Source organism: Lytechinus pictus, chromosome 18 (assembly GCF_037042905.1).
Source record: "Lytechinus pictus isolate F3 Inbred chromosome 18, Lp3.0, whole genome shotgun sequence".
NCBI classification, from domain to species: domain Eukaryota; kingdom Metazoa; phylum Echinodermata; class Echinoidea; order Temnopleuroida; family Toxopneustidae; genus Lytechinus; species Lytechinus pictus.
Window position 1 is genome coordinate 16,695 of NC_087262.1, and position 72,089 is coordinate 88,783.

The 72,089-nt window shown below is 39.0% G+C and overlaps 2 protein-coding genes and 1 long non-coding RNA gene across 3 annotated transcripts; all 3 read left to right on the forward strand.

Annotated features, from left to right (window-relative positions):
• The first annotated feature begins 19,449 nt into the window (after positions 1-19,449).
• Positions 19,450-23,348, forward strand: LOC135157459 (uncharacterized). The gene is made up of 4 exons (XR_010296430.1): positions 19,450-19,525; positions 21,853-21,954; positions 22,370-22,489; positions 22,980-23,348. It is a non-coding gene; the product is annotated as an uncharacterized LOC135157459 (long non-coding RNA).
• A 17,768-nt stretch (positions 23,349-41,116) lies between these two features.
• Positions 41,117-46,340, forward strand: LOC129279034 (uncharacterized). The gene has a single exon (XM_054915146.2). The coding sequence runs from the start codon at positions 41,269-41,271 to the stop codon at positions 42,781-42,783; it is 1,515 nt and encodes a 504-aa protein (XP_054771121.2). The 5' UTR covers positions 41,117-41,268; the 3' UTR covers positions 42,784-46,340.
• On the forward strand, positions 44,666-45,547 carry LOC129279035 (uncharacterized protein K02A2.6-like). The gene has a single exon (XM_054915147.2). The coding sequence runs from the start codon at positions 44,666-44,668 to the stop codon at positions 45,545-45,547; it is 882 nt and encodes a 293-aa protein (XP_054771122.2).
• Positions 46,341-72,089: the final 25,749 nt, after the last annotated feature.

Consider the following 72,089-nt stretch of genomic DNA (forward strand, 5'->3'; position numbering starts at 1 on the left):
AATAAAGCAGATCCGATGAGTTTTTATTTTTCGCCCTACCCGCGACTGGTCCAAATTTTCCAAAATATGACCAAATTGATTTCTTCAAAATTGCCCCCGAGACCCCCCCCAATTCAGCCGTCTCCAGCTCTGTGGGATCTTCTAACATCCAAAGGCATCAATATTATCAAAATAAAGCAGATCCGATGAGTTTTTATTTTTCGCCCTACCCGCGACTGGTCCAAATTTTCCAAAATATGACCAAATTGATTTCTTCAAAATTGCCCCCGAGACCCCCCCCAATTCAGCCGTCTCCGCTCTGTGGGATCTTCTAACATCCAAAGGCATCAATATTATCAAAATAAAGCAGATCCGATGAGTTTTTATTTTTCGCCCTACCCGCGACTGGTCCAAATTTTCCAAAATATGACCAAATTGATTTCTTCAAAATTGCCCCCGAGACCCCCCCCAATTCAGCCGTCTCCGCTCTGTGGGATCTTCTAACATCCAAAGGCATCAATATTATCAAAATAAAGCAGATCCGATGAGTTTTTATTTTTCGCCCTACCCGCGACTGGTCCAAATTTTCCAAAATATGACCAAATTGATTTCTTCAAAATTGCCCCCGAGACCCCCCCCAATTCAGCCGTCTCCGCTCTGTGGGATCTTCTAACATCCAAAGGCATCAATATTATCAAAATAAAGCAGATCCGATGAGTTTTTATTTTTCGCCCTACCCGCGACTGGTCCAAATTTTCCAAAATATGACCAAATTGATTTCTTCAAAATTGCCCCCGAGACCCCCCCCAATTCAGCCGTCTCCGCTCTGTGGGATCTTCTAACATCCAAAGGCATCAATATTATCAAAATAAAGCAGATCCGATGAGTTTTTATTTTTCGCCCTACCCGCGACTGGTCCAAATTTTCCAAAATATGACCAAATTGATTTCTTCAAAATTGCCCCCGAGACCCCCCCCAATTCAGCCGTCTCCGCTCTGTGGGATCTTCTAACATCCAAAGGCATCAATATTATCAAAATAAAGCAGATCCGATGAGTTTTTATTTTTCGCCCTACCCGCGACTGGTCCAAATTTTCCAAAATATGACCAAATTGATTTCTTCAAAATTGCCCCCGAGACCCCCCCCAATTCAGCCGTCTCCGCTCTGTGGGATCTTCTAACATCCAAAGGCATCAATATTATCAAAATAAAGCAGATCCGATGAGTTTTTATTTTTCGCCCTACCCGCGACTGGTCCAAATTTTCCAAAATATGACCAAATTGATTTCTTCAAAATTGCCCCCGAGACCCCCCCCAATTCAGCCGTCTCCGCTCTGTGGGATCTTCTAACATCCAAAGGCATCAATATTATCAAAATAAAGCAGATCCGATGAGTTTTTATTTTTCGCCCTACCCGCGACTGGTCCAAATTTTCCAAAATATGACCAAATTGATTTCTTCAAAATTGCCCCCGAGACCCCCCCCAATTCAGCCGTCTCCGCTCTGTGGGATCTTCTAACATCCAAAGGCATCAATATTATCAAAATAAAGCAGATCCGATGAGTTTTTATTTTTCGCCCTACCCGCGACTGGTCCAAATTTTCCAAAATATGACCAAATTGATTTCTTCAAAATTGCCCCCGAGACCCCCCCCAATTCAGCCGTCTCCGCTCTGTGGGATCTTCTAACATCCAAAGGCATCAATATTATCAAAATAAAGCAGATCCGATGAGTTTTTATTTTTCGCCCTACCCGCGACTGGTCCAAATTTTCCAAAATATGACCAAATTGATTTCTTCAAAATTGCCCCCGAGACCCCCCCCAATTCAGCCGTCTCCGCTCTGTGGGATCTTCTAACATCCAAAGGCATCAATATTATCAAAATAAAGCAGATCCGATGAGTTTTTATTTTTCGCCCTACCCGCGACTGGTCCAAATTTTCCAAAATATGACCAAATTGATTTCTTCAAAATTGCCCCCGAGACCCCCCCCAATTCAGCCGTCTCCGCTCTGTGGGATCTTCTAACATCCAAAGGCATCAATATTATCAAAATAAAGCAGATCCGATGAGTTTTTATTTTTCGCCCTACCCGCGACTGGTCCAAATTTTCCAAAATATGACCAAATTGATTTCTTCAAAATTGCCCCCGAGACCCCCCCCAATTCAGCCGTCTCCGCTCTGTGGGATCTTCTAACATCCAAAGGCATCAATATTATCAAAATAAAGCAGATCCGATGAGTTTTTATTTTTCGCCCTACCCGCGACTGGTCCAAATTTTCCAAAATATGACCAAATTGATTTCTTCAAAATTGCCCCCGAGACCCCCCCCAATTCAGCCGTCTCCGCTCTGTGGGATCTTCTAACATCCAAAGGCATCAATATTATCAAAATAAAGCAGATCCGATGAGTTTTTATTTTTCGCCCTACCCGCGACTGGTCCAAATTTTCCAAAATATGACCAAATTGATTTCTTCAAAATTGCCCCCGAGACCCCCCCCAATTCAGCCGTCTCCGCTCTGTGGGATCTTCTAACATCCAAAGGCATCAATATTATCAAAATAAAGCAGATCCGATGAGTTTTTATTTTTCGCCCTACCCGCGACTGGTCCAAATTTTCCAAAATATGACCAAATTGATTTCTTCAAAATTGCCCCCGAGACCCCCCCCAATTCAGCCGTCTCCGCTCTGTGGGATCTTCTAACATCCAAAGGCATCAATATTATCAAAATAAAGCAGATCCGATGAGTTTTTATTTTTCGCCCTACCCGCGACTGGTCCAAATTTTCCAAAATATGACCAAATTGATTTCTTCAAAATTGCCCCCGAGACCCCCCCCAATTCAGCCGTCTCCGCTCTGTGGGATCTTCTAACATCCAAAGGCATCAATATTATCAAAATAAAGCAGATCCGATGAGTTTTTATTTTTCGCCCTACCCGCGACTGGTCCAAATTTTCCAAAATATGACCAAATTGATTTCTTCAAAATTGCCCCCGAGACCCCCCCCAATTCAGCCGTCTCCGCTCTGTGGGATCTTCTAACATCCAAAGGCATCAATATTATCAAAATAAAGCAGATCCGATGAGTTTTTATTTTTCGCCCTACCCGCGACTGGTCCAAATTTTCCAAAATATGACCAAATTGATTTCTTCAAAATTGCCCCCGAGACCCCCCCCAATTCAGCCGTCTCCGCTCTGTGGGATCTTCTAACATCCAAAGGCATCAATATTATCAAAATAAAGCAGATCCGATGAGTTTTTATTTTTCGCCCTACCCGCGACTGGTCCAAATTTTCCAAAATATGACCAAATTGATTTCTTCAAAATTGCCCCCGAGACCCCCCCCAATTCAGCCGTCTCCGCTCTGTGGGATCTTCTAACATCCAAAGGCATCAATATTATCAAAATAAAGCAGATCCGATGAGTTTTTATTTTTCGCCCTACCCGCGACTGGTCCAAATTTTCCAAAATATGACCAAATTGATTTCTTCAAAATTGCCCCCGAGACCCCCCCCAATTCAGCCGTCTCCGCTCTGTGGGATCTTCTAACATCCAAAGGCATCAATATTATCAAAATAAAGCAGATCCGATGAGTTTTTATTTTTCGCCCTACCCGCGACTGGTCCAAATTTTCCAAAATATGACCAAATTGATTTCTTCAAAATTGCCCCCGAGACCCCCCCCAATTCAGCCGTCTCCGCTCTGTGGGATCTTCTAACATCCAAAGGCATCAATATTATCAAAATAAAGCAGATCCGATGAGTTTTTATTTTTCGCCCTACCCGCGACTGGTCCAAATTTTCCAAAATATGACCAAATTGATTTCTTCAAAATTGCCCCCGAGACCCCCCCCAATTCAGCCGTCTCCGCTCTGTGGGATCTTCTAACATCCAAAGGCATCAATATTATCAAAATAAAGCAGATCCGATGAGTTTTTATTTTTCGCCCTACCCGCGACTGGTCCAAATTTTCCAAAATATGACCAAATTGATTTCTTCAAAATTGCCCCCGAGACCCCCCCCAATTCAGCCGTCTCCGCTCTGTGGGATCTTCTAACATCCAAAGGCATCAATATTATCAAAATAAAGCAGATCCGATGAGTTTTTATTTTTCGCCCTACCCGCGACTGGTCCAAATTTTCCAAAATATGACCAAATTGATTTCTTCAAAATTGCCCCCGAGACCCCCCCCAATTCAGCCGTCTCCGCTCTGTGGGATCTTCTAACATCCAAAGGCATCAATATTATCAAAATAAAGCAGATCCGATGAGTTTTTATTTTTCGCCCTACCCGCGACTGGTCCAAATTTTCCAAAATATGACCAAATTGATTTCTTCAAAATTGCCCCCGAGACCCCCCCCAATTCAGCCGTCTCCGCTCTGTGGGATCTTCTAACATCCAAAGGCATCAATATTATCAAAATAAAGCAGATCCGATGAGTTTTTATTTTTCGCCCTACCCGCGACTGGTCCAAATTTTCCAAAATATGACCAAATTGATTTCTTCAAAATTGCCCCCGAGACCCCCCCCAATTCAGCCGTCTCCGCTCTGTGGGATCTTCTAACATCCAAAGGCATCAATATTATCAAAATAAAGCAGATCCGATGAGTTTTTATTTTTCGCCCTACCCGCGACTGGTCCAAATTTTCCAAAATATGACCAAATTGATTTCTTCAAAATTGCCCCCGAGACCCCCCCCAATTCAGCCGTCTCCGCTCTGTGGGATCTTCTAACATCCAAAGGCATCAATATTATCAAAATAAAGCAGATCCGATGAGTTTTTATTTTTCGCCCTACCCGCGACTGGTCCAAATTTTCCAAAATATGACCAAATTGATTTCTTCAAAATTGCCCCCGAGACCCCCCCCAATTCAGCCGTCTCCGCTCTGTGGGATCTTCTAACATCCAAAGGCATCAATATTATCAAAATAAAGCAGATCCGATGAGTTTTTATTTTTCCCCTACCCGCGACTGGTCCAAATTTTCCAAAATATGACCAAATTGATTTCTTCAAAATTGCCCCCGAGACCCCCCCCAATTCAGCCGTCTCCGCTCTGTGGGATCTTCTAACATCCAAAGGCATCAATATTATCAAAATAAAGCAGATCCGATGAGTTTTTATTTTTCGCCCTACCCGCGACTGGTCCAAATTTTCCAAAATATGACCAAATTGATTTCTTCAAAATTGCCCCCGAGACCCCCCCCAATTCAGCCGTCTCCGCTCTGTGGGATCTTCTAACATCCAAAGGCATCAATATTATCAAAATAAAGCAGATCCGATGAGTTTTTATTTTTCGCCCTACCCGCGACTGGTCCAAATTTTCCAAAATATGACCAAATTGATTTCTTCAAAATTGCCCCCGAGACCCCCCCCAATTCAGCCGTCTCCGCTCTGTGGGATCTTCTAACATCCAAAGGCATCAATATTATCAAAATAAAGCAGATCCGATGAGTTTTTATTTTTCGCCCTACCCGCGACTGGTCCAAATTTTCCAAAATATGACCAAATTGATTTCTTCAAAATTGCCCCCGAGACCCCCCCCAATTCAGCCGTCTCCGCTCTGTGGGATCTTCTAACATCCAAAGGCATCAATATTATCAAAATAAAGCAGATCCGATGAGTTTTTATTTTTCGCCCTACCCGCGACTGGTCCAAATTTTCCAAAATATGACCAAATTGATTTCTTCAAAATTGCCCCCGAGACCCCCCCCAATTCAGCCGTCTCCGCTCTGTGGGATCTTCTAACATCCAAAGGCATCAATATTATCAAAATAAAGCAGATCCGATGAGTTTTTATTTTTCGCCCTACCCGCGACTGGTCCAAATTTTCCAAAATATGACCAAATTGATTTCTTCAAAATTGCCCCCGAGACCCCCCCCAATTCAGCCGTCTCCGCTCTGTGGGATCTTCTAACATCCAAAGGCATCAATATTATCAAAATAAAGCAGATCCGATGAGTTTTTATTTTTCGCCCTACCCGCGACTGGTCCAAATTTTCCAAAATATGACCAAATTGATTTCTTCAAAATTGCCCCCGAGACCCCCCCCAATTCAGCCGTCTCCGCTCTGTGGGATCTTCTAACATCCAAAGGCATCAATATTATCAAAATAAAGCAGATCCGATGAGTTTTTATTTTTCGCCCTACCCGCGACTGGTCCAAATTTTCCAAAATATGACCAAATTGATTTCTTCAAAATTGCCCCCGAGACCCCCCCCAATTCAGCCGTCTCCGCTCTGTGGGATCTTCTAACATCCAAAGGCATCAATATTATCAAAATAAAGCAGATCCGATGAGTTTTTATTTTTCGCCCTACCCGCGACTGGTCCAAATTTTCCAAAATATGACCAAATTGATTTCTTCAAAATTGCCCCCGAGACCCCCCCCAATTCAGCCGTCTCCGCTCTGTGGGATCTTCTAACATCCAAAGGCATCAATATTATCAAAATAAAGCAGATCCGATGAGTTTTTATTTTTCGCCCTACCCGCGACTGGTCCAAATTTTCCAAAATATGACCAAATTGATTTCTTCAAAATTGCCCCCGAGACCCCCCCCAATTCAGCCGTCTCCGCTCTGTGGGATCTTCTAACATCCAAAGGCATCAATATTATCAAAATAAAGCAGATCCGATGAGTTTTTATTTTTCGCCCTACCCGCGACTGGTCCAAATTTTCCAAAATATGACCAAATTGATTTCTTCAAAATTGCCCCCGAGACCCCCCCCAATTCAGCCGTCTCCGCTCTGTGGGATCTTCTAACATCCAAAGGCATCAATATTATCAAAATAAAGCAGATCCGATGAGTTTTTATTTTTCGCCCTACCCGCGACTGGTCCAAATTTTCCAAAATATGACCAAATTGATTTCTTCAAAATTGCCCCCGAGACCCCCCCCAATTCAGCCGTCTCCGCTCTGTGGGATCTTCTAACATCCAAAGGCATCAATATTATCAAAATAAAGCAGATCCGATGAGTTTTTATTTTTCGCCCTACCCGCGACTGGTCCAAATTTTCCAAAATATGACCAAATTGATTTCTTCAAAATTGCCCCCGAGACCCCCCCCAATTCAGCCGTCTCCGCTCTGTGGGATCTTCTAACATCCAAAGGCATCAATATTATCAAAATAAAGCAGATCCGATGAGTTTTTATTTTTCGCCCTACCCGCGACTGGTCCAAATTTTCCAAAATATGACCAAATTGATTTCTTCAAAATTGCCCCCGAGACCCCCCCCAATTCAGCCGTCTCCGCTCTGTGGGATCTTCTAACATCCAAAGGCATCAATATTATCAAAATAAAGCAGATCCGATGAGTTTTTATTTTTCGCCCTACCCGCGACTGGTCCAAATTTTCCAAAATATGACCAAATTGATTTCTTCAAAATTGCCCCCGAGACCCCCCCCAATTCAGCCGTCTCCGCTCTGTGGGATCTTCTAACATCCAAAGGCATCAATATTATCAAAATAAAGCAGATCCGATGAGTTTTTATTTTTCGCCCTACCCGCGACTGGTCCAAATTTTCCAAAATATGACCAAATTGATTTCTTCAAAATTGCCCCCGAGACCCCCCCCAATTCAGCCGTCTCCGCTCTGTGGGATCTTCTAACATCCAAAGGCATCAATATTATCAAAATAAAGCAGATCCGATGAGTTTTTATTTTTCGCCCTACCCGCGACTGGTCCAAATTTTCCAAAATATGACCAAATTGATTTCTTCAAAATTGCCCCCGAGACCCCCCCCAATTCAGCCGTCTCCGCTCTGTGGGATCTTCTAACATCCAAAGGCATCAATATTATCAAAATAAAGCAGATCCGATGAGTTTTTATTTTTCGCCCTACCCGCGACTGGTCCAAATTTTCCAAAATATGACCAAATTGATTTCTTCAAAATTGCCCCCGAGACCCCCCCCAATTCAGCCGTCTCCGCTCTGTGGGATCTTCTAACATCCAAAGGCATCAATATTATCAAAATAAAGCAGATCCGATGAGTTTTTATTTTTCGCCCTACCCGCGACTGGTCCAAATTTTCCAAAATATGACCAAATTGATTTCTTCAAAATTGCCCCCGAGACCCCCCCCAATTCAGCCGTCTCCGCTCTGTGGGATCTTCTAACATCCAAAGGCATCAATATTATCAAAATAAAGCAGATCCGATGAGTTTTTATTTTTCGCCCTACCCGCGACTGGTCCAAATTTTCCAAAATATGACCAAATTGATTTCTTCAAAATTGCCCCCGAGACCCCCCCCAATTCAGCCGTCTCCGCTCTGTGGGATCTTCTAACATCCAAAGGCATCAATATTATCAAAATAAAGCAGATCCGATGAGTTTTTATTTTTCGCCCTACCCGCGACTGGTCCAAATTTTCCAAAATATGACCAAATTGATTTCTTCAAAATTGCCCCCGAGACCCCCCCCAATTCAGCCGTCTCCGCTCTGTGGGATCTTCTAACATCCAAAGGCATCAATATTATCAAAATAAAGCAGATCCGATGAGTTTTTATTTTTCGCCCTACCCGCGACTGGTCCAAATTTTCCAAAATATGACCAAATTGATTTCTTCAAAATTGCCCCCGAGACCCCCCCCAATTCAGCCGTCTCCGCTCTGTGGGATCTTCTAACATCCAAAGGCATCAATATTATCAAAATAAAGCAGATCCGATGAGTTTTTATTTTTCGCCCTACCCGCGACTGGTCCAAATTTTCCAAAATATGACCAAATTGATTTCTTCAAAATTGCCCCCGAGACCCCCCCCAATTCAGCCGTCTCCGCTCTGTGGGATCTTCTAACATCCAAAGGCATCAATATTATCAAAATAAAGCAGATCCGATGAGTTTTTATTTTTCGCCCTACCCGCGACTGGTCCAAATTTTCCAAAATATGACCAAATTGATTTCTTCAAAATTGCCCCCGAGACCCCCCCCAATTCAGCCGTCTCCGCTCTGTGGGATCTTCTAACATCCAAAGGCATCAATATTATCAAAATAAAGCAGATCCGATGAGTTTTTATTTTTCGCCCTACCCGCGACTGGTCCAAATTTTCCAAAATATGACCAAATTGATTTCTTCAAAATTGCCCCCGAGACCCCCCCCAATTCAGCCGTCTCCGCTCTGTGGGATCTTCTAACATCCAAAGGCATCAATATTATCAAAATAAAGCAGATCCGATGAGTTTTTATTTTTCGCCCTACCCGCGACTGGTCCAAATTTTCCAAAATATGACCAAATTGATTTCTTCAAAATTGCCCCCGAGACCCCCCCCAATTCAGCCGTCTCCGCTCTGTGGGATCTTCTAACATCCAAAGGCATCAATATTATCAAAATAAAGCAGATCCGATGAGTTTTTATTTTTCGCCCTACCCGCGACTGGTCCAAATTTTCCAAAATATGACCAAATTGATTTCTTCAAAATTGCCCCCGAGACCCCCCCCAATTCAGCCGTCTCCGCTCTGTGGGATCTTCTAACATCCAAAGGCATCAATATTATCAAAATAAAGCAGATCCGATGAGTTTTTATTTTTCGCCCTACCCGCGACTGGTCCAAATTTTCCAAAATATGACCAAATTGATTTCTTCAAAATTGCCCCCGAGACCCCCCCCAATTCAGCCGTCTCCGCTCTGTGGGATCTTCTAACATCCAAAGGCATCAATATTATCAAAATAAAGCAGATCCGATGAGTTTTTATTTTTCGCCCTACCCGCGACTGGTCCAAATTTTCCAAAATATGACCAAATTGATTTCTTCAAAATTGCCCCCGAGACCCCCCCCAATTCAGCCGTCTCCGCTCTGTGGGATCTTCTAACATCCAAAGGCATCAATATTATCAAAATAAAGCAGATCCGATGAGTTTTTATTTTTCGCCCTACCCGCGACTGGTCCAAATTTTCCAAAATATGACCAAATTGATTTCTTCAAAATTGCCCCCGAGACCCCCCCCAATTCAGCCGTCTCCGCTCTGTGGGATCTTCTAACATCCAAAGGCATCAATATTATCAAAATAAAGCAGATCCGATGAGTTTTTATTTTTCGCCCTACCCGCGACTGGTCCAAATTTTCCAAAATATGACCAAATTGATTTCTTCAAAATTGCCCCCGAGACCCCCCCCAATTCAGCCGTCTCCGCTCTGTGGGATCTTCTAACATCCAAAGGCATCAATATTATCAAAATAAAGCAGATCCGATGAGTTTTTATTTTTCGCCCTACCCGCGACTGGTCCAAATTTTCCAAAATATGACCAAATTGATTTCTTCAAAATTGCCCCCGAGACCCCCCCCAATTCAGCCGTCTCCGCTCTGTGGGATCTTCTAACATCCAAAGGCATCAATATTATCAAAATAAAGCAGATCCGATGAGTTTTTATTTTTCGCCCTACCCGCGACTGGTCCAAATTTTCCAAAATATGACCAAATTGATTTCTTCAAAATTGCCCCCGAGACCCCCCCCAATTCAGCCGTCTCCGCTCTGTGGGATCTTCTAACATCCAAAGGCATCAATATTATCAAAATAAAGCAGATCCGATGAGTTTTTATTTTTCGCCCTACCCGCGACTGGTCCAAATTTTCCAAAATATGACCAAATTGATTTCTTCAAAATTGCCCCCGAGACCCCCCCCAATTCAGCCGTCTCCGCTCTGTGGGATCTTCTAACATCCAAAGGCATCAATATTATCAAAATAAAGCAGATCCGATGAGTTTTTATTTTTCGCCCTACCCGCGACTGGTCCAAATTTTCCAAAATATGACCAAATTGATTTCTTCAAAATTGCCCCCGAGACCCCCCCCAATTCAGCCGTCTCCGCTCTGTGGGATCTTCTAACATCCAAAGGCATCAATATTATCAAAATAAAGCAGATCCGATGAGTTTTTATTTTTCGCCCTACCCGCGACTGGTCCAAATTTTCCAAAATATGACCAAATTGATTTCTTCAAAATTGCCCCCGAGACCCCCCCCAATTCAGCCGTCTCCGCTCTGTGGGATCTTCTAACATCCAAAGGCATCAATATTATCAAAATAAAGCAGATCCGATGAGTTTTTATTTTTCGCCCTACCCGCGACTGGTCCAAATTTTCCAAAATATGACCAAATTGATTTCTTCAAAATTGCCCCCGAGACCCCCCCCAATTCAGCCGTCTCCGCTCTGTGGGATCTTCTAACATCCAAAGGCATCAATATTATCAAAATAAAGCAGATCCGATGAGTTTTTATTTTTCGCCCTACCCGCGACTGGTCCAAATTTTCCAAAATATGACCAAATTGATTTCTTCAAAATTGCCCCCGAGACCCCCCCCAATTCAGCCGTCTCCGCTCTGTGGGATCTTCTAACATCCAAAGGCATCAATATTATCAAAATAAAGCAGATCCGATGAGTTTTTATTTTTCGCCCTACCCGCGACTGGTCCAAATTTTCCAAAATATGACCAAATTGATTTCTTCAAAATTGCCCCCGAGACCCCCCCCAATTCAGCCGTCTCCGCTCTGTGGGATCTTCTAACATCCAAAGGCATCAATATTATCAAAATAAAGCAGATCCGATGAGTTTTTATTTTTCGCCCTACCCGCGACTGGTCCAAATTTTCCAAAATATGACCAAATTGATTTCTTCAAAATTGCCCCCGAGACCCCCCCCAATTCAGCCGTCTCCGCTCTGTGGGATCTTCTAACATCCAAAGGCATCAATATTATCAAAATAAAGCAGATCCGATGAGTTTTTATTTTTCGCCCTACCCGCGACTGGTCCAAATTTTCCAAAATATGACCAAATTGATTTCTTCAAAATTGCCCCCGAGACCCCCCCCAATTCAGCCGTCTCCGCTCTGTGGGATCTTCTAACATCCAAAGGCATCAATATTATCAAAATAAAGCAGATCCGATGAGTTTTTATTTTTCGCCCTACCCGCGACTGGTCCAAATTTTCCAAAATATGACCAAATTGATTTCTTCAAAATTGCCCCCGAGACCCCCCCCAATTCAGCCGTCTCCGCTCTGTGGGATCTTCTAACATCCAAAGGCATCAATATTATCAAAATAAAGCAGATCCGATGAGTTTTTATTTTTCGCCCTACCCGCGACTGGTCCAAATTTTCCAAAATATGACCAAATTGATTTCTTCAAAATTGCCCCCGAGACCCCCCCCAATTCAGCCGTCTCCGCTCTGTGGGATCTTCTAACATCCAAAGGCATCAATATTATCAAAATAAAGCAGATCCGATGAGTTTTTATTTTTCGCCCTACCCGCGACTGGTCCAAATTTTCCAAAATATGACCAAATTGATTTCTTCAAAATTGCCCCCGAGACCCCCCCCAATTCAGCCGTCTCCGCTCTGTGGGATCTTCTAACATCCAAAGGCATCAATATTATCAAAATAAAGCAGATCCGATGAGTTTTTATTTTTCGCCCTACCCGCGACTGGTCCAAATTTTCCAAAATATGACCAAATTGATTTCTTCAAAATTGCCCCCGAGACCCCCCCCAATTCAGCCGTCTCCGCTCTGTGGGATCTTCTAACATCCAAAGGCATCAATATTATCAAAATAAAGCAGATCCGATGAGTTTTTATTTTTCGCCCTACCCGCGACTGGTCCAAATTTTCCAAAATATGACCAAATTGATTTCTTCAAAATTGCCCCCGAGACCCCCCCCAATTCAGCCGTCTCCGCTCTGTGGGATCTTCTAACATCCAAAGGCATCAATATTATCAAAATAAAGCAGATCCGATGAGTTTTTATTTTTCGCCCTACCCGCGACTGGTCCAAATTTTCCAAAATATGACCAAATTGATTTCTTCAAAATTGCCCCCGAGACCCCCCCCAATTCAGCCGTCTCCGCTCTGTGGGATCTTCTAACATCCAAAGGCATCAATATTATCAAAATAAAGCAGATCCGATGAGTTTTTATTTTTCGCCCTACCCGCGACTGGTCCAAATTTTCCAAAATATGACCAAATTGATTTCTTCAAAATTGCCCCCGAGACCCCCCCCAATTCAGCCGTCTCCGCTCTGTGGGATCTTCTAACATCCAAAGGCATCAATATTATCAAAATAAAGCAGATCCGATGAGTTTTTATTTTTCGCCCTACCCGCGACTGGTCCAAATTTTCCAAAATATGACCAAATTGATTTCTTCAAAATTGCCCCCGAGACCCCCCCCAATTCAGCCGTCTCCGCTCTGTGGGATCTTCTAACATCCAAAGGCATCAATATTATCAAAATAAAGCAGATCCGATGAGTTTTTATTTTTCGCCCTACCCGCGACTGGTCCAAATTTTCCAAAATATGACCAAATTGATTTCTTCAAAATTGCCCCCGAGACCCCCCCCAATTCAGCCGTCTCCGCTCTGTGGGATCTTCTAACATCCAAAGGCATCAATATTATCAAAATAAAGCAGATCCGATGAGTTTTTATTTTTCGCCCTACCCGCGACTGGTCCAAATTTTCCAAAATATGACCAAATTGATTTCTTCAAAATTGCCCCCGAGACCCCCCCCAATTCAGCCGTCTCCGCTCTGTGGGATCTTCTAACATCCAAAGGCATCAATATTATCAAAATAAAGCAGATCCGATGAGTTTTTATTTTTCGCCCTACCCGCGACTGGTCCAAATTTTCCAAAATATGACCAAATTGATTTCTTCAAAATTGCCCCCGAGACCCCCCCCAATTCAGCCGTCTCCGCTCTGTGGGATCTTCTAACATCCAAAGGCATCAATATTATCAAAATAAAGCAGATCCGATGAGTTTTTATTTTTCGCCCTACCCGCGACTGGTCCAAATTTTCCAAAATATGACCAAATTGATTTCTTCAAAATTGCCCCCGAGACCCCCCCCAATTCAGCCGTCTCCGCTCTGTGGGATCTTCTAACATCCAAAGGCATCAATATTATCAAAATAAAGCAGATCCGATGAGTTTTTATTTTTCGCCCTACCCGCGACTGGTCCAAATTTTCCAAAATATGACCAAATTGATTTCTTCAAAATTGCCCCCGAGACCCCCCCCAATTCAGCCGTCTCCGCTCTGTGGGATCTTCTAACATCCAAAGGCATCAATATTATCAAAATAAAGCAGATCCGATGAGTTTTTATTTTTCGCCCTACCCGCGACTGGTCCAAATTTTCCAAAATATGACCAAATTGATTTCTTCAAAATTGCCCCCGAGACCCCCCCCAATTCAGCCGTCTCCGCTCTGTGGGATCTTCTAACATCCAAAGGCATCAATATTATCAAAATAAAGCAGATCCGATGAGTTTTTATTTTTCGCCCTACCCGCGACTGGTCCAAATTTTCCAAAATATGACCAAATTGATTTCTTCAAAATTGCCCCCGAGACCCCCCCCAATTCAGCCGTCTCCGCTCTGTGGGATCTTCTAACATCCAAAGGCATCAATATTATCAAAATAAAGCAGATCCGATGAGTTTTTATTTTTCGCCCTACCCGCGACTGGTCCAAATTTTCCAAAATATGACCAAATTGATTTCTTCAAAATTGCCCCCGAGACCCCCCCCAATTCAGCCGTCTCCGCTCTGTGGGATCTTCTAACATCCAAAGGCATCAATATTATCAAAATAAAGCAGATCCGATGAGTTTTTATTTTTCGCCCTACCCGCGACTGGTCCAAATTTTCCAAAATATGACCAAATTGATTTCTTCAAAATTGCCCCCGAGACCCCCCCCAATTCAGCCGTCTCCGCTCTGTGGGATCTTCTAACATCCAAAGGCATCAATATTATCAAAATAAAGCAGATCCGATGAGTTTTTATTTTTCGCCCTACCCGCGACTGGTCCAAATTTTCCAAAATATGACCAAATTGATTTCTTCAAAATTGCCCCCGAGACCCCCCCCAATTCAGCCGTCTCCGCTCTGTGGGATCTTCTAACATCCAAAGGCATCAATATTATCAAAATAAAGCAGATCCGATGAGTTTTTATTTTTCGCCCTACCCGCGACTGGTCCAAATTTTCCAAAATATGACCAAATTGATTTCTTCAAAATTGCCCCCGAGACCCCCCCCAATTCAGCCGTCTCCGCTCTGTGGGATCTTCTAACATCCAAAGGCATCAATATTATCAAAATAAAGCAGATCCGATGAGTTTTTATTTTTCGCCCTACCCGCGACTGGTCCAAATTTTCCAAAATATGACCAAATTGATTTCTTCAAAATTGCCCCCGAGACCCCCCCCAATTCAGCCGTCTCCGCTCTGTGGGATCTTCTAACATCCAAAGGCATCAATATTATCAAAATAAAGCAGATCCGATGAGTTTTTATTTTTCGCCCTACCCGCGACTGGTCCAAATTTTCCAAAATATGACCAAATTGATTTCTTCAAAATTGCCCCCGAGACCCCCCCCAATTCAGCCGTCTCCGCTCTGTGGGATCTTCTAACATCCAAAGGCATCAATATTATCAAAATAAAGCAGATCCGATGAGTTTTTATTTTTCGCCCTACCCGCGACTGGTCCAAATTTTCCAAAATATGACCAAATTGATTTCTTCAAAATTGCCCCCGAGACCCCCCCCAATTCAGCCGTCTCCGCTCTGTGGGATCTTCTAACATCCAAAGGCATCAATATTATCAAAATAAAGCAGATCCGATGAGTTTTTATTTTTCGCCCTACCCGCGACTGGTCCAAATTTTCCAAAATATGACCAAATTGATTTCTTCAAAATTGCCCCCGAGACCCCCCCCAATTCAGCCGTCTCCGCTCTGTGGGATCTTCTAACATCCAAAGGCATCAATATTATCAAAATAAAGCAGATCCGATGAGTTTTTATTTTTCGCCCTACCCGCGACTGGTCCAAATTTTCCAAAATATGACCAAATTGATTTCTTCAAAATTGCCCCCGAGACCCCCCCCAATTCAGCCGTCTCCGCTCTGTGGGATCTTCTAACATCCAAAGGCATCAATATTATCAAAATAAAGCAGATCCGATGAGTTTTTATTTTTCGCCCTACCCGCGACTGGTCCAAATTTTCCAAAATATGACCAAATTGATTTCTTCAAAATTGCCCCCGAGACCCCCCCCAATTCAGCCGTCTCCGCTCTGTGGGATCTTCTAACATCCAAAGGCATCAATATTATCAAAATAAAGCAGATCCGATGAGTTTTTATTTTTCGCCCTACCCGCGACTGGTCCAAATTTTCCAAAATATGACCAAATTGATTTCTTCAAAATTGCCCCCGAGACCCCCCCCAATTCAGCCGTCTCCGCTCTGTGGGATCTTCTAACATCCAAAGGCATCAATATTATCAAAATAAAGCAGATCCGATGAGTTTTTATTTTTCGCCCTACCCGCGACTGGTCCAAATTTTCCAAAATATGACCAAATTGATTTCTTCAAAATTGCCCCCGAGACCCCCCCCAATTCAGCCGTCTCCGCTCTGTGGGATCTTCTAACATCCAAAGGCATCAATATTATCAAAATAAAGCAGATCCGATGAGTTTTTATTTTTCGCCCTACCCGCGACTGGTCCAAATTTTCCAAAATATGACCAAATTGATTTCTTCAAAATTGCCCCCGAGACCCCCCCCAATTCAGCCGTCTCCGCTCTGTGGGATCTTCTAACATCCAAAGGCATCAATATTATCAAAATAAAGCAGATCCGATGAGTTTTTATTTTTCGCCCTACCCGCGACTGGTCCAAATTTTCCAAAATATGACCAAATTGATTTCTTCAAAATTGCCCCCGAGACCCCCCCCAATTCAGCCGTCTCCGCTCTGTGGGATCTTCTAACATCCAAAGGCATCAATATTATCAAAATAAAGCAGATCCGATGAGTTTTTATTTTTCGCCCTACCCGCGACTGGTCCAAATTTTCCAAAATATGACCAAATTGATTTCTTCAAAATTGCCCCCGAGACCCCCCCCAATTCAGCCGTCTCCGCTCTGTGGGATCTTCTAACATCCAAAGGCATCAATATTATCAAAATAAAGCAGATCCGATGAGTTTTTATTTTTCGCCCTACCCGCGACTGGTCCAAATTTTCCAAAATATGACCAAATTGATTTCTTCAAAATTGCCCCCGAGACCCCCCCCAATTCAGCCGTCTCCGCTCTGTGGGATCTTCTAACATCCAAAGGCATCAATATTATCAAAATAAAGCAGATCCGATGAGTTTTTATTTTTCGCCCTACCCGCGACTGGTCCAAATTTTCCAAAATATGACCAAATTGATTTCTTCAAAATTGCCCCCGAGACCCCCCCCAATTCAGCCGTCTCCGCTCTGTGGGATCTTCTAACATCCAAAGGCATCAATATTATCAAAATAAAGCAGATCCGATGAGTTTTTATTTTTCGCCCTACCCGCGACTGGTCCAAATTTTCCAAAATATGACCAAATTGATTTCTTCAAAATTGCCCCCGAGACCCCCCCCAATTCAGCCGTCTCCGCTCTGTGGGATCTTCTAACATCCAAAGGCATCAATATTATCAAAATAAAGCAGATCCGATGAGTTTTTATTTTTCGCCCTACCCGCGACTGGTCCAAATTTTCCAAAATATGACCAAATTGATTTCTTCAAAATTGCCCCCGAGACCCCCCCCAATTCAGCCGTCTTCTAGCATCATTCTAGCCGCGCCCTGCAGTTTTGTCTATTTTAACACCATTACGTCATTTTTCATACGCCTGCCCGGGATGCATCACGAGCGAAGGAAATATAATGTATCTTGCCGAGTCTACCTCGATTCATACCTATGTATAATGGACGAGTCCTTTATGATTTTTTTTCATAAGGAAGTGGCACCCTTGCGCAACCGCCGGTCTACCGGCGGATCCTGCGCCTGGCAGATACTGTTCTAGGCACAAAATCCGCCGGCGGATCGTGTTCTACTCTATGGGGACACTATGGACAATGAAAAACTGAAGAGAGCAGGTGCATGGACTTGGCGATAGTTCTATAGCTTCATCAATTTGTAAATGAACGAATGGACGAGCACACTCTTGTACATAAATGAATGGACTCCATCCCAATCGTTCTCAAGTTTCGATTTCTCTCTTCCCCTCTCTCTGTCTAAGCACACCAACCTCTGTTTCTTTATGAATCATGAATGAATTGACTGGCGTAATGTCATCGTCACCCCCCCCCTCCATCCAAATCTCGGTTGTTTTTTCTCTATATAATGGCAAAGTTCTCTTTCTCTCCCCCCCCCCCCCCTGTTGGGCATACAATCCCCCTCCATCTCAATATCTGTTCCTTTCTCTAGTTTCTCTTCCCCCCTCACTCTTTCTTGCACTCTCTGTTTATTTATGAAACATGAATGAACGGACTCGCATAATGTCGTGACTACCCCCCCCCCCACCCCCTTGATCTCAATCTCTTTTCCTTTCTCTCTAGCCGGGGCTCCCCAGTTTCACTCTATTTCGCGTTATAAACCTCTCTTTAAGAATGTCGAATAATCCGTTCCTCTGATTGGTCAAAACTGAGGTCATGTAAACGACCATGCCTTCAAAACAACAAATTAAGGTGGTAACCAAGGGCAACGGGCATAGTTAACAAGATTTCTGCCCGTTGCCCCCTGACCCACCCCTTAACGACGGGCATGGCAAAATTTGGCCGAGATCCCCATTTGATTGCATGCAAAATGTTGCTTTCTGCGGTGATTGCGGATACCATAAATATCCGCGCGATTTGATCGGAAGTTTTAGACAATTCGCGCATTTACGCGCTTATAGCGCTAGTGCGCGCAACGGATATGTCACATCGATGGAAAGATGCCGATCTTTGTCTTTTGCTTGTTGATTCCTGTTAAAATATATGGCATTATTTAAAAGAAGACTAACTTATTAAGGACATAACGGATGTATCAATCATCAAGTCTTGTTGCAGTTTTTCATTGAAATGCATGCTCGCAAAAGGTGAGTCGAATGAAAAGATATTATAAAATAGCTGTATTATTTCAAGCATCGCGATTGGTCAATACGCGTCACATGACATCCAACTTTTTTTGTGCACTGCACGGTAGTGCAAAAGGTGTGCAACGAAAATTGACATTGCACGCTCGAGCAAACCAGTGCAGTAGAAGTCCAACAAAACTGTACTGTAACTTTTAAAAAAATTGTTTGTGTTGCTATTTTATAAAACAAATAATGCACTTGCTCTGTCGTGCGTAAAAGTAAATGCAGAGAAAGCTCGGTTTCTTCAGATGGAGCACACTGGGCACTCGCCGCAAGCGGCTCGTGCACAGTGCGACTCCTAGCTAAAGAAACCTCGCGTGCTCTGCATTTCCACTAACCAAAGACCTTATAATATATTACTAGACCGAAAGCTGCGTGCGCGTTCAGCACAAAACAAATGAGATTAGGCTCCGCCTACCGCGATCATTTGAAGACAAAAATAAGCCCTCATTGACATTCATGAGCATGAAGATATTCATAATCCGGCCTTTTCATTGGCTAAGAGCGTCATTAATACGCGATTTCCCCGATTCTTTGTCATCGATACCAGTGGTATCGTGTTACATAATTAATTATTCATTTGACCTCATTACGTCATCTAATTTATTCATTATGAAACTTTTCTTTCCACACAAAAATGGACCTACGAACACTCCGGTGATCGTGAGTATGTATAAATTGATATAACCACATTAATTCTGTGGACTATTTACACATTTCACACTGTATTTTGTGATCTCAGGTTATTTCTTTATAACTAATTAGAGAGTTTGCTATCATTCTTCTGTTAAAGAAAAGCAGAATTTGGTCTTTGAAATTGAAGTTAGATTGTCATCGTCGCCCGGCCCAGTGCAGCCTGTATAGTGAGTGCTTGTATTACCGACCGGCCTTGTATTACCGAACGCGCGCATCATACGCATCAGAAATAATTTCATACGCTCAAAATTTTGCAGAATCCTTCCAAAGAGAACTTGAATAGAAAGATGATGAAAAATTGTAAAAAACACATTTTCAAAGTCTTAATATTCTAAAAATAATAAAATATGGTCAAAATAGCTCATCAGTGATTTTGTTGTTTTCTCAATTTTTCCCATAGAAAACACACGTTCGGTAATACGATACCTTTTTCAAGTGACCAAAATATTTCACATGCGAAGAGGGGTCCGATTGGAAGCTAATATCGTAAAAAGGAAATACAATTTCGGCAAAATTTTTACATATTTATATTTTGTAGGTAATTGTGTATTTATGGTGAAAGTTTGGTGAATTTTATGAGAATAATGTGTTTGATATGATTGAATTCATGAAAAGTGTTCGGTAATACGATCCACTACCATATGTTGCTTTTCAGTGATTATGCCGCTGTGTCAACCACATGTATTTTGTACGGGCTCCTAGCCGGCTGGGCATCGAGAGAAAATCGGGCCGGGAGCCCACGATTGATTAAAACAAGAAGAATGAAGCTTCTTTTTGTACACTGTATAACGTTAGATCTAGAGGGAGATCTGCATCTATCTTCAGTAGATCGAAACTCAGTCAGGAATACTGTGAAGCGGAGTGTGGAAGAAGATATGCCTGTCATTGTGTCAATCCTCACTAGATTCTCGTCAGTTTCAGATATCAAATTTATTTTGCATAACTTCAGGCTTCTGCATTTAGCCCCCACCCATTTTAATTCTTATTGTAATTTATATAGTTAGACTCGGTATTAGAAATAACATGCTGCTCTGCATGTTTGTCTCACTCTTATTATCAATAGATCAAGATCTAATTTCTGGTTAACAGAGCCTAGTCTTTCTTCTTAATTTTACTTTATCAGTTTATGTTACTTTACTTTTATCCATCGATGCAAGTTGTAGGTAGATCTGGGCCTACCTAATTCAAATCTAGTCATCTAACTTATTAGACATGTACCCCCAGGGCTTAGGATCTAGGTCTATAATTTTAGGCCTAGATGTAGGTCTGGGCCTAAACGACTACATTTACATGTACGAGTATGACTGTCGGTAACCCAGGGAGCTCCCGCCCGCGCAGCGGGAGCTCCCTGGGTTAGACTGTCGGTGGACCAAGGACTAGATCTAAATGATAGATCTACTCTCGGTCAATAATGGCAATGAAGGTTTAGCCAGGAAAAAAAACAGACATCAAAAATTTCTAAATCGATATACATCTAGGTAAAGTCACCGAAGGGTTAGCTTTACATTCTAGGTCTAGATAGATCGAGAGTCTATCGATAGTCTAGATCTAGACCTTATTTAGATACATGATTCATGAATGCTGTCACGCAGCACTGATTCTGGTTGGACTAGATCTATACTTTCTTACAAATAGATCTAGACCTAGTGCATGATATTATGAAATTATGTTGTTAAAATCAAATGAACTAAGATTCGTAATAAAAAGATGCAGATTTTTATTTATTTATTTATTTTTTTTTTTTTTTGGGGGGGGCAGACATGTGAAAAAAAATTAGAGAAACCTGAAATTCAGAAAGTGAGGGCCCGAACCTACCAATATTGCCTAAGGCTGTTTTTTGCATTTTCTAAAGTAAAATTGAAGGATTTCATGCAATTCTTTTTTTTTATGAAGGTTTTCACATTTCAGCTCCCACCCAAACCCCTCCCCCTACACTGTTAGAAAATTTATTCTTAAAATAAAAGAAGTTCCTGCAGCAGAGTCTCGAGAACACCTGTAATTTTACCAGATTGCATAATCTTACATTATATCATGTAAAATTACAGGAAATTGGTATTTGGTGTATGGAACCTTACAAATTTCCTTAAATAAAACACCATTTTCCTCTTTTTAAACAGACCTGTTCTGTAGAAAACTTCCTGTTTTATGAATTTACAGAATGATTCTGTTATTGCTTTCTGCAATTTCTTGTTTTTTTTCTGTAAAATCAGGTTTTTGTTAACAGTGTACATACGGCCATGAAAGAGATCACTTGACACTTATTGTTCTCTCTTTTCTTTCACAAACAGGTTGAGTTTGAAGAACAAGAAAAACAGTAGAGGTCTACCCGGTACCTATGGTTAAACATGATGATCATAAGTGCATGTATCATTTTGCAGATTCTCATCCAGGTATAAAAGTTAAACTAACCCATACAAAATTACAGATACATTACATGCATTGAAATGAATGTTAACCATGTTTACATTAAATAAAAATAACCTGAGCCACTGCTAAGAGGTATAGGATCTATACTGAATATACACTTCTTATATATACAGGCTCTCGACTCTCTCGAGTCTAAAATAGAACCAATGCCAAAAGTTATGTACCTTGGGCAAATTTATAAAATAAGGTCATGTCCTTGATCTATTATTTGAATGGCCTTTTTATTTCCTATTTGTTTATAAACAAAGCAATATTTATTTTTCATGTTTTATATTTTATAAAATTCATTTTATTCATTCTTTAGTGTGATATTCATATTTCATATTTGTAGATTTACAATTTTTTTAAAATCTTATTATTTTACATTTTGTCCAATAGGATGATGCAGCTCTACAATTTCCATGGAGGTGATTGATGATGATAAACAATTGGTAAAGTAGGCCTAATAGAACAGTGATATGACCACAAAGAGAAATACAACCTACAGCAGTTATATGAGTGAGTTAATAAGTGATTATTTTTTGTAATGGGGGGTTTTCACAATATTTTTAGGCAACAAATAGACCTGCCTTTGAAAAAAACATTTCAATTCTGTTTTTAGGTTATAGATAGGTGTCGTTTTTATTCGCAGATCAAAATATTCTGTGCAACAAAACATATCATCATTAATTCTGACTATTATATATAATTTATATATGTTAATTCATATATTCATATTCATGGGAAATCTCTGACATTTTTTTTTATAGAGTACATGTAGTTATAATGGAGAGTGGTATGCAAACTGCATAGAACAGGTTTAAGTGATATGCTTTGTAGAAGTACACGTTTATGATTAGTAGAAGTAAGATTTCCTATGTTATGTGATGAAGAAATTTATATACCGGTATGTATAGTCTTACTTTTCTTGAAACATTTATGTTTTACAAATCATGACAATTTTAATTTAAATTCATTGATTTTCTTTCCCTATTTTTTCAATCTGCAGGACTGGTGTAACAGATGTTTTCATTCAAGAAATCCAACAAATTGAAGAGTGACTTAGCTTAGGAAGCACTTGATAAAGATGGAAAAGGTTTTTTTTTTTCAAGTCCAATTGTTTTTTTTTAATTATCATCACAACCCCAAATTCATGAAGTATGAAATTTCCTGTCGATTTTCATTAAAACTGATTGCAAAAGGAAAAGCTATAAACATACAAATAGGAGCGGCGAAGTGAAGTTGAAAGTGGGGGGGGGGCACAGGTAAAATGCTGTATTATGTGAAATTTTAAAGAAGTTGCGAGAGAGCAAAATTTTGACATTTTTAAAAAGAAAATCCAATTTTGTGATAGATTTCGACAAAATATTCAGAATGATATATTCCACCCTTTTTTTTTTGGGGGGGGGGGTGCAAGAGTCCTTCAAGCCCGACCCCCCCCCCCTCCATCTGTAGTGTACGAAACTGCTTATCTACCCCCACTCACATGAATTATTAAACTTAATGCACAAAGGATTTCCTTATTGTTTTCTTGTTTCAAAGGGCACTCGTCATGGTGACCATAAAACGGGTCCTTCTCAGGTGAAAGGGGCACAGAACAAATTCTTTAGGAGCACTTTTCTTGGGTAAAAGGGGGCAGTTATTCGAGAAAGGGCACTTACAAGAAGGCGAGGGGGCACTTTTTAACACTTAAAACGGGCCCCCAGATGAAAGGGCACAGAACACGTTCGGGGGGCATTTTTTGGTAAAAATTTGCATACAAGGAAGAGCACTTGGTAACACCTAAAACAGGTTCTCGTCAGGTGAAAGGGACACAGTACACGTTCGTGAGGGGGCATTTTTCTTACATAAAATTAAAGGCACTTTTCAGTGCTTCAAAAAGTAGGGGGAACTGTGCCCCCCAGGATCGCTGCCCCTGCATACAAAAAACAATTTCGTTCGATTCAAAGTATTAACATACGCTTAAGAAAAAAAGTAAGGCTAAATCCTCTGATAATGTGATATTTTTTCTGGCTATTAATAAAATTCACAACTAACCAGAAAATGCCTTCATGTCTTTCATTTGTATTCATATAGTATTTGTACAGAGCTAAAATGAAAGGGATTTGGAATTGGCAAAATTCAAATGAGATGGAGATCGAGAGAGAGAAAGAGTGATGAGAAGGGGGTTGAAAAGAGATGAGAAAGAAATGGAGGGGCACATATGAAGATATAATTTAGAGGGGGGGGGGTAAGAGAGCACGAATGGTGGGAAGTAGGAACAAAGGGGTGGAAGAGAAATAAGACGAGATTTATGGAAACCAGGAGACAGATAACAAGTGGGAAAAGAAGAAGGAAATATATGTAGGAGAAAGGCGGCACCAAAATAACGTGAGTGGGAAAATTATTAAATGGAAAAACAGAGCAAGAAATGCTGGAGAATAGAGGGGACAGGAAACGTATTAAACATGATAAACTGGGGCCCGTTTCATCATGAGTTACAAGTATGGTAATTATGATTGGTTATATAGCCGTTACCATCGTAGTTAACTACGATGGTAACTGCTATAACCAATCATAATCTAGGTTACCACGGTAATCACAATAACAGCGATGTTTAAATAGCTGTAATTCATTATGAAACGGACGCCAGATGAAGAAAACAGGCACGGGGATCCATGAGGGGGCCAGCCCCTTACGTATTATACCTTGAACAAAAGATTTTTTTTTTGCTTCTCGAAATTTGTAACAAGAAATGTACTCTATTAGTGGTGACAGTTATTTTTTTCAGTAACCATACTCAACCAGTGAAAATTACCATCAAATTGTAATAACCATGTTCTGCCCCCACCCGCCCCCGCCCCCCCCCCCCCCTAGAAAAAAAGAAAACAATTAAGACTTTTGGGTCAGTGCAACAGCCCCCTTTGATCCGTTCGGCGGCCTCTGCCGGCTATTTAGAGTCTAGATTCAAATCAATTATTTTATTTTCCACTTTCAATTTCATATTTACAATTATGATACAATTGACAAGTAACATATAATCACAATTGAAGTACATACAAAAATTGACAACATTATAAAATTACAATAGACAATTATCAAATCGAAATATAAATGATTGAAAGGGAGGGAGGGCCAACTGAAAAGCAGAGCTTGTATAATGTAGGCCCCCCTAATATTGATTAATTAATATTGATTCTTTACATGTGTTAAAAACTAAGATTGCTGTATATCTTAACATGTGACAATTTGGGGATGGCAAAAGCACTTGAGACCTCTTTAACTAATCACGACTTGAAGACTACTCTTTTCATCTTCCCTTTATAGGCCTATAAGACACAATACAAACAATGCTTTGTTTTTAAGTGATATCGCTTGTGATATCGATACTTTATATAGCGCAACGTATCGTCTCAGATTTGCGCTTGTTTGATTCGCTGAATCCTTCGCGTCACGAGCGCGTAACAAAATGAATACATTAATGAATTTGCCAAGTTGACCTTTGTCATTGCGCTGATGTGCGTATTGTCTAATACACGTACAAAACCACAGTTGACGAGGGAGCATCGTACGAAATTAATATTAATGAGGGCTTATTTTAGCTTCTAATGGATTAAACAAAATGGCGGTAGCTTCGGGGGCTTGATTATTTGTATAATACCGTACGGTCACTGCACTTTCTAATTAAAGTTAGATTTATAAGTAACGTTAGACTTAGAGTCTAACGTTAGACTACTCGTTAGGTATGACAAACGACAACGTTAGGTCGTGAAATCTACCGTTAGCTTTTATAGGAGTTAAGAGTAGATTCAAGATCTAAGTTAGATCTAATTAACGTTAGGCCTAATGTTCCGTTTAATCTTACTTTGGATTTGACGTAGCCGAGATCTAACGTTCATGACGTCGGTTAGATCTAACTTAGACTGTAACGTTAATGGAGATTTAACGTTAAGTCAGTAAACTTAACTTGGGGTAGCCTAGTTCAGACCCTAACTTGGTTCCTAAATAGGCCTAGTGGCAGTACTCAGTAGATCTAATTGGTATGGAATGCTTTAGTATTCGACTTCGAGACCTAACGTCAGGGGCAGGGCTAAGTTAGGGCCTAACGTTACTCGTTAGGCCTAATGTAATGTTAGCCTGTGGCTTAGGGCTTATTTAGGCCTAAAACTTGTTTAAGATCTAGATCTAGCGTTAATTCGGTTCATAAAATATATATGGACTGCTTTTATATTCGAGACATGGTTGTTTCTTTCGGCTCGCGGGTACCGCATCGGCCAGACCATGCCCTCGGGCAAAGCCCTCGGGCATAGTCGCGCTGCGGCCCCCTTGAGCCTCTAGAAACAACCATGCCTCTCAAAGCAGTCCATATATCTATTATACTCAACGCCTAGCTTAGCCGGGTAATATAGGAGCGCGTTGAGCAATATAAATACCCTACCCTATATTATTGTTATTATATCATCCTTGCTAAATATATAATGTATTCGAAATATGCATTTATTTGATAAACACTTTATTAGATGAAGCACGTATCACGAAGTAATAAATGATAATAATATGCAGGGCAGCAGATGTAAATAACTAAAATAAATAGATTGAAAACGCTAAGTAAGAGCAACAACATGAACAAAAAACTTTATTGAATGTTAGGATGGTGGAAGCAACGGGATTTAACCCTATTTGGGAAAATCCAGTTAATTAAATCCTTGGGAATATCAAAATTTGGCAATTTTGGTACAACAGCTAGGTATGGATATAACCAACCACTTTATCAGTGGAACAATCAGTGGCGGCACCAAGGGGGGCAACGGGGGAAGGGGCATTTGCCTCCTAGTCAAGACCCCCCGGAAATCTTGAAAAGGCTGAAGGAAGTTAAGTAAGTGTTATCATAAACATCCTACTCAAGTTATAAAGAGCCCTAAAGCACCATGTTTCACTCTTCAAATTTTGAAACTTTGTCATCATGCCACTGTTATAGCTCCAACAATTTTAGTCTCTAACAAACATCTTTCAGGTCATAAACAATTCAAAATTCTGTTCGCGCTTCGCACTCGCAGTGGTTGTATGCATGTTTCAGCCATCAAGAGGTCCAAAACTGAACTTAATGGTTATGTTCAAGGCTACAGAGGGGGTATATCAGGTAACAAATTGTGATTAGTACACATAGAGATCTATATACTAATAACGCTAATTTAGTATACATATCTGTTAGTACATCATCTGTGTTTGTATCTGTGTTTGTATACCGAGGCTAGGCTAAAGTTAGGCTGTATAGGCTAATGTTACCTCTGCGTTGCATGTTTTCGTGTGTGTTTGTATACCAACGAGCACTGCTGTATTCGTGTATAGCACCCATTACAGGATACTAAACATTAGATAGGCTTTGATCGGTTACAGCCCGATAGACCGCGGGTCCGATAGACCGCGGGTCCGATAGTCCGCGGGTCCGATAGACCGCGGGTCCGATAGACCGCGGGTCCGATAGTCCGCGGGTCCGATAGACCGCGGGTCCGATAGACCGCGGGTCCGATAGACCGCGGGTCCGATAGACCGCGGGTCCGATAGACCGCGGGTCCGATAGTCCGCGGTGTGTGTAAAATTATGATCAGGATATAGTGAGATCCAATGTCATCAAGAGGTCAAAAGGCCAATGATACGAGTCCATGGGGTTCTATAACGATGACCCAAAGGACAATCGCCCCCTGACATCTACTTCAAGGAAAATATTATCCCCATATTTTTATCGTGCAGGGACTGTTACCCCCCCCCCCCCGGAGATTTACCCTCTAGACGCCATACGGAGCCTCTAAAATGCCATCGACTTGACGACATGGCGAGATACTTTATCTTGCCTTGTCGACTAAATAAGCTTATTATGTCCGCATGGCGCGATACGTTATCCTGCCAAGTCAGTCCACTTATAAAAAGTCATATGTCAACATGGCGAGATATTTTATCTTGCCAAGTCGACTTGAATAAGTTACATGTCAACAAGGCGATATATCGGGATTCTCGCCGGGACTTGTACACTTCATATCTCGCCATGTGGACATATCGACTTGACAAGATAGAATATATCGCTATGTCGAAATAATAAGCGTATTAATTACTTAGGCGGTGGAAGCGGGGGGGGGGGGGGTCTTTCCCCTCTAAATTTGAGATGGGGGACGGTCCCCCCTAGATTTTTAGTTGAGAACCTTTTTGTTTGCTTGTCAATTTGTTTTCTACGTCCCCCCCCCCTAAATTGAGGTGGGCCCCCCTAAAATCTTTTTGTCCCCCCCCCCTAAATTTGGTTGATAACCTTTTTTTTTCTTGTCAAGAAATTTTGGTGGTCCCTCCTATAAATTTTGGTTGATTTGCTTGTCAAAATTTTTACCTATGTCCATCCCAAAATTTCAGGTGGACCCCCTAAGTTTTTTTGCCTTCCGCCACCAATGATTAATTAAGACATGGCAAGATAAAGTACCACGCCATGTCTTCACGTTGATGGCATTTTCAAGGCTCCGTACTAGGGGTAATTATCCGGGGTAATTGTCTGGAGAGTAAATTTCCGGGGGGGGGTAACAGTCCCCGGCGGTAAAAATATGGGGATAATATTTTCCTTGAAGTAGTTGTCAGGGAGTGATTGCCCTAATTGGGTTATTGTTATAGAACCCAGGCGCGGATCCAGGATTTCGTGGGGAGGGAGGGGGGGAATTTGACCTGATTTTTGGCGCCCATGTGTACTTTTCGAAAAATGGCGCCCACTCCCTCCCAGCCAGGCTAACTTAAGTGCCTTAAATGGATTTTAAATTATCTTATAATCACATAAAAAAAACAAAGACCACTTTTTCATGTGTTCTATAAAAAAAAAATCCATCAATATATAATGTGATATCAATGGGAGCACGAAGCACGAGCGATGGGGGGGGGGGGGGGGGGTTCAAATTGGTGTAACTTCTAACCAGAGTAGGCCCTACTAGAATATTGTGTGAACGGGAGCTGTAGTTTATGTACTGTTGATTTAGAATACCCTTCAATAATATTAATGATAACCTCTTGGGAATAATGCAATCTCGAAGCAATCGACTAATTCTCCTCATCAGTGGCGTATTTATTCAGCATGGGTGCACGGGGGGGGGGGGGGGCGACGGCACCAAGTTAAAAAAATTAAATGAAGTGGGAGGGGGTAGACGTTAAAGAAAATCTGAGATTTCATTCTTAAAAACACATTGAGGTATCTCACATGGCCTAAATAAATAATGAGAACGCGGAGCGTGATCTGATTTTTTTAAATAGATTTTTCATGTATTATATCATGAAAGGGGCGGACCCAGCTTCCGCCAATAGGGGGAGGGGCCATTTTTTCACCCATATTTTCCCCGATCGGCCGCTCAAAGTTGATTTTTTTTCTTTGAAGGGGTTTTCCCAGTGCCGTAATGAGCCAACAATTTCGAGGGGGCTCGATATGGTGTATCGCATGAAATTAATAAGAAGTTGCCAGTGAGCGAAGCGAGCAAGCAAATATGCCGACATTTTTATTAAAAAAATACAAGGTTGTGATAGATTTTGACATAATATTTGGAAAATAATATTATATTTCATCCTAATCCATTTCCTTTTCTCTCTATTTTTTCTTAGTCTTGATTTTCTCTTTTTTTTTTTGGAGGGGGGTGGGCAAAACGCCCATGTCCTAACAGTCATTTCCTAGCTTTACTTTATAAGCCACATAAATGTGTAATAATCTCTTAAGCCCTATGTAATCTAAAAATGAAATTTCATGTATTTTGTCCTGAAAATTGAATATTTTGGGCAATGTTTGTGAACCTGAACAGGACGCGTATGTAACTAGATAATTACCACGATCGCGAAGCGCGAGCAGAAATGTTAAATATTCGTTCTGGCCTGGTCGAAAAGGGACCTGTTAAGGATGTTTTGTAGTTAGCCATTAAGACGATACATATTTCAACGATTAAATAATGCGAGCGCGAAGCGCGAGCTGAACAATTTTTGATATTCCAACCTAAAAAGATGAGATTTCAAATCCCCCTATGGGACATTCGATTCATGTTTGTCAATCATGAAAAAGCATGGGTAATTTTTGGTATCTTTTTACAATAATAATGCGAGCGCAAAGCGCGAGCAGAAAATTTCTGATATTCTGATCCGAAACTGGATAATTTTAGCACATTTTGAATAAGATCAAGCTTTGTATCTCAAAAAACATGCGTGCGCGTGTTTTAGAGTTCGACAGAATCCTGGCAATCTGAATACATTTCATTTTTCATCATAAAAATCAATAATGCGAGCGCAGAGCCCGAGCTGAAAATAATATTTGAAATTCCGATATGAAAAGGGTCAATTTAAGCACTGTTTACAGCACTGTGTATATAGAGAAATTTGATAGCACTATATAAATAATGCGAGCGCGAAGCGCGAGCTGATATTTTATTATTATTTTGACCTAAGATCGAGACATTTTAGGCCTAAGGACATTTTGTCATCATATAAGAATGATGACTGTCTTCTATTTCTTTTCCTAAAACTTGTCGATATTTATTTCTGAAAAAGATACAATTTTGTTATTATGAATTCATATAAATTTTATTTAATATTTATTAATCTGTTAAGCCTAGTGTGTGAAATTTGTTGACAGTGCATGAGGCCTGAAAACTGGATATTTTAAGTATTTTTGTAATCATGAATAGGATTCATTGGTTGATATATTTTTAGCAAATAATGCGAGCGCAAATCGCGATCCGGAATTTTTTAATGGGGGGATTTAAGTAGTTTGTTATAGAATTAATATATATAAGTATACATAACTCATCAATCAAAATGCGAGCGCACAGCGCTAGCTCATAGGCCTTTATTATTATTTTTTTACAATCGAGACACCTGAAAAGGTATATTTAGAAAATCTTATATGAAATACAAAAAGACAATAGGTAGGCCTACTTGGCAAATAGTGCGAGCGCACAAATTGTTGTAAATGTTGATTCAAACCATAAAACGGACATTTTCCAGAGCACTTAAAAACATAAATTGGTAAATAAAACAAAATAATGAAAGATCGATGTCCGAGCTGAATTATGTTTTGTATATTGATATCAAAACTTGATATTTTAAACTACATATCAGCATATTGAGCAAGATATGTATCTCATCGAACAGGCAATGCGAGCGCGATGCGCGAGCGAAACTTTAATATAGTGACATTAAATATTTTCAAAAATTGTTTTCCAAGTCTTCTCCTGACCTTATTTTATTCACTCGTCTTCCTCCTGTTATGTTTCGTCTTCTATTTTTCTCATTTCTTCCCCCCTTTTTTTCTTTCCCCGTTTTTCCCAATTTATTTGCTCTGTCAATAGGGGGAGGTTGCCCTCGGGCCGCCTGGATCCGCCTATGTTAGTAGTTGTTATGATGAACACGATGCATATCTATTAAGAAATGAATGCGACCGCGAAGCGCTAGCTGAAAACTTGATGAAATGAAAAATACATTTTCAGTTGTCAGGTTAGAATATCAAATAATTTCAGCTTGTGCTTCTCGTTCGCATAAAAAACTGTAAGGTCGGGATGCGTAGATAACTAAACAATTTATTGATGCCAGCGCGAAGCGCGAGCTCAATTTTTTTATATACTGACTTAAGAAAGACTAAGGTATAATTCCTATTCTAATTGCTTGTTCTTTTTCTCTTTTTTTCTGTTTCTTACCCCTTTTTTGCGCCACCATGGGGGGGGGGGGAAATCTTTGCCCCCTGGATCGGCCAATGTATGTTGACTTGAAAAACACAAACACTAACATGTGGGATTGATGCAGAGGATGCATACCTCATTAATCAAATATTGCGAGCGCGTAGCGCGAGCTGAATTTGATAATAACCCTTTTTGTGACCCTGAACAGGGTATCTATCTCGCTAAACAGACTTAAAACTCGAAAACATTGGTTTTGTCTGTTATCGTAAAAACGGGATATTTTAATTCAGCCGCATTAATTTAAGTTTTTGGGGCAGGACATATATTTCACTATAAACAGGCAATACGAGCAATGTTGCGCCCCCGGTCGAAAATGAATTTGCATTAAGCCCCCTAAGTTCAAGGTCAATTTGTCGCCCTCGGTTGAACATAAACTTGGCGCCCCCATGTGAAATATAACTTTGCCCTCCCTCCCCCTCTCTGAAACATGTATTTGTCGCCATATGGTCAAAATTCAAATTAGCGCTCCCCTAGTTCGAATATCAATTAGGCGCCCCCATCCAGTTCAAACATCAGTTCGGCGCCCCATAGTTCGAACGTCATTTTGGCGCCATCAAATCGACGTCCAGGTCAACATCTCCCTCTTCCGTTTCCCATCTCCATTTCTTTTTTTTTTTTCTTTCTCTTATCCTCATTCCCCTTCCTTCCTTTCTCTTTCTTTCTCTCTTTCTTTCCCCCTCTTCCTCTCCCCTTTTCTTCTTTTCCTCCTCTCTCTCTCTTTTTCTTCTCTTTATTTTCCCCTTTTCTTCTCTCATTTATTGTCTTCCTTTCCCCCTTTTCTTCTCTTTCCCCCCCCCCCCATCTTTTCTTTCCCCCTTTTCTTCTCTTTTTCAGTCTTTTTTTCCCCTCTTTTCCTCTCTCTTTTCTCGTTTTTCTTCTCTTCCTCCCCCCTTACTCTTTCTTTTTTTCTTCTCTTTTCCCATCTTCCTCTCTCTTTAAATATTATTCTCTTCCTTCCTCTTTTTTTCTTCTTCTTTTCCTCCTTTTCCTTACTCCGTTCTTTTCTTTTCTTTCTTTTCCCCTCTTCCTCTTTTTTTCTCTTTCCCCTTTACTTTTCCCTTTTTCTTTTTCTTTCCTTTCCCCCTTTTTTTCTTTTAATCTTTTTTTCTTCTCTCCCTCCCCCTTCCCCTCTCTCTCGCTTTTTTCTCTTCTTTTCCCCTCTTCCTCTCTCTCTTTTTTCTTATCTTTCTTCCCATCTTCCTCTATTTAAATATTCTTCTCTTCCTTCCTCTTTTTTTCTTCTTTTTCCTCCTTTTCCATTCTCCTTTCTTTTCTTCTCTTCCTTTTCCCTCCTCTCTTTTTTTCTCTTCTTTCCCCTTTTCTTTTCCCATTTTCTTTGTCTTTCCTTTCCCCTTTTTCTTCTCTTTTTTTCTTCTCTTCCTTTCTCCTTCGTACTCTCTTTTCTATTCTCTTCTTTTCCCATCTTCTTCTTTCTTTTTTTATTTTCTCCCTTTTCCCCTCTTCCCCCCTCTTTTTTTGAGCTGGGGGTGGGGGGGGGGGGGGCTGAGGCAGTTCCCCTCGGCCCCCCCATGGATCCGCACCTGATAGAACCCCATGGCCTCGTATAATTTGACCTTTGGACCTTTCGATGACATTTGATATATCTGATCATAATTTTACACACACTGCGGACTATCGGACCCGCGGTCTATCGGACCCGCGGACTATCGGACCCGCGGTCTATCGGACCCGCGGTCTAACGGACCCGCGGTCTATCGGACCCGCGGTCTATCGGACCCGCGGTCTATCGGGATGTCCCCCTTTGATCAATTGCAATTGTGAAATTTGTTCATGGGAAAGGGATGGAGAACAGGGAACTTTAGAATTTGACTGAATAGTGGTGGATTGAAGAGGGAGGGGGGAGGGGGGGGGAAGCATGGTAAGTATGTCTGGGGGGGGGGGGTGGCTGAGAATGAGTGCTACTGCTATCTTGTTCTAACTTTTACTTATTTCTAGCCAGACTAGCCCCCATTCCTTTGGCTTTAGAATACAAGCCATCTAACCCCCCTCTCTCCCTATCTCTCTCTTACACCCCTTGTCATAGGAAGATGTGAATGTATAGTACGCTTGTATGTTAATTCTCATTTCTTTTTATTTATTGTCATCAAATTTAACTCGTGTGAATCTTGTATTTATAATTGTGGGCAGTACTTGCATCCAGATATGCACACTATGCATATCTACAATTTTGCATTATAGGATGTTGGGCCCTACATTGCATCCATTGTCGAGCTCCATCTAGACAGGTAGGATGTGTGTAAATCCATAGGGCACTAGACTATAGGAGTAACATTAAAATTGGTCATTACATAACATATCTGTATATTTCATGCATTTCTTTGTGATAAAGTGAGTGTACAGATGTTAATGAAAAGCCAGGAAGTTAAATAAAAAAAGAAACCTTCATGTGCCATATAATATTAATACAACCAAGACTAGGCCTATTACAAGGGGAATTCCCTAGTGGATGAAACACCAGCAAAAACTCTTCAGTAGCAAATTATTTTCACTAGTATGAATGTTTGAGCCATCAAGAGTTCCGAAAACTGAACTTGATGGTTATGTTCAAGGCTACAGAGGGGGTATATCAGGTAACTAATTGTGATTAGTAGATCATGTGTGTTTGTATACCGAGGCTAGGCTAATGTTACCTCTGCGTTGCATGTTTTCGTGTGTGTTTGTATACCAACGAGCACTGCTGTATTCGTGTATAGCACCCATTACAGGATACTAAACATTAGATAGGCTTTGATCAATTGCAATTGTGAAATTGGCTCATGGGAAAGGGATGGAGAACAGAGAACTTTAGAATTTGACTGAATAGTGGTGGATTCAAGAGGGAGGGGGGAGGGGGGGAAAAGCATGGTAAGTATGTCTGGGGGGGGGGGTGGCTGAGAATGAGTGCTACTGCTATCTTGTTCTAACTTTTACTTATTTCTAGCCAGACTAGCCTCCATTCCTTTGGCTTTAGAATACAAGCCATCTAACCCCCTCTCTCCCTATCTCTCTCTTACACCCCTTGTCATAGGAAGATGTGAATGTATAGTACGCTTGTATGTTAATTCTCATTTCTTTTTATTGTCATCAAATTTAACTCGTGTGAATCTTGTATTTATAATTGTGGGCAGTACTTGCATCCAGATATGCACACTATGCATATCTACAATTTTGCATTATAGGATGTTGGGCCCTACATTGCATCCATTGTCGAGCTCCATCTAGACAGGTAGGATGTGTGTAAATCCATAGGGCACTAGACTATAGGAGTAACATTAAAATTGGTCATTACATAACACATCTGTATATTTCATGCATTTCTTTGTGATAAAGTGAGTGTACAGATGTTAAAGAAAAGCCAGGAAGTTAAATAAAAAAAGAAACCTTCATGTGCCATATAATATTAATACAACCAAGACTAGGCCTATTACAAGGGGAATTCCCTAGTGGATGAAACACCAGCAAAAACTCTTCAGTAGCAAATTATTTTCACTAGTATGCATGTTTGAGCCATCAAGAGTTCCGAAAACTGAACTTGATGGTTATGTTCAAGGCTACAGAGGGGGTATATCAGGTAACTAATTGTGATTAGTAGATCATGTGTGTTTGTATACCGAGGCTAGGCTAGGCTGTGTAGGCTAATGTTACCTCTGCGTTGCATGTTTTCGTGTGTGTTTGTATACCAACGAGCACTGCTGTATTCGTGTATAGCACCCATTACAGGATACTAAACATTAGATAGGCTTTGATCAATTGCAATTGTGAAATTGGCTCATGGGAAAGGGATGGAGAACAGAGAACTTTAGAATTTGACTGAATAGTGGTGGATTCAAGAGGGAGGGGGGAGGGGGGGAAAAGCATGGTAAGTATGTCTGGGGGGGGGGGTGGCTGAGAATGAGTGCTACTGCTATCTTGTTCTAACTTTTACTTATTTCTAGCCAGACTAGCCCCCATTCCTTTGGCTTTAGAATACAAGCCATCTAACCCCCTCTCTCCCTATCTCTCTCTTACACCCCTTGTCATAGGAAGATGTGAATGTATAGTACGCTTGTATGTTAATTCTCATTTCTTTTTATTGTCATCAAATTTAACTCGTGTGAATCTTGTATTTATAATTGTGGGCAGTACTTGCATCCAGATATGCACACTATGCATATCTACAATTTTGCATTATAGGATGTTGGGCCCTACATTGCATCCATTGTCGAGCTCCATCTAGACAGGTAGGATGTGTGTAAATCCATAGGGCACTAGACTATAGGAGTAACATTAAAATTGGTCATTACATAACACATCTGTATATTTCATGCATTTCTTTGTGATAAAGTGAGTGTACAGATGTTAAAGAAAAGCCAGGACGTTAAATAAAAAAAGAAACCTTCATGTGCCATATAATATTAATACAACCAAGACTAGGCCTATTACAAGGGGAATTCCCTAGTGGATGAAACACCAGCAAAAACTCTTCAGTAGCAAATTATTTTCACTAGTATGCATGTTTGAGCCATCAAGAGTTCCGAAAACTGAACTTGATGGTTATGTTCAAGGCTACAGAGGGGGTATATCAGGTAACTAATTGTGATTAGTAGATCATGTGTGTTTGTATACCGAGGCTAGGCTAATGTTACCTCTGCGTTGCATGTTTTCGTGTGTGTTTGTATACCAACGAGCACTGCTGTATTCGTGTATAGCACCCATTACAGGATACTAAACATTAGATAGGCTTTGATCAATTGCAATTGTGAAATTGGCTCATGGGAAAGGGATGGAGAACAGAGAACTTTAGAATTTGACTGAATAGTGGTGGATTCAAGAGGGAGGGGGAGGGGGGGGGGGAAGCATGGTAAGTATGTCTGGGGGGGGGGTGGCTGAGAATGAGTGCTACTGCTATCTTGTTCTAACTTTTACTTATTTCTAGCCAGACTAGCCCCCATTCCTTTGGCTTTAGAATACAAGCCATCTAACCCCCCTCTCTCCCTATCTCTCTCTTACACCCCTTGTCATAGGAAGATGTGAATGTATAGTACGCTTGTATGTTAATTCTCATTTCTTTTTATTGTCATCAAATTTAACTCGTGTGAATCTTGTATTTATAATTGTGGGCAGTACTTGCATCCAGATATGCACACTATGCATATCTACAATTTTGCATTATAGGATGTTGGGCCCTACATTGCATCCATTGTCGAGCTCCATCTAGACAGGTAGGATGTGTGTAAATCCATAGGGCACTAGACTATAGGAGTAACATTAAAATTGGTCATTACATAACACATCTGTATATTTCATGCATTTCTTTGTGATAAAGTGAGTGTACAGATGTTAAAGAAAAGCCAGGAAGTTAAATAAAAAAGAAACCTTCATGTGCCATATAATACAACCAAGACTAGGCCTATATTACAAGGGGAATTCCCTAGTGGATGAAACACCAGCCCAAACTCTTCAGTAGCAAATTATTTTCAATAGTATTAGGAGTGGGCTATACATGGGTCAAAAATACCTTTTTTTTAGTAATTTCAGTATGATAACAGTTTTTTTTATTTCCTTGTAATGTATCTCAACATGAAATGACAATATTTTTTGTCTCGGGTCCGAGAAAAAAGTGTGCCGGGCCAAAATCTAAAATGGCCGCCAAAACCCCCCAAAATCACAGTTTTGGCCACAACTTTTTTATTTGGTCCTCAATTTATCTGGTTTTGGTGTCTATTCATATGTTTTGGGGGGCAGGCAATTTGTTTTTTCTATAATTAGTACTTTAAAACCATTATTTGTAGAGTTAAAAGGTAATTATACCTAAATTTTCCCATTTTTGTAGCCCTTTTTCAACCAAAAAGTAGGTTTTATCATCCTGGGGTTCTGGGATATTAGATGGTACGAGGTCGACAATAGCAAATCGCTTCATATAGCTATATTGCTTTGATTCCTCCACTTTGGGTTTTACGGATATTTGTGAAATATATCTTATTAAATAAAAAAATGTCAATTATCCATTGGGGCTATACAGTATACATACATGTATGTACAATGTACTGTACATACATACTGCACTGCATAAATGCATTGGCCACCATGACAGATAACAAGGCTTGTATAAACTATAGTGTCATAGCAATATGAGCTCTCAGGTTTAGAATTAGATGCCTCAGAAATTGAAGATATGTTTTGTCAAATATGCTTATTCTGGGGGCGGAGAGAGGTAATTTACACTGTAGCTATTCTGGGCCTCGTTGCATAAAAATTTACCATTATGTTAACTTAACTTAATGGTAACTTGCATGCAATCCTTTATTCTGATTGGCTGTTGATCAGCGTTACCATGATACTAGTAGTTACCTGACCCTATAAACATAGGCCAGTTAGACACCAGAACCAGGTTTTAAAAAAGCCTCCAAATGAAGAAGATATGGCTAAAAATGTGATGTACGTATATATACATGTATGTGATATATACATGTAAGTGTAATTTACGTTGCTGGTTTCACCATGTACATCAGCTGACAAGGAATCAAATTCACAATCTAATTCTAAACCTTTGAAGCTCATTTCTATGACACTATAGTTTATATACAGGCCTTGTCATATGCCATGGTGGTCAATGCATGGATATATGCAGTGTAGTATGTACAGTGCATTGTACACCGTATAGACCCTATGGATAAATGACATTTTCTTTTATTTGATAAGATATATTTCACAAATATCCGTAAAACCCAAAGTGGAGGAATAAAAGCAATATAGCTACATGAAGCTGCTTGATATTGTTGACCTCGTACCATCTAATATCCCAGAACCCGAGGATGATAAAACCCACTTTTTGGCTGAAAAAAGGCTACAAAAATGGGAAAATTTAGGTATAATTACCTTTTAACTCTACAAATAATGGTTTAAAAGTACTAGTTATAGAAAAAACAAATTGCCTGCCCCCCAAAACATGAATAGACACCAAAACCAGAGAAAATGACCACCAAATAAAAAAGTTGTGGCCAAAACTGTGATTTTGGGGGGTTTTGGCGGCCATTTAGGATTTTGGCCCGGCACACTTTTTTCTCGGACCCGAGACAAAAAATATTGTTATTTCATGTTGAGATAAGGTAAAAGGAACACAAAAAAACTGTTCCCACAGTAAAACCAAAAATCACCCATTTATAGCCCACTCCTACTAGTATGCATGTTTCAGCCATCAAGAGTTCCAAAAACTGAACTAAATGGTTATGTTCAAGGCTACAGAGGGGGTATATCAGGTAACTAATTGTGATTAGTAGATCATGTGTGTTTGTATACCGAGGCTAGGCTAGGCTGTGTAGGCTAATATTACCTCTGCGTTGCATGTTTTCGTGTGTTTTTGTATACCAACGAGCACTGCTGTATTCGTGTAAAGCACCCATTACAGGATACTAAACATTAGATAGGCTTTGATCAATTGCAATTGTGAAATTGGTTCATGGGAAAGGGATGGAGAACAGAGAACTTTAGAACTTGACTGAATAGTGGTGGATTCAAGGAGGGGGGGGGGAAGCATGGTAAGTATGTCATGAGGGGGTACGTGGCTGAGAATGAGTGCTTCTGCTATCTTGTTCTAACTTTTACTTATTTCTAGCCAGACTAGCCCCCATTCCTTTGGCTTTAGAATACAAGCCATCTAACCCCCTCTCTACCTATCTCTCTCTTACACCCCTTGTCATAGGAAGATGTGAATGTATAGTACGCTTGTATGTTAATTCTCATTTCTTTTTATTGTCATCAAATTTAACTCGTGTGAATCTTGTATTTATAATTGTGGGCAGTACTTGCATCCAGATATGCACACTATGCATATCTACAATTTTGCATTATAGGATGTTGGGCCCTACATTGCATCCATTGTCGAGCTCCATCTAGACAGGTAGGATGTGTGTAAATCCATAGGGCACTAGACTATAGGAGTAACATTAAAATTGGTCATTACATAACACATCTGTATATTTCATGCATTTCTTTGTGATAAAGTGAGTGTACAGATGTTAAAGAAAAGCCAGGAAGTTAAATAAAAAAAGAAACCTTCATGTTCAATATAATACAACCAAGACTAGGCCTATTACAAGGGGAATTCCCTAGTGGATGAAACACCAGCAAAAACTCTTCAGTAGCAAATTATTTTCACTAGTATGCATGTTTGAGCCATCAAGAGTTCCAAAAACTGAACTTGATGGTTATGTTCAAGGCTACAGAGGGGGTATATCAGGTAACAAATTGTGATTAGTAGATCATCTGTGTTTGTATACCGAGGCTAGGCTAGGCTGTGTAGGCTAATGTTACCTCTGCGTTGCATGTTTTCGTATTTGTTTGTATACCAACGAGGCAACGAGCACTGCTGTATTCATGTATAGCACCCATTACAAGATACTAAACATTAGATAGGCTTTGATCAATTGCAATTGTGGAATTGGTTCATGGGAAAGGGATGGAGAACAGAGAACTTTAGAATTTGACTGAATAGTGGTGGATTCAAGAAGGAGGGGGGGGGGGGTAGAGAAAAGCATGGTAAGTATGTCTGGGGGGGGGGGGGTGGCTGAGAATGAGTGCTACTGCTATCTTCTTCTAACTTTTACTTTTTTCTTAACAGACTAGCCCCCATTCTTTTGGCTTTAGAATACAAGCCATCTAACCCCCTCTTTCCCTATCTCTCTCTTACACCCCTTAATTGTCATAGGAAGATGTGAATGTATAGTACGGTTGTATGTTAATTCTCATTTCTTTTTATTGTTATCTCATTTAACTCATGTGAATCTGGTATTATATAGTGGGCAGTACTTGCATCCAGATATGCACACCATGCATATCTACAATTTTGCATTATAGGATGTTCAATTGTTGGGCCCTACATTGCATCCATTGTCGAGCTACATTATGGGCAGGTAGGATGTGTGTAAATCCATAGGGCACTAGACAATAGGAGTAACATTAAAATTGGTCATTTCATAACACATCTGTATATTTCATGCATTTCTTTGTGATAAAGTGATTGTACAGATTGTACAGAAAGCCAGGAAGGTAAATTGAAAAGAAACCTTCATGTGCCATATAATACACAGGTTGCACGGGCCTAATCACAACTGGCAGGCCATAGATATTCATTCGAGCCAACCCATGGCTCAATTGTTAAATTTGATATTGCTGATTGACAAAAATAAATGAATATGACTGACAGTCTAACACTGATTTTAGGGAGGGTACCTACTGAACTTACTTTTTCAAAATGGGAAAGATATATCACCACTATGGAACTATATTTTTACTGCCGGAAGAATTAGGGTCATTTTACTCTCTCAAGTGATGAATTTGGTCCCGTCAGGTGTAGTCTTCATAAATGCTGATTTATTTTTCAAATGAGCCGGTCGAGTGTTAGATATGATATCAGTTGGCTTTCCATACTCTCACAATGATATGTGTATTGCGTATACATGTGACAGTCACTCTGCGAATAAACATGAAGACATGAACATGTATGAGAATCGGCTCTGACTATTTTGTGAACAACGAACCCAAAGATATCCAACAATTGGCGATGAGATGTGTGTTTTGTAGACGCAGGATAGCAGAGCAACGATGCAGGCCACTGCAGAGTCGGTTTCAGGGCAGGTTTTGCCTAACAATTGCATCAGGTATGATGAATCGGAGGACTTAGATTGTTATCTAGAACGTTTCGAATTGTATCTGATAGCGAGTGGCTTGACAGTACCTGACGCACAGTCAGTGAATGAGAGCGCGACCACAGTGGATCGCGGGGGTGACAAGAGAGTAGTGGCGCTGCTATTGAACGCTATCGGGGCTCGCTACTACGGGATTGTTCGTGATTTGGTATCACCGGCAAAACCAAGTGACAAGTCATATGTGCAGTTGAAGCAAATACTGCGAAAGCATTTCAAACGTACACCAGTCACCGTAGCTGAAAGGCGCAAGTTTATTAGACGTGATCAGGCACCGGGTGAGAGCACGAGTGATTACGTTGTACAGTTGAAACATCTCAGCCTAGTGAGCCTACATTGTGAGTATGCTGATAAACTTGATGAGCAGCTACGAGACCGCTTTATCAGTGGTTTGAATGATGAGTCTACTTCACTGAAACTTATGGAAAAGGCTACTGAGACCCCTAACATGACGTTTCAGCAGGCTGTGGACTTCACCCTATCGAAACAAACAGCCGCGGGGGAGGTCCGGGCGATGCGTTCAGATGGCTCTTCAGGTTGCACCAAGTCCAGTGTTCATGCAGTTCGCGGTAAACAGCAGTCTGGTCAGAAAGGTAGCAGGCGAAAGCAAGAATGTTATCGTTGTGGTCGACACCATACACCAGAGGAGTGTTGGTTCAAGTCCGAAACGTGCAGATACTGTAAAAAGAAAGGACACATCGAAAGGAAGTGTCGAGCCAAGGGCAAGAATGAAATGAAACAAACAGAACACTCAGACTGTAAATCTAAGATGAGTCACAAGAGTAAAGGTCAAACGAAGAAAAATAATTGTAGTGATGTACATAAGATGCATGAAAACAGGAAACCTATGTCTAACAGTAATGCTAGGAAGGAAGCTAGAGTTTTACATGATTCCAGTAGTAGTAGTGAGGAATGCAGTGTGGAATATGATCACACATTGTTCAAGTTAGACGTTATTAGTAAGTCAAAGGTTAGGCCAAGTACAGGTTCAGAGAGTGATCCAATTATAGTTCCTGTTGTCATTGAAGGTAAAGTCACACATATGGAACTTGATACAGGGTCAAGTGTGAGCATGATACCATTGTCATACTATGAGAAACATCTATCACATGTGAAGATGCATGAGTCAGAAAAGTCTTTGGTGAGTTTTATCACAAACCAAACAGTCAAACCAGTTGGGAAAGTTCATGTAGAGGTCACACATGGAAAGTACCATGGTAAACTGAGTTTGTATGTGGTAGAACATACAGAGTATTTGCTATTTGGGAGAGATTGGTTATCAATAGTACCACTGAATTGGAAGTCTCTGATATCCAGGGTAAGCAGTAATCATGATCATAGTCAGGTTCATCATGTTGGTGAGCTGGATAGAGTCCTGAATAAGCATATAATAGATTGTTTGAAGATAGACTAGGTAAGCTCACAAAAGCAAGAGCGCACATTTCAGTAAAAGATGATGCTAAACCAGTAACTACAAGGCCATATAAGGTACCTTTTGCAATGAGAGATAAGGTAGAAGAAGAATTGGAAAGATTACAGAAGTGTGGGGTTTTGACTGCTATTGATCATAGTGAATGGAGTACTGGAATCGTAGCAGTTCCAAAGAAGGATGGGTCTGTCCGCATATGTGGAAATTACAAAACTACAGTGAATCCAGTTTTGGATCCAGTTCAGCCCCCCAATATCAATGTAGAGAACATATTGGCAAATCTAGGTGGAGGTGTGATATTTTCTACCGTAGATCTAGCACATGCTTACAACCAGTTAGAGTTGGATGAAGAGTCTAAGAAGTTCCTAGTAATATCTACACATAAGGGGTTATTTCAACAGAATCGCCTGGTATTTGGTATTACTAGTGCACCAGCTATTTGGCAGAGTGCTATTGAACAGGTACTACAGGGGATACCTGGGGTACAAGTATACTTAGATGACATATTGGTAACTGGGCGCACTGTTGAAGAGCATCATGCCAATTTGGATAAGGTTCTCACACGCCTTGAAGAGCGTAACCTTACATTGAGGAAAATGAAATGTAAGTTTACTCAGCCATCAGTAGAGTTCTTAGGTCATGTCATAGATGCAAACGGAGTACATACTGTAGAAGAGAAAGTACAGAAAATAGAGAATCTTCCTAGACCAGAAGATGTGTCACAGTTAAGGTCCTATTTCGGGTTACTTAATTACTACCGAAAGTATGTGCCTAATCTAGCTCATGAGATAGCACCGTTAACGGATTTGTTGAAATCTGATCGTAAGTTTGAATGGCATGAGGAAGCCGAGAAAGCTTTCATTAGGTCAAAGAGATTGATGCGAGAAGCAGGTTTTCTGGTACATTATGATCCGGAATTGCCCATTTCGATTGCGTCCGACGCAAGTCCAATAGGTATCGGCGCAGTTTTGTCTCACATATTACCAAATGGTGAGGAGAGGCCAATACAATTTGCTTCTAGATCACTTACAAAGACGGAAAGGAAATATCCGCAAATTGAGAGAGAGGCTTTGGCAATTGTATTCGCGTTACGTAAATTCTACATGTTTGTGTACGGACGTAAATTTACGCTTATCACGGATAATAAGCCGCTTACAGCATTGCTAGGCCCATACAAAAGCCTACCAGCTTTAGCCGCTGAACGAATGCAAAGGTGGGCAATGTATCTTGCAGGTTTGACTATACGATCAAGTATCGCACTTCAAGCGCAAATGCGAATGCGGACTGTCTTTCAAGACTACCCGACAAAGATGCGAAACCGGAAGGTCGTGAACCAGAGATTGTCTCGGTCCGTCATGTGGATATACTACCCACATCGCACGAAGCATTGCGTAACACAACCCGAAAAGATCCAGTGTTGTCAAAGGTCATCAGATATACATTGGATGGATGGCCAATACAGTTGTCCGTAGAAGAAAGGGAGCTGCAACCCTTCTTCAGGCGCAGACTGGAAATTACCCTAGAACAAGGCATACTGATGTGGGGAACGCGTATCATTATTCCTGTCAAGAGTCACCGCGCAATCATGGAAGAATTACACAGTGGACATCTTGGAGTTGTTAAGATGAAATCGCTTGCACGTAGTTACGTATGGTGGCCGCAGATCGATGTACACATTGAAGAATGCACAAAACAATGTAGTACATGTCAGGTCGTACAAAACCAACCACCACAAACGTTACTACACCCATGGATTCCAGCGTCCAAGCCGATGGAAAGAATCCATATTGATTTCGCAGGACCATTTGAAGGTCGTACATACATGGTCCTAGTGGATGCGTATTCAAAATGGCCCGAGGTATTTATCATGCCGAGTACTACTTCGGAGCGCACTATTGATGTACTCAAACGCGTATTTTCGAGATACGGATTACCGCAAATCATGGTAACTGATAACGGAAGTCAGTTCACCTCATCGGAATTCAAAGAGTTTGTAGACAAGAATGGTATTGTACACAAGCGAAGTGCACCATATCATCCTAGCACGAATGGTCAAGCAGAGCGCTTCGTACAGACATTGAAACAAGCACTACGCGCTGCAAGATCCGATGGAGGATCACCACAAGCCCAACTTGACAGATTTTTGCTGGCTTATCGGAATGCTAGACATGCAGTCACAGGTGAAGCACCGGCTGTTCTCTTTATGAAGAGACAACTTCGTATACGGTTGGATAATTTACGTCCAAATGTAGAGCGTAGATATGCAGACCGATTGCATCAGCAAGCACAGTACAGAGATAAACATAGTTCAGTAGACAAACTACGCAAGTTTGCAGTAGGAGACTCAGTACTTGTTAGGGACTATGTAGGAAAACATAAGTGGGTACCAGGTGTCATTGTAGATAGAGAGGGTCCACTAATGTATAAGGTACAAGTTCAATCCGGTATTTGGAGGAGACATCAGTTACTTCCAAGACTAGAGAACGAGGTTGAGTTAGATCAGAATGAGTCAAGACAAGATTTTGGTTCAGACATACCAGTACAAAGTAGGTCAGTTCCTGAATCAAGTCCAAGTAGGTTAGGAGAAATAACTAGTTCTCAAGATTGTCACATTGAAACGGTCCAGGGTGATTCAGTTTCGCAAGACTTACCTGTTGTATCAGAGGATGTTGTAGTAGATAGGGAAAAACCTCAAGAACTTAGGAGATCCCAGAGGAAGAGAAAAGCTCCAGATAGGCTTAATCTCTAAGGCTATACAGAAAGAGTTTTGTTATGTTTTTGGTATGAAGTCATTTCAGGTTAAAGTTTGATGTTTTTAAGTTTCCAACAGATTGCAGAGATATTAGATACTAAGCCATATTCCATGTCAATATAAGTATGTTGTTGTTTTTTTGGATAGAGAGGGATCTAGTATTGTGTTTTATACAAACTTAGTCAAAATTTGATTAACATATGTTAGAGTTAAGAACATGTGTCAAGTATATTTTGTTTGAATGTAACATTACTTGGTGAATAACATGGATTTAAAATGTCATATTATAAATATATCGGTTTTCGCAAATACAGGTTTTTTACAGAACACAACTGAACACACATAATTATTTGGTATGTAATTTTATTTGGATCAATAGACGTTATCAATTATGTATACATTTACAGAGAAAAAAAAACAGGCACAAGCTTTATTTTGGCAAGATTTTGAAATCTTGACAGTTGTATTTTATAGAGTACAGTAATTTTTAAAAGGGTTAGTTATTACATGGGATTTGTAATACATGCTCAGTTCTATTGTTGTTGTATTAGTTAACAATTGTTTTGGAGTGACAAGATTGTTTATTGTTGGCATAAACATCGGTATATGGTATGTACATGCACATATAAAACAGTTGCAAAGTTGAGGTAACTTTAAATTTGCTGTGGGGGAGATCTGTTAGATATGATATCAGTTGGCTTTCCATACTCTCACAATGATATGTGTATTGCGTATACATGTGACAGTCACTCTGCGAATAAACATGAAGACATGAACATGTATGAGAATCGGCTCTGACTATTTTGTGAACAACGAACCCAAAGATATCCAACATCGAGGTACCCTTTTCTGGTCAGATATGGAATGTCATACATTTATCCTATCCACTGGTAGTAAACATTCAACCCTCGAATTTCCTTCTTATTTTTTTTGAATTATTTTTAAGTGCCACTTTAACACACGAGTCTAAGGGAAATGAATTAGGCCTGTGAACCCAATAAGCAAACAGAGAGACGAACCGGAAGTATACTCTGATTAGTCAGATCTTTCATGGTGCCCACGTTAGCCCACTTTAGAATATTTTCTGCTTCTGTGATAAACTCTTAGGTTCAAACCTCCGGCAATTTATAAAATTACAACATGTTTGGTGATTCTTGACATTTCCAACACGTGACACCCTATACAGTGCTTATAAAAAAACCGGGACAGTTTTGAAAAGTCTATACAAAAATTTGTTTTAAATTATGACATCTATATTTTGATGTTAATAGATGCTCTGAAATCTTATCTTTGAAATGCAATTAAAAACTAGATTTTAATTCGTCATGCGGACGAATTAGGTGGTCTGTCCTTATTCTCGCCATCATGATCACTAATACCATGTTCATGCAGATCAATATGATCTTCATGACGACAACGGAATGTTCATTATGGATGGAATACTTGTGAAAGACGGGAGATGATAAAGAACTGTGAAAAGGGTCTCTTTGATATATGAAAATACATGTGATATGAAAAAAGTAATTATAATCTGTTTAATCTTGCTAAATTTTAACTTTCATACCTTTTAATTATCATAAAGGATCATGTACGAGGTGGTAAAAAGAAAAAAAAAAGAAAAAAAAAATCATCTTGTTCACCCCCAGGACTCGAACCTGCGCCCCCGAGAACTCAAGTCAAGTGCGTTATCCATTGAGCCACACTATTCCCCATAGAGATTACACGTTCCCATATAGATTACACGGAAGCAAATTTGAGAATTACAAATCCAATTTTGCAAGCGAAAAACGGGCATGATCCTGGCATCTGATCGAAAAAAAATGTGGCACTTTCGAAAGCTTAGAATCTCAGCTACATCATACCAAAAGCTCAGGGATAACTAACGTGAAAAAATGGAGATATAGCTCACGAAATAGAGGAATGTAGAATCTAGTTTTGAGAAAAAGTCATGTCCCATAGAGATTACACGTAAAATGAGAAAAAATGACATGCCTCTTTTCATCGCAATTTTACACCATGATGCGTTTTTCAAAATGAAAATTTATGTTAACTGTCGAGAAAGAGTACATTCTAAACTACAACATATCGAAATCTGGGCGAAAAATGATCAATATTCACGGAATTATGATCAAATTTGCATAAATTTGATGACGTCATTTTTGAAAAAATGAAATTTTCAGTTTAGGCGCAATTTTGATGACGTCATGATCAAATTGAGGGACAATGGTGACATGAAATCAAATCTAATCGATATATGAAAAAAAAATTGGGGTCAACGGACTATTTAAAGAGGTATAGTGAATTTTCAATTGCCCCTTTTTTTTTGGCCATATATGGCCTGTAGTGAGAGCTCGCGCGCACACGTGCTGCAAAGTTTAACAGGTGATAATTTCGTTATTACTTGTCGTAGAAGGTTGATCAATGTATCAAATTGTTCAGAATTATATTATCGGTGCATTGATATAAAAAAATTGGCGATTCTATGTTGGAAGATGCAATTACGCGCGAAAACGCGCGCGCATGTGCGTGCGCGCTTTTTTTTGCAAAATGCTCAAAATGGCCTGAACATATGGAAAATTAATTTGGAACGAATTTGAGCATTTTAAAATTTTGATGCGCGCGTACGTGCGCGTCGAGGTGCGCGCGCGGAATTTGATGAAATTTTTAGTTGACCGTTGACCTGAAGTTGATGTATACCAAATATAGTTGATTTTTAATGACTCGTTATCGAGATATGATAATGACCTGATTTTTACAAAATGGCGCCTGGATGAAGTCACGATGACCTAATGACCTTGAAAAAAGGAGGGCACACTTCCGAAAGCTTAGAATCTCAGCTACATCATACCAAAAGGTCAGGGATAACTAACAAGAAAAAATGGAGATATAGCTCACGAAATAGAGGAATGTAGAATCTAGTTTTGAGAAAAAGTCATGTCCCATAGAGATTACACGTAAAATGAGAAAAAATGACATGCCTCTTTTCATCGCAATTTTACACCATGATGCGTTTTTCAAAATGAAAATTTATGTTAACTGTCGAGAAAGAGTACATTCTAAACTACGACATATCGAAATCTGGGCGAAAAATGATCAATATTCACGGAATTATGATCAAATTTGCATAAATTTGATGACGTCATTTTTGAAAAAATGAAATTTTCAGTTTAGGCGCAATTTTGATGACGTCATGATCAAATTGAGGGACAATGGTGACATGAAATCAAATCTACAACTCATACTCTATCGATAAATGAAAAAAAATTGGGGTCAACGGACTATTTAAAGAGCTACAGTGAATTTTTAATAGGCATGTTTTTTCCCATATATGGCCTATAGTAAGAGCTCGCGCGCACACGTGCTGCAAACTTTAACGGGTGTTAATTTCGTTATTAATGGTCGTAGAAGGTTGATCAAGGTATCAAATTGCTCAGAATTATATTATCAATGCAATGATATAGAAAAAACGGCGTTTCTGCGTTGCGTTGAAGGCGTTACGCGCGGAAACGCGCGCGCATACGTGTGCGCGCGCAAATTTTTGAAATGCTTAAAATGACCTGAAACGTACTTTACTTTGGTCAAAAAGTGATTTTGAGCATTTTAAAAATTTGACGAGCGCGTACGCGCGCGTCGTGACCTCCAGGTGACCTTTGATGACATGACCTGTTGACCCTTGACCTGAAGTTGATGTGATGTTAATTTGATTGATTTTTGATAATTGATAATGGAGATATGATCGACAATGTGATTTTACAAAATGGCGCCTGGATGACGTCATCATGACCTGATGACCTTGAAAAAGTTGATTTTACTAGAAATCATAAAGCTTGATGACTGACAAAAATTTGAAGGAAATTGACTTTGTCGATTTCGAGTGAACGTGTGTACAAAAAAGTGTACGGAAGAAATAAAAATAAACTAGATTTTAATTCGTCATGCGGACGAATTAGGTGGTCTGTCCTTATTCTCGCCAACATGATCACTATTACCATGTTCAAGCAGATCAATATGATCTTCATGATGACAACGGAATGTTCATTATGGATGGAATACTTGTGAAAGTCGGGAGATGATAAAGAACTGTGAAAAGGGTCTCTTTGATATATGAAAATATGTGTGATATTAAAATAGTTATTATAATCTGTTTAATCTTGCTAAATTTTAACTTTCATACCTTTTAAATACCATAAAGGATCATGTGCGAGGTGGTAAAAAGAAAAAAAAATGAAAAAAAATCATCTTGTTCACCCCAGGACTCGAACCTGCGCCCCCGAGAACGCAAGTGAAGTGCGTTATCCATTGAGCCACGATATTCCCCATAGAGATTACACGTTCCCATTGAGATTACACGTAAGCAAATTTGAGAATTGCAAATCCAATTTTGCAAGCAAAAAACGGGCATGATCCCGGCATCTGATCAAAAAATGGAGGGCACATCCCAAAAGCTGAGAATCTCAGCTACAAAATATTCAAAGCTCAGAGATAACTGATAAAAGAAAATGGAGATATAGCTCACGAAATAGAGGAATGTAGAATCTAGTTTTGAGAAAAAGTCATGTCCCATAGAGATTACACGTAAAATGAGGAAAAATGACATGCCTCTTTTCATCGCAATTTTACACCATGATGCGTTTTTCAAAATGAAAATTCATGTTAACTGACGAGAAAGAGTACATTCTAAACTACATCATATCGAAATCTGGGCGAAAAATGATCAATATTCACGGAGTTATGATCAAATTTGAATAAATTTGATGACGTCATTTTTGAAAAAATTAAATTTTCAGTTTAGGCGCTATTTTGATGACGTCATGATCAAATTGAGGGACAATGGTGACATGAAATCAAATCTACAACTCATACTCTATCGATATATGAAAAAAAATTGGAGTCAATGGACTATTTAAAGAGCTACAGTGTCGAATTTTCAATAGACATGTTTTTGCCCATATATGGCCTGTAGTGAGAGCTCGCGCGCACACGTGCTGCAAAGTTTAACAGGTGATAATTTCGTTATTACTTGTCGTAGAAGGTTGATCAAGGTATCAAATTGTTCAGAATTATATTATCGGTGCATTGATATAAAAAAAATTGGCGATTCTATGTTGGAAGATGCAATTACGCGCGAAAACACGCGCGCATGTACGTGCGCGTTTTTTTTTGCAAAATGCTTAAAATGGCCTAAAACGTATAAAAAAATTAATTTGGAACGAATTTGAGCATTTTAAAATTTTAATGCTCGCGTACGTGCGCGTCGAGGTGCGCGCGCGGAATTTGATGAATTTTTTAGTTGACCGTTGACCTGAAGTTGATGTATACCAAATATAGTTGATTTTTGATGACTCGTTATCGAGATATGATAATGACCTGATTTTTACAAAATGGCGCCTGGATGAAGTCACGATGACCTAATGACTTTGAAAAAAGGAGGGCATACTTCCGAAAGCTTTAGAATCTCAGCTACATCATACCAAAAGCTCAGGGATAACTAACAAGAAAAAATGGAGATATAGCTCACGAAATAGAGGAATGTAGAATCTAGTTTTGAGAAAAAGTCATGTCCCATAGAGATTACACGTAAAATGAGGAAAAATGACATGCCTCTTTTCATCGCAATTTTACACCATGATGCGTTTTTCAAAATGAAAATTCATGCTAACTGACGAGAAAGAGTACATTCTAAACTACACCATATCGAAATCTGGGCGAAAAATTATCAATATTCACGGAGTTATGATCAAATTTGCATAAATTTGATGACGTCATTTTTGAAAAAATGAAATTTTCAGTTTAGGCGCAATTTTGATGACGTCATGATCAAATTGAAGGACAATGGTGACATGAAATCAAATCTACAACTTAAACTCTATCGATATATGAAAAAAAAATTGGGGTCAACGGACATTTTAAAGAGCTACAGTGAATTTTCAATAGACATGTTTTTGCCCATATATGGCCTGTAGTGAGAGCTCGCGCGCACACGTGCTGCAAAGTTTAACGGGTGATAATTTCGTTATTACTTGTCGTAGAAGGTTGATCAAGGTATCAAATTGTTCAGAATTATATTATCGGTGCATTGATATGAAAACAATTGGCGATTCTATGTTAGAAGATGCAATTACGCGCGAAAACGTGCGCGCATGTGCGTGTGCGTTTTTTTTTGCAAAATGCTTAAAATGGCCTGAAACGTATGGAAAATTAATTTGGAACGAATTTGAGCATTTTTCAATTTTAATGCGCGCGTACGTGCGCGTCGAGGTGCGCACGCGGAATTTGATAAAATTTTTAGTTGACCGTTGACCTGAAGTTGATGTATACCAAATATAGTTGATTTTTGATGACTCGTTATCGAGATATGATAAAGACCTGATTTTTACAAAATGGCGCCTGGATGACGTCATCATGACCTGATGACCTTGAAAAAGTTGATTTTACTTGAATTCATAGGGCTTGATGACTGACAGAAATTTGAAGGAAATTGACCATGTCGATTTCGAGTGAACGTGTGTACAAAAAAGTGTACGGAAGAAATAAAAATAAACTAGATTTTAATTCGTCATGCGGACGAATTAGGTGGTCTGTCCTTATTCTCGCCATCATGATCACTATTACCATGTTCAAGCAGATCAATATGATCTTCATGATGACAACGGAATGTTCATTATGGATGGAATACTTGTGAAAGACGGGAGATGATAAAGCACTGTGAAAAGGGTCTCTTTGATATATGAAAATACATGTGATATGAAAAAAGTTATTATAATCTGTTTAATCTTGCTAAATTTTAACTTTCATACCTTTTAATTATCATAAAGGATCATGTACGAGGTGGTAAAATGAAAAAAAAAAGAAAAAAAAAATCGTCTTGTTCACCCCCAGGACTCGAACCTGCGCCCCCGAGAACTCAAGTCAAGTGCGTTATCCATTGAGCCACGATATTCCCCATAGAGATTACACGTTCCCATAGAGATTACACGTAAGCAAATTTGAGAATTACAAATCCAATTTTGCAAGCGAAAAACGGGCATGATCCTGACATCTGATCGAAAAAAGGAGGGCACACTTCCGAAAGCTTAGAATCTCAGCTACATCATACCAAAAGCTCAGGGATAACTAACAAGAAAAAATGGAGATATAGCTCACGAAATAGAGGAATGTAGAATCTAGTTTTGAGAAAAAGTCATGTCCCATAGAGATTACACGTAAAATGAGGAAAAATGACATGCCTCTTTTCATCGCAATTTTACACCATGATGCGTTTTTCAAAATGAAAATTCATGTTAACTGATGAGAAAGAGTACATTCTAAACTACAACATATCGAAATCTGGGCGACAAATGATCAATATTCACGGAGTTATGATCAAATTTGCATAAATTTGATGACGTCATTTTTGAAAAAATGAAATTTTCAGTTTAGGCGCAATTTTGATGACGTCATGATCAAATTGAGGGACAATGGTGACATGAAATCAAATTTACAACTCATACTCTATCGATATATGAAAAAAAATTGGGGGTCAACGGACTATTTAAAGAGCTACAGTGAATTTTTAATAGGCATGTTTTTGCCCGTATATGGCCTATAGTAAGAGCTCGCGCGCACACGTGCTGCAAAGTTTAACGGGTGTTAATTTCGTTATTAATGGTCGTAGAAGGTTGATCAAGGTATCAAATTGCTCAGAATTATATTATCAATGCAACGATATAAAAAAAACGGCGTTTCTGCGTTGCTTTGAAGGCGTTACGCGCGGAAACGCGCGCGCATACCTGTGCGTGCGCAAATTTTTGAAATGCTTAAAATGACCTGAAAAGTACTTTACTTTGGTCAAAAAGTGATTTTGAGCATTTTAAAAATTTGACGAGCGCGTACGCGCGCGTCGTGACCTCCACGTGACCTTTGATGACATGACCTGTTGACCCTTGACCTGAAGTTGATGTGATGTTAATTTGATCGATTTTTGATAATTGATAATGGAGATATGATCGACAATGTGATTTTACAAAATGGCGCCTGGATGACGTCATCATGACCTGATGACCTTGAAAAAGTTGATTTTACTTGAAATCATACGGCTTGATGACTGACAGAAATATGAAGGAAATTGACCATGTCGATTTCGAGTGAACGTGTGTACAAAAAAGTGTACGGAAGAAATAAAAATAAATAAATAAATAAATAAATAAAGAAAGAAAATTCTGGCGAAATCAATAGGTGATCTGTCGTTGACAGACCACCTAATAAAGAATAATAAATAAAGAAAGAAAATTCTGGCGAAATCAATAGGTGATCTGTCGTTGACAGACCACCTAACTAGATTTTAATTCGTCATGCGGACGAATTAGGTGGTCTGTCCTTATTCTCGCCATCATGATCACTATTACCATGTTCAAGCAGATCAATATGATCTTCATGATGACAACGGAATGTTCATTATGGATGGAATACTTGTGAAAGACGGGAGATGATAAGGCACTGTGAAAAGGGTCTCTTTGATATATATAAATACATGTGATATGAACAAAGTAATTATAATCTGTTTAATCTTGCTAAATTTTAACTTTCATACCTTTTAATTATCATAAAGGATCATGTAAGAGGTGGTAAAAAGAAAAAAATGAAAAAAAAAATCATCTTGTTCACCCCCAGGACTCGAACCTGCGCCCCCGAGAACTCAAGTCAAGTGCGTTATCCATTGAGCCACGATATTCCCCATAGAGATTACACGTTCCCATAGAGATTACACGTAAGCAAATTTGAGAATTACAAATTCAATTTTGCAAGCGAAAAACGGGCATGATCCTGGCATCTGATCGAAAAATGGAGGGCACATTTCCGAAAGCTTAGAATCTCAGCTACATCATACCAAAAGCTCAGGGATAACTAACAAGAAAAAATGGAGATATAGCTCACGAAATAGAGGAATGTAGAATCTAGTTTTGAGAAAAAGTCATGTCCCATAGAGATTACACGTAAAATGAGGAAAAATGACATGCCTCTTTTCATCGCAATTTTACACCATGATGCATTTTTCAAAATGAAAATTCATGGATACTGACGAGAAAGAGTACATTCTAAACTACACCATATCGAAATCTGGGCGTAAAATTATCAATATTCACGGAGTTATGATCAAATTTGCATAAATTTGATGACGTCATTTTTGAAAAAATGAAATTTTCAGTTTAGGCGCAATTTTGATGACGTCATGATCAAATTGAGGGACAATGGTGACATGAAATCAAATCTACAACTCATACTCTATCGATATATGAAAAAAAATTGGGGGTCAACGGACTATTTAAAGAGCTACAGTGAATTTTTAATAGGCATGTTTTTGCCCATATATGGCCTATAGTAAGAGCTCGCGCGCACACGTGCTGCAAAGTTTAACGGGTGATAATTTCGGTATTACTTGTCGTAGAAGGTTGATCAAGGTATCAAATTGTTCAGAATTATATTATCGGTGTATTGATATAAAAAAATTAGGCGATTCTGTGTTGAAAGATGCAATTACGTGCGAAAACGCGCGCGCATGTGAGTGCGCGCGTTTTTTTAAAAAATGCTTAAAATGGCCTGAAACGTATGGAAAATTAATTTTGGACGAATTTGAGCATTTTAAAATTTTAATGCGCGCGTACGTGCACGTCGAGGTGCGCGCGCAGAATTTGATGAAATTTTTAGTTGACCGTTGACCTGAAGTTGATGTATACCAAATATAGTTGATTTTTGATTACTCGTTATCGAGATATGATAATGACCTGATTTTTACAAAATGGCGCCTGGATGACGTCACGATGACCTAATGACCTTGAAAAAGTTGATTTAACTTGAAATCATAGGGCTTGATGACTGACAGAAATTTGAAGGAAATTGACCATGTCGATTTCGAGTGAACGTGTGTACAAAAAAGTGTACGGAAGAAATAAAAATAAACTAGATTTTAATTCGTCATGCGGACGAATTAGGTGGTCTGTCCTTATTCTCGCCATCATGATCACTATTACCATGTTCAAGCAGATCAATATGATCTTCATGATGACAACGGAATGTTCATTATGGATGGAATACTTGTGAAAGACGGGAGATGATAAAGCACTGTGAAAAGGGTCTCTTTGATATATGAAAATACATGTGATATGAAAAAAGTAATTATAATCTGTTTAATCTTGCTAAATTTTAACTTTCATACCTTTTAATTATCATAAAGGATCATGTACGAGGTGGTAAAAAGAAAAAAAAAAGAAAAAAAAAATCATCTTGTTCACCCCCAGGACTCGAACCTGCGCCCCCGAGAACTCAAGTCAAGTGCGTTATCCATTGAGCCACAATATTCCCCATAGAGATTACACGTAAGCAAATTTGAGAATTACAAATCCAATTTTGCAAGCGAAAAACGGGCATGATCCTGGCATCTGATCGAAAAATAGAGGGCACACTTCCGAAAGCTTAGAATCTCAGCTACATCATACCAAAAGCTCAGGGATAACTAACAAGAAAAAATGGAGATATAGCTCACGAAATAGAGGAATGTAGAATCTAGTTTTGAGAAAAAGTCATGTCCCATAGAGATTACACGTAAAATGAGGAAAAATGACATGCCTCTTTTCATCGCAATTTTACACCATTATTCTTTTTTCAAAATTAAAATTTATGCTAATTAACGAGAAAGAGTACATTCTAAACTACAACATATCGAAATCTGGGCGAAAAATGATCAATATTCACGGAGTTATGATCAAATTTGCATAAATTTGATGACGTCATTTTTGAAAAAATGAAATTTTCAGTTTAGGCGCAATTTTGATGACGTCATGATAAAATTGTGGGACAATGGTGACATGAAATCAAATCTACAACTCATACTCTATCGATATATGAAAAAAAAAATTGGGGTCAACGGACTATTTAAAGAGCTACAGTGAATTTTCAATAGACATGTTTTTGCCCATATATGGCCTGTAGTGAGAGCTTGCGCGCACACGTGCTGCAAAGTTTAACAGGTGATAATTTCGTTATTACTTATCGTAGAAGGTTGATCAAGGTATCAAATTGTTCAGAATTATATTATCGGTGCATTGATATAAAAAAAATTGGCGATTCTATGTTGGAAGATGCAATTACGCGCGAAAACGCGCGCGCATGTGCGTGCGCGCGTTTTTTTGCAAAATGCTTAAAATGGCCTGAAACGTATGGAAAATTAATTTGGAACGAATTTGAGCATTTTAAAATTTTAATGCGCGCGTACGTGCGCGTCGAGGTGCGCGCGCGGAATTTGATGAATTTTTTAGTTGACCGTTGACCTGAAGTTGATGTATACCAAATATAGTTGATTTTTGATGACTCGTTATCGAGATATGATAATGACCTGATTTTTACAAAATGGCGCCTGGATGAAGTCACGATGACCTAATGACTTTGAAAAAAGGAGGGCATACTTCCGAAAGCTTAGAATCTCAGCTACATCATACCAAAAGCTCAGGGATAACTAACGAGAAAAAATGGAGATATAGCTCACGAAATAAAGGAATGTAGAATCTAGTTTTGAGAAAAAGTCATGTCCCATAGAGATTACACGTAAAATGAGGAAAAATGACATGCCTCTTTTCATCGCAATTTTACACCATGATGCGATTTTCAAAATGAAAATTCATGTTTACTGACGAGTAAGGGTACATTCTAAACTACAACATATCGAAATCTGGTCGAAAAATGATAAATATTCACGGAGTTATGATCAAATTTGCATAAATTTGATGACGTCATTTTTGAAAAAATGAAATTTTCAGTTTAGGCGCAATTTTGATGACATCATGATCAAATTGAGGGACAATGGTGACATGAAATTAAATCAAAAACTCATACTCTATCGATATATGAAAAAAAATTGGGGTCAACGGACTATTTAAAGAGCTACAGTGAATTTTTAATAGACATGTTTTTGCCCATATATGGCCTGTAGTGAGAGCTCGCGCGCACACGTGCTGCAAAGTATAACGGGTGATAATTTCGGTATTACTTGTCGTAGAAGGTTGATCAAGGTATCAAATTGTTCAGAATTATATTATCGGTGCATTGATATAAAAAAAATTGGCGATTCTATGTTGGAAGATGCAATTACGCGCGAAAACGCGCGCGCATGTGCGTGCGCGTTTTTTTTTGCAAAATGCTTAAAATGGCCTAAAACGTATGGAAAATTAATTTGGAACGAATTTGAGCATTTTAAAATTTTAATGCGCGCGTACGTGCGCGTCGAGGTGCGCGCGCGGAATTTGATGAATTTTTTAGTTGACCGTTGACCTGAAGTTGATATATACCAAATATAGTTGATTTTTGATGACTCGTTATCGAGATATGATAATGACCTGATTTTTACAAAATGGCGCCTGGATGACGTCACGATGACCTAATGACCTTGAAAAAGTTGATTTAACTTGAAATCATAGGGCTTGATGACTGACAGAAATCTGAAGGAAATTTACCATGTCGATTTCGAGTGAACGTGTGTACAAAAAAGTGTACGGAAGAAATAAAAATAAACTAGATTTTAATTCGTCATGCGGACGAATTAGGTGGTCTGTCCTTATTGTCGCCATTATGATCACTATTACCATGTTCAAGCAGATCAATATGAACTTCATGATGACAACGGAATGTTCATTATTGATGGAATACTTGTGAAAGACGGGAGATGATAAAGAACTGTGAAAAGGGTCTCTTTGATATATGAAAATACATGTGATATGAAAATAGTAATTATAATCTGTTTAATCTTGCTTAATTTTAACTTTCATACCTTTTAAATACCATAAAGGATCATGTACGAGGTGGTAAAAAGAAAAAAAAATGAAAAAAATTCTTTGTTCACCCCCAGGACTCGAACCTGCGCACCCGAGAACTCAAGTCAAGTGCGTTATCCATTGAGCCACAATATTCCCCATAGAGATTACACGTTCCCATAGAGATTACACGTAAGCAAATTTGAGAATTGCAAATCCTATTTTGCAAGCGAAAAAAGGACATGATCCCGGCATCTGATCGAAAAAACAGGTCAACATTTTCGAAAGCTTAGAATCTAAGCTACAACATACTAAAAGCTCAGGAAAAACTGACAAGAAGAAATGGAGATATGGCTCACGAAATAGAGGAATGTCGAATCTAGTTTTGAGAAAAAGTCATGTCCCATAGAGATTACACGTAAAATGAGGAAAAATGACATGCCTCTTTTCATCGCAATTTTACACCATGATGCGTTTTTCAAAATGAAAATTTATGTTAACTGTCGAGAAAGAGTACATTCTAAACTACGACATATCGAAATCTGGGCGAAAAATGATCAATATTCACGGAGTTATGATCAAATTTGCATAAATTTGATGACGTCATTTTTGAAAAAATGAAATTTTCAGTTTAGGCGCAATTTTGATGACGTCATGATCAAATTGAGGGACAATGGTGACATGAAATCAAATCTACAACTCATACTCTATCGATATATGAAAAAAAAAATGGGGTCAACGGACTATTTAAAGAGGTATAGTGAATTTTCAATTGCCCCCTTTTTTTGGCCATATATGGCCCTGTAGTGAGAGCTCGCGCGCACACGTGCTGCAAAGTTTAACAGGTGATAATTTCGTTATTACTTGTCGTAGAAGGTTGATCAAGGTATCAAATTGTTCAGAATTATATTATCGGTGCATTGATTTAAAAAAAATGGCGATTCTATGTTGGAAGATGCATTTACGCGCGAAAACGCGCGCGCATGTGCGTGCGCGCGTTTTTTTGCCAAATGCTTAAAATGGCCTGAAACGTATGGAAAATTAATTTGGAACGAATTTGAGCATTTTAAAATTTTAATGCGCGCGTACGTGCGCGTCGAGGTGCGCGCGCGGAATTTGATGAAATTTTTAGTTGACCGTTGACCTGAAGTTGATGTATACCAAATATAGTTGATTTTTGATGACTCGTTATCGAGATATGATAATGACCTGATTTTTACAAAATGGCGCCTGGATGACGTCACGATGACCTAATGACCTTGAAAAAAGGAGGACACACTTCCGAAAGCTTAGAATCTCAGCTACATCATACCAAAAGCTCAGGGATAACTAACAAGAAAAAATGGAGATATAGCTCACGAAATAGAGGAATGTAGAATCTAGTTTTGAGAAAAAGTCATGTCCCATAGAGATTACACGTAAAATGAGGAAAAATGACATGCTTCTTTTCATCGCAATTTTACACCATGATGCGTTTTTCAAAATGAAAATTTATGTTTATTGACGAGAAAGAGTCTATTCTAAACTACAACATATCGAAATCTGGGCGAAAAATGATCAATATTCACGGAGTTATGATCTAATTTGCATAAATTTGATGACGTCATTTTTGAAAAAATGAAATTTTCAGTTTAGGCGCAATTTTGATGACGTCATGATCAAATTGAGGGACAATAGTGACATGAAATTGAATCTACAACTCATACTCTATCGATATATGAAAAAAAATTGGGGGTCAACGGACTATTTAAAGAACTACAGTGAATTTTTAATAGACATGTTTTTGCCCATATATGGCATGTAGTGAGAGCTCGCGCGCACACGTGCTGCAAAGTTTAACGGGTGATAATTTCGGTATTACTTGTCGTAGAAGGTTGATCAAGGTATCAAATTGTTCAGAATTATATTATCGGTGTATTGATATAAAAAAATTAGGCGATTCTGTGTTGAAAGATGCAATTACGTGCGAAAACGCGCGCGCATGTGAGTGCGCGCGTTTTTTTAAAAAATGCTTAAAATGGCCTGAAACGTATGGAAAATTAATTTGGAACGAATTTGAGCATTTTTCAATTTTAATGCGCGCGTACGTGCGCGTCGAGGTGCGCACGCGGAATTTGATAAAATTTTTAGTTGACCGTTGACCTGAAGTTGATGTATACCAAATATAGTTGATTTTTGATGACTCGTTATCGAGATATGATAAAGACCTGATTTTTACAAAATGGCGCCTGGATGACGTCATCATGACCTGATGACCTTGAAAAAGTTGATTTTACTTGAATTTATAGGGCTTGATGACTGACAGAAATTTGAAGGAAATTGACCATGTCGATTTCGAGTGAACGTGTGTACAAAAAAGTGTACGGAAGAAATAAAAATAAACTAGATTTTAATTCGTCATGCGGACGAATTAGGTGGTCTGTCCTTATTCTCGCCATCATGATCACTATTACCATGTTCAAGCAGATCAATATGATCTTCATGATGACAACGGAATGTTCATTATGGATGGAATACTTGTGAAAGACGGGAGATGATAAAGCACTGTGAAAAGGGTCTCTTTGATATATGAAAATACATGTGATATGAAAAAAGTAATTATAATCTGTTTAATCTTGCTAAATTTTAACTTTAATACCTTTTAATTATCATAAAGGATCATGTACGAGGTGGTAAAAAGAAAAAAAAATGAAAAAAAAATCATCTTGTTCACCCCCAGGACTCGAACCTGCGCCCCCGAGAACTCAAGTCAAGTGCGTTATCCATTGAGCCACGATATTCCCCATAGAGATTACACGTTCCCATAGAGATTACACGTAAGCAAATTTGAGAATTACAAATCCAATTTTGCAAGCGAAAAACGGGCATGATCCTGACATCTGATCGAAAAATGGAGGGCACACTACCGAAAGCTTAGAATCTCAGCTACATCATACCAAAAGCTCAGGGATAACTAACAAGAAAAAATGGAGATATAGCTCACGAAATAGAGGAATGTAGAATCTAGTTTTGAGAAAAAGTCATGTCCCATAGAGATTACACGTAAAATGAGGAAAAATGATATGCCTCTTTTCATCGCAATTTTACACCATGATGCGTTTTTCAAAATGAAAATTCATGATAACTGACGAGAAAGAGTACATTCTAAACTACAACATATCGAAATTTGGGCGACAAATGATCAATATTAACGGAGTTATGATCAAATTTGCATAAATTTTATGACGTCATTTTTGAAAAAATAAAATTTTCAGTTTAGGCGCAATTTTGATGACGTCATGATCAAATTGAGGGACAATGGTGACATGAAATCAAATTTACAACTCATACTCTATCGATATATGAAAAAAAATTGGGGGTCAACGCACTATTTAAGGAGCTACAGTGAATTTTTAATAGGCATGTTTTTGCCCATATATGGCCTATAGTAAGAGCTCGCGCGCACACGTGCTGCAAACTTTAACGGGTGTTAATTTCGTTATTAATGGTCGTAGAAGGTTGATCAAGGTATCAAATTGCTCAGAATTATATTATCAATGCAATGATATAAAAAAAATGGCGTTTCTGCGTTGCGTTGAAGGCGTTACGCGCGGAAACGCGCGCGCATACGTGTGCGTGCGCAAATTTTTGAAATGCTTGAAATGACCTAAAACGTACTTTACTTTGGTCAAAAAGTGATTTTGAGCATTTTAAAAATTTGACGAGCGCGTACGCGCGCGTCATGACCTCCAGGTGACCTTTGATGACATGACCTGTTGACCCTTGACCTGAAGTTGATGTGATGTTAATTTAATTGATTTTTGATAATTGATAATGGAGATATGATCGACAATGTGATTTTACAAAATGGCGCCTGGATGACGTCATCATGACCTGATGACCTTGAAAAAGTTGATTTTACTTGAAATCATAGGGCCTGATGACTGACAGAAATTTGAAGGAAATTGACCATGTCGATTTCGAGTGAACGTGTGTACAAAAAAGTGTACGGAAGAAATAAAAATAAATAAAGAATAAATAAAGAATAATAAATAAAGAAAGAAAATTCTAGCGAAATCAAGAGGTGATCTGTCGTTGACAGACCACCTAATAAAGAATAATAAATAAAGAAAGAAAATTCTGGCGAAATCAATAGGTGATCTGTCGTTGACAGACCACCTAACTAGATTTTAATTCGTCATGCGGACGAATTAGGTGGTCTGTCCTTATTCTCGCCATCATGATCACTATTACCATGTTCAAGCAGATCAATATGATCTTCATGATGACAACGGAATGTTCATTATGGATGGAATACTTGTGAAAGACGGGAGATGATAAGGCACTGTGAAAAGGGTCTCTTTGATATATATAAATACATGTGATATGAACAAAGTAATTATAATCTGTTTAATCTTGCTAAATTTTAACTTTCATACCTTTTAATTATCATAAAGGATCATGTAAGAGGTGGTAAAAAGAAAAAAATGAAAAAAAAAATCATCTTGTTCACCCCCAGGACTCGAACCTGCGCCCCCGAGAACTCAAGTCAAGTGCGTTATCCATTGAGCCACGATATTCCCCATAGAGATTACACGTTCCCATAGAGATTACACGTAAGCAAATTTGAGAATTACAAATTCAATTTTGCAAGCGAAAAACGGGCATGATCCTGGCATCTGATCGAAAAATGGAGGGCACATTTCCGAAAGCTTAGAATCTCAGCTACATCATACCAAAAGCTCAGGGATAACTAACAAGAAAAAATGGAGATATAGCTCACGAAATAGAGGAATGTAGAATCTAGTTTTGAGAAAAAGTCATGTCCCATAGAGATTACACGTAAAATGAGGAAAAATGACATGCCTCTTTTCATCGCAATTTTACACCATGATGCATTTTTCAAAATGAAAATTCATGGATACTGACGAGAAAGAGTACATTCTAAACTACACCATATCGAAATCTGGGCGTAAAATTATCAATATTCACGGAGTTATGATCAAATTTGCATAAATTTGATGACGTCATTTTTGAAAAAATGAAATTTTCAGTTTAGGCGCAATTTTGATGACGTCATGATCAAATTGAGGGACAATGGTGACATGAAATCAAATCTACAACTCATACTCTATCGATATATGAAAAAAAATTGGGGGTCAACGGACTATTTAAAGAGCTACAGTGAATTTTTAATAGGCATGTTTTTGCCCATATATGGCCTATAGTAAGAGCTCGCGCGCACACGTGCTGCAAAGTTTAACGGGTGATAATTTCGGTATTACTTGTCGTAGAAGGTTGATCAAGGTATCAAATTGTTCAGAATTATATTATCGGTGTATTGATATAAAAAAATTAGGCGATTCTGTGTTGAAAGATGCAATTACGTGCGAAAACGCGCGCGCATGTGAGTGCGCGCGTTTTTTTAAAAAATGCTTAAAATGGCCTGAAACGTATGGAAAATTAATTTGGAACGAATTTGAGCATTTTTCAATTTTAATGCGCGCGTACGTGCGCGTCGAGGTGCGCGCGCGGAATTTGATGAAATTTTTAGTTGACCGTTGACCTGAAGTTGATGTATACCAAATATAGTTGATTTTTGATGACTCGTTATCGAGATATGATAATGACCTGATTTTTACAAAATGGCGCCTGGATGACGTCACGATGACCTAATGACCTTGAAAAAAGGAGGACACACTTCCGAAAGCTTAGAATCTCAGCTACATCATACCAAAAGCTCAGGGATAACTAACAAGAAAAAATGGAGATATAGCTCACGAAATAGAGGAATGTAGAATCTAGTTTTGAGAAAAAGTCATGTCCCATAGAGATTACACGTAAAATGAGGAAAAATGACATGCTTCTTTTCATCGCAATTTTACACCATGATGCGTTTTTCAAAATGAAAATTTATGTTTATTGACGAGAAAGAGTCTATTCTAAACTACAACATATCGAAATCTGGGCGAAAAATGATCAATATTCACGGAGTTATGATCTAATTTGCATAAATTTGATGACGTCATTTTTGAAAAAATGAAATTTTCAGTTTAGGCGCAATTTTGATGACGTCATGATCAAATTGAGGGACAATAGTGACATGAAATTGAATCTACAACTCATACTCTATCGATATATGAAAAAAAATTGGGGGTCAACGGACTATTTAAAGAGGTATAGTGAATTTTCAATTGCCCCCTTTTTTTGGCCATATATGGCCCTGTAGTGAGAGCTCGCGCGCACACGTGCTGCAAAGTTTAACAGGTGATAATTTCGTTATTACTTGTCGTAGAAGGTTGATCAAGGTATCAAATTGTTCAGAATTATATTATCGGTGCATTGATTTAAAAAAAATGGCGATTCTATGTTGGAAGATGCATTTACGCGCGAAAACGCGCGCGCATGTGCGTGCGCGCGTTTTTTTGCAAAATGCTTAAAATGGCCTGAAACGTATGGAAAATTAATTTGGAACGAATTTGAGCATTTTAAAATTTTAATGCGCGCGTACGTGCGCGTCGAGGTGCGCGCGCGGAATTTGATGAAATTTTTAGTTGACCGTTGACCTGAAGTTGATGTATACCAAATATAGTTGATTTTTGATGACTCGTTATCGAGATATGATAATGACCTGATTTTTACAAAATGGCGCCTGGATGACGTCACGATGACCTAATGACCTTGAAAAAAGGAGGACACACTTCCGAAAGCTTAGAATCTCAGCTACATCATACCAAAAGCTCAGGGATAACTAACAAGAAAAAATGGAGATATAGCTCACGAAATAGAGGAATGTAGAATCTAGTTTTGAGAAAAAGTCATGTCCCATAGAGATTACACGTAAAATGAGGAAAAATGACATGCTTCTTTTCATCGCAATTTTACACCATGATGCGTTTTTCAAAATGAAAATTTATGTTTATTGACGAGAAAGAGTCTATTCTAAACTACAACATATCGAAATCTGGGCGAAAAATGATCAATATTCACGGAGTTATGATCTAATTTGCATAAATTTGATGACGTCATTTTTGAAAAAATGAAATTTTCAGTTTAGGCGCAATTTTGATGACGTCATGATCAAATTGAGGGACAATAGTGACATGAAATTGAATCTACAACTCATACTCTATCGATATATGAAAAAAAATTGGGGGTCAACGGACTATTTAAAGAACTACAGTGAATTTTTAATAGACATGTTTTTGCCCATATATGGCATGTAGTGAGAGCTCGCGCGCACACGTGCTGCAAAGTTTAACGGGTGATAATTTCGGTATTACTTGTCGTAGAAGGTTGATCAAGGTATCAAATTGTTCAGAATTATATTATCGGTGTATTGATATAAAAAAATTAGGCGATTCTGTGTTGAAAGATGCAATTACGTGCGAAAACGCGCGCGCATGTGAGTGCGCGCGTTTTTTTAAAAAATGCTTAAAATGGCCTGAAACGTATGGAAAATTAATTTGGAACGAATTTGAGCATTTTTCAATTTTAATGCGCGCGTACGTGCGCGTCGAGGTGCGCACGCGGAATTTGATAAAATTTTTAGTTGACCGTTGACCTGAAGTTGATGTATACCAAATATAGTTGATTTTTGATGACTCGTTATCGAGATATGATAAAGACCTGATTTTTACAAAATGGCGCCTGGATGACGTCATCATGACCTGATGACCTTGAAAAAGTTGATTTTACTTGAATTTATAGGGCTTGATGACTGACAGAAATTTGAAGGAAATTGACCATGTCGATTTCGAGTGAACGTGTGTACAAAAAAGTGTACGGAAGAAATAAAAATAAACTAGATTTTAATTCGTCATGCGGACGAATTAGGTGGTCTGTCCTTATTCTCGCCATCATGATCACTATTACCATGTTCAAGCAGATCAATATGATCTTCATGATGACAACGGAATGTTCATTATGGATGGAATACTTGTGAAAGACGGGAGATGATAAAGCACTGTGAAAAGGGTCTCTTTGATATATGAAAATACAAGTGATATGAAAAAAAGTTATTATAATCTGTTAAATCTTGCTAAATTTTAACTTTCATACCTTTTAATTATCATAACGGATCATGTACGAGGTGGTAAAAAGAAAAAAAAAATGAAAAAAAAAATCATCTTGTTCACCCCCAGGACTCGAACCTGCGCCCCCGAGAACTCAAGTCAAGTGCGTTATCCATTGAGCCACGATATTCCCCATAGAGATTACACGTTCCCATAGAGATTACACGTAAGCAAATTTGAGAATTACAAATCCAATTTTGGAAGCGAAAAACGGGCATGATCCTGACATCTGATCGAAAAATGGAGGGCACACTTCCGACAGCTTAGAATCTCAGCTACAGCATACCAAAAGCTCAGGGATAACTAACAAGAAAAAATGGAGATATAGCTCACGAAATAGAGGAATGTAGAATCTAGTTTTGAGAAAAAGTCATGTCCCATAGAGATTACACGTAAAATGAGGAAAAATGACATACCTCTTTTCATCGCAATTTTACACCATGATGCGTTTTTCAAAATGAAAATTCATGTTAACTGACGAGAAAGAGTACATTCTAAACTACAACATATTGAAATCTGGGCGACAAATGATCAATATTCACGGAGTTATGATCAAATTTGCATAAATTTGATGACGTCATTTTTGAAAAAATGAAATTTTCAGTTTAGGCGCAATTTTGATGACGTCATGATCAAATTGAGGGACAATGGTGACATGAAATCAAATTTACAACTCATACTCTATCGATATATGAAAAAAAAATTGGGGGTCAACAGACTATTTAAAGAGCTACAGTGAATTTTTAATAGGTATGTTTTTGCCCATATATGGCCTATAGTAAGAGCTCGCGCGCACACGTGCTGCAAAGTTTAACGGGTGTTAATTTCGTTATTAATGGTCGTAGAAGGTTGATCAAGGTATCAAATTGCTCAGAATTATATTATCAATGCAAGGATATAAAAAAAACGGCGTTTCTGCGTTGCGTTGAAGGCGCTACGCGCGGAAACGCGCGCGCATACCTGTGCGTGCGCAAATTTTTGAAATGCTTAAAATGACCTAAAACGTACTTTAATTTGGTCAAAAAGTGATTTTGAGCATTTTAAAAATTTGACGAGCGCGTACGCGCGCGTCGTGACCTCCAGGTGACCTTTGATGACATGACCTGTTGACCCTTGACCTGAAATTGATGTGATGTTAATTTGATTGATTTTTGATAATTGATAATGGAGATATGATCGACAATGTGATTTTACAAAATGGCGCCTGGATGACGTCATCATGACCTGATGACCTTGAAAAAGTTGATTTTACTTGAAATCATAAGGCTTAATGACTGACAGAAATTTGAAGGAAATTGACCATGTCGATTTCGAGTGAACGTGTGTACAAAAAAGTGTACGGAAGAAATAAAAATAAATAAAGAAATAAAGAAAGAAAATTCTAGCGAAATCAATAGGTGATCTGTCGTTGACAGACCACCTAATAAAGAATAATAAATAAAGAAAGAAAATTCTGGCGAAATCAATAGGTGATCTGTCGTTGACAGACCACCTAACTAGATTTTAATTCGTCATGCGGACGAATTAGGTGGTCTGTCCTTATTCTCGCCATCATGATCACTATTACCATGTTCAAGCAGATCAATATGATCTTCATGATGACAACGGAATGTTCATTATGGATGGAATACTTGTGAAAGACGGGAGATGATAAGGCACTGTGAAAAGGGTCTCTTTGATATATATAAATACATGTGATATGAACAAAGTAATTATAATCTGTTTAATCTTGCTAAATTTTAACTTTCATACCTTTTAATTATCATAAAGGATCATGTAAGAGGTGGTAAAAAGAAAAAAATGAAAAAAAAAATCATCTTGTTCACCCCCAGGACTCGAACCTGCGCCCCCGAGAACTCAAGTCAAGTGCGTTATCCATTGAGCCACGATATTCCCCATAGAGATTACACGTTCCCATAGAGATTACACGTAAGCAAATTTGAGAATTACAAATTCAATTTTGCAAGCGAAAAACGGGCATGATCCTGGCATCTGATCGAAAAATGGAGGGCACATTTCCGAAAGCTTAGAATCTCAGCTACATCATACCAAAAGCTCAGGGATAACTAACAAGAAAAAATGGAGATATAGCTCACGAAATAGAGGAATGTAGAATCTAGTTTTGAGAAAAAGTCATGTCCCATAGAGATTACACGTAAAATGAGGAAAAATGACATGCCTCTTTTCATCGCAATTTTACACCATGATGCATTTTTCAAAATGAAAATTCATGGATACTGACGAGAAAGAGTACATTCTAAACTACACCATATCGAAATCTGGGCGTAAAATTATCAATATTCACGGAGTTATGATCAAATTTGCATAAATTTGATGACGTCATTTTTGAAAAAATGAAATTTTCAGTTTAGGCGCAATTTTGATGACGTCATGATCAAATTGAGGGACAATGGTGACATGAAATCAAATCTACAACTCATACTCTATCGATATATGAAAAAAAATTGGGGGTCAACGGACTATTTAAAGAGCTACAGTGAATTTTTAATAGGCATGTTTTTGCCCATATATGGCCTATAGTAAGAGCTCGCGCGCACACGTGCTGCAAAGTTTAACGGGTGATAATTTCGGTATTACTTGTCGTAGAAGGTTGATCAAGGTATCAAATTGTTCAGAATTATATTATCGGTGTATTGATATAAAAAAATTAGGCGATTCTGTGTTGAAAGATGCAATTACGTGCGAAAACGCGCGCGCATGTGAGTGCGCGCGTTTTTTTAAAAAATGCTTAAAATGGCCTGAAACGTATGGAAAATTAATTTTGGACGAATTTGAGCATTTTAAAATTTTAATGCGCGCGTACGTGCACGTCGAGGTGCGCGCGCAGAATTTGATGAAATTTTTAGTTGACCGTTGACCTGAAGTTGATGTATACCAAATATAGTTGATTTTTGATTACTCGTTATCGAGATATGATAATGACCTGATTTTTACAAAATGGCGCCTGGATGACGTCACGATGACCTAATGACCTTGAAAAAGTTGATTTAACTTGAAATCATAGGGCTTGATGACTGACAGAAATTTGAAGGAAATTGACCATGTCGATTTCGAGTGAACGTGTGTACAAAAAAGTGTACGGAAGAAATAAAAATAAACTAGATTTTAATTCGTCATGCGGACGAATTAGGTGGTCTGTCCTTATTCTCGCCATCATGATCACTATTACCATGTTCAAGCAGATCAATATGATCTTCATGATGACAACGGAATGTTCATTATGGATGGAATACTTGTGAAAGACGGGAGATGATAAAGCACTGTGAAAAGGGTCTCTTTGATATATGAAAATACATGTGATATGAAAAAAGTAATTATAATCTGTTTAATCTTGCTAAATTTTAACTTTCATACCTTTTAATTATCATAAAGGATCATGTACGAGGTGGTAAAAAGAAAAAAAAAAGAAAAAAAAAATCATCTTGTTCACCCCCAGGACTCGAACCTGCGCCCCCGAGAACTCAAGTCAAGTGCGTTATCCATTGAGCCACAATATTCCCCATAGAGATTACACGTAAGCAAATTTGAGAATTACAAATCCAATTTTGCAAGCGAAAAACGGGCATGATCCTGGCATCTGATCGAAAAATAGAGGGCACACTTCCGAAAGCTTAGAATCTCAGCTACATCATACCAAAAGCTCAGGGATAACTAACAAGAAAAAATGGAGATATAGCTCACGAAATAGAGGAATGTAGAATCTAGTTTTGAGAAAAAGTCATGTCCCATAGAGATTACACGTAAAATGAGGAAAAATGACATGCCTCTTTTCATCGCAATTTTACACCATTATTCTTTTTTCAAAATTAAAATTTATGCTAATTAACGAGAAAGAGTACATTCTAAACTACAACATATCGAAATCTGGGCGAAAAATGATCAATATTCACGGAGTTATGATCAAATTTGCATAAATTTGATGACGTCATTTTTGAAAAAATGAAATTTTCAGTTTAGGCGCAATTTTGATGACGTCATGATAAAATTGTGGGACAATGGTGACATGAAATCAAATCTACAACTCATACTCTATCGATATATGAAAAAAAAAATTGGGGTCAACGGACTATTTAAAGAGCTACAGTGAATTTTCAATAGACATGTTTTTGCCCATATATGGCCTGTAGTGAGAGCTTGCGCGCACACGTGCTGCAAAGTTTAACAGGTGATAATTTCGTTATTACTTATCGTAGAAGGTTGATCAAGGTATCAAATTGTTCAGAATTATATTATCGGTGCATTGATATAAAAAAAATTGGCGATTCTATGTTGGAAGATGCAATTACGCGCGAAAACGCGCGCGCATGTGCGTGCGCGCGTTTTTTTGCAAAATGCTTAAAATGGCCTGAAACGTATGGAAAATTAATTTGGAACGAATTTGAGCATTTTAAAATTTTAATGCGCGCGTACGTGCGCGTCGAGGTGCGCGCGCGGAATTTGATGAATTTTTTAGTTGACCGTTGACCTGAAGTTGATGTATACCAAATATAGTTGATTTTTGATGACTCGTTATCGAGATATGATAATGACCTGATTTTTACAAAATGGCGCCTGGATGAAGTCACGATGACCTAATGACTTTGAAAAAAGGAGGGCATACTTCCGAAAGCTTAGAATCTCAGCTACATCATACCAAAAGCTCAGGGATAACTAACGAGAAAAAATGGAGATATAGCTCACGAAATAAAGGAATGTAGAATCTAGTTTTGAGAAAAAGTCATGTCCCATAGAGATTACACGTAAAATGAGGAAAAATGACATGCCTCTTTTCATCGCAATTTTACACCATGATGCGATTTTCAAAATGAAAATTCATGTTTACTGACGAGTAAGGGTACATTCTAAACTACAACATATCGAAATCTGGTCGAAAAATGATAAATATTCACGGAGTTATGATCAAATTTGCATAAATTTGATGACGTCATTTTTGAAAAAATGAAATTTTCAGTTTAGGCGCAATTTTGATGACATCATGATCAAATTGAGGGACAATGGTGACATGAAATTAAATCAAAAACTCATACTCTATCGATATATGAAAAAAAATTGGGGTCAACGGACTATTTAAAGAGCTACAGTGAATTTTTAATAGACATGTTTTTGCCCATATATGGCCTGTAGTGAGAGCTCGCGCGCACACGTGCTGCAAAGTATAACGGGTGATAATTTCGGTATTACTTGTCGTAGAAGGTTGATCAAGGTATCAAATTGTTCAGAATTATATTATCGGTGCATTGATATAAAAAAAATTGGCGATTCTATGTTGGAAGATGCAATTACGCGCGAAAACGCGCGCGCATGTGCGTGCGCGTTTTTTTTTGCAAAATGCTTAAAATGGCCTAAAACGTATGGAAAATTAATTTGGAACGAATTTGAGCATTTTAAAATTTTAATGCGCGCGTACGTGCGCGTCGAGGTGCGCGCGCGGAATTTGATGAATTTTTTAGTTGACCGTTGACCTGAAGTTGATATATACCAAATATAGTTGATTTTTGATGACTCGTTATCGAGATATGATAATGACCTGATTTTTACAAAATGGCGCCTGGATGACGTCACGATGACCTAATGACCTTGAAAAAGTTGATTTAACTTGAAATCATAGGGCTTGATGACTGACAGAAATCTGAAGGAAATTTACCATGTCGATTTCGAGTGAACGTGTGTACAAAAAAGTGTACG

Coding starts and splice junctions, on each gene's coding strand:
- LOC129279034 (XM_054915146.2), top strand. CDS start 41,269: ATGCAGGCCACTGCAGAGTCGGTTTCAGGGCAGGTTTTGCCTAACAAT.
- LOC129279035 (XM_054915147.2), top strand. CDS start 44,666: ATGCCGAGTACTACTTCGGAGCGCACTATTGATGTACTCAAACGCGTA.